The sequence below is a fragment of the Trifolium pratense genome, linkage group LG2 (genome assembly GCF_020283565.1).
Source record: "Trifolium pratense cultivar HEN17-A07 linkage group LG2, ARS_RC_1.1, whole genome shotgun sequence".
NCBI lineage: Eukaryota > Viridiplantae > Streptophyta > Magnoliopsida > Fabales > Fabaceae > Trifolium > Trifolium pratense.
Window position 1 is genome coordinate 8,675,576 of NC_060060.1, and position 72,089 is coordinate 8,747,664.

General features: G+C 33.6%; 3 protein-coding genes, 1 long non-coding RNA gene and 1 other non-coding gene across 6 annotated transcripts; 1 reads left to right on the top strand and 4 right to left on the bottom strand.

Annotated features, from left to right (window-relative positions):
- Nucleotides 1-10,769: 10,769 nt before the first annotated feature.
- On the bottom strand, nucleotides 10,770-14,309 carry LOC123905759 (protein ETHYLENE INSENSITIVE 3-like). Its single transcript, XM_045955482.1, has 2 exons — nucleotides 14,039-14,309; nucleotides 10,770-13,319 (listed from the first exon to the last, which is right to left on the bottom strand). The coding sequence occupies exon 2, from the start codon at nucleotides 13,182-13,184 to the stop codon at nucleotides 11,253-11,255; it is 1,932 nt and encodes a 643-aa protein (XP_045811438.1). The 5' UTR covers nucleotides 13,185-13,319; nucleotides 14,039-14,309; the 3' UTR covers nucleotides 10,770-11,252.
- Nucleotides 14,310-16,123: 1,814 nt separating this feature from the next.
- On the bottom strand, nucleotides 16,124-16,510 carry LOC123904119 (uncharacterized mitochondrial protein AtMg00810-like). Its single transcript, XM_045953810.1, has one exon. It carries the CDS (start codon nucleotides 16,508-16,510, stop codon nucleotides 16,124-16,126), a length of 387 nt encoding a protein of 128 aa, XP_045809766.1.
- A 1,487-nt stretch (nucleotides 16,511-17,997) lies between these two features.
- On the top strand, nucleotides 17,998-20,014 carry LOC123905761. Of its 2 annotated transcripts, none has more exons than XR_006808497.1 (3): nucleotides 17,998-18,413; nucleotides 18,870-19,025; nucleotides 19,583-19,725. It is a non-coding gene; the product is annotated as an uncharacterized LOC123905761 (long non-coding RNA). The 2 variants fall into 2 exon arrangements; XR_006808496.1 differs by lacking the exon at nucleotides 19,583-19,725 and adding an exon at nucleotides 19,737-20,014 and having other exon boundaries at nucleotides 17,999-18,413.
- Nucleotides 20,015-39,484: 19,470 nt separating this feature from the next.
- LOC123905762 (L-ascorbate oxidase-like) lies at nucleotides 39,485-50,293 on the bottom strand. The gene is made up of 5 exons (XM_045955483.1): nucleotides 49,832-50,293; nucleotides 49,660-49,752; nucleotides 49,311-49,523; nucleotides 46,661-46,855; nucleotides 39,485-40,754 (listed from the first exon to the last, which is right to left on the bottom strand). Exons 1-5 carry the CDS (start codon nucleotides 50,090-50,092, stop codon nucleotides 39,795-39,797), a joined length of 1,722 nt encoding a protein of 573 aa, XP_045811439.1. The 5' UTR covers nucleotides 50,093-50,293; the 3' UTR covers nucleotides 39,485-39,794.
- On the bottom strand, nucleotides 41,733-41,933 carry LOC123911914. The gene has a single exon (XR_006810785.1). It is a non-coding gene; the product is annotated as a U2 spliceosomal RNA (small nuclear RNA).
- Nucleotides 50,294-72,089: the final 21,796 nt, after the last annotated feature.

Genomic DNA, 72,089 nt, shown 5'->3' on the forward strand with positions numbered 1-72,089 from the left:
CCTGCTAATGGCAGGTACATAAAAACAGTTCTCTAACTGTATTATTAAACCAGAAGGTAAAGTCAAATTAAAAACTCCTACAGCTAATGCGGCAACTCTTGCTCCATTTCCCACTCGTAGGTCGACTTCACCTTTAGCCAATCCTCTACTCCTTTGCAGCCCCTGCACATTAGTACAAATGTGAGAACCACATCTGGTATCTAATACCCATGTAGAAGAAGTAGATAAATTAATTTCAATAACAAAGATACCTGCTGAATTGGAGCTCTCTACTCCATTCTTTTTATCTTCCAGGTATTTTGGGCAGTTCCTCTTCCAATGTCCAGTCTTGTTACAGTGGAAGCACCTACCCTCCTTTGCAACTCCCCCAGTGGGCTTCAAAGCTTTAGGAGTAGGTTTGGGTTTGGCAACTTCCTTGCCCTTCCCTTTACCTCCCTTCCCTTTGTTGCCCTTCCCTTTGTTTCCATTGCCAATCATAAGAACATGGTTGGATTTCCCTTTTGTTTTCATGTTCTGCTCAGCCTGCCTCAACATGCCCAGCAGTTGTGGCAAAGTCTTTTCCATGTCCGACATGGTGAAGTTCAGAACAAACTGATTAAAACTCTCCGGCAACGATTGCAGGATCAGATCAGTTGCAAGCTCATTTCCAAGTGGAAATCCCAATTTTTCTAAGTTCCCCACGTACCCAATCATCTTGAGCACATGTGGACTTACTAGAGATCCCTCAGATAGCTTAGCTGAAAACAGGGCTTTGGAAACCTCAAACCTTTCAATCCTGGCTTGCTCTTGGTAGAGCGTCTTCAAGTGTTCGATCATATCGAACGCATTCATATCCTCATGTTGCTTCTGAAGCTCAGAGGTCATGGTAGCCAGCATTAGGCACTTTGCATCCATGGCATCATCAAGACGCTTCTGATAAGCATCCCTTTGAGCCTTAGGGGCATTAGCCGCAGGTTCATCCTCAGGGTTAGGTTGGGGTTCCTCAATAGCATACAGCTTTTTCTCGTGCATGAGGACTATCCTCAAGTTACGATGCCAGTCAAGAAAATTTGTCCCAGACAATTTCTCTTTGTCAAGAATGCTTCGCAAAATGTTGTTCGAAGTATTGGTGTTTGACATGGTGATCTACAATTGTAAAAGTGAAAATATAAGTATTTGAACAATTTTAATACACATTTAATTAGGCCTTTAATTAAACATGTGCTCCCACTATTTTACTCAAAACAAATGACCCTCGACATTTGATTCGGAAAATCCCGTTGGAAGATTTTCTAGTGAGAATGAGATCCATATTTCACTTCGTTTTAAGTCAGCGTTGGGCTGATTACACAAAACTTAGTTATTTAGGTAGGAAACTCCTTTCCAATTGTATCTCATACAATTCTCATATCCTTTCTATTGGGCGAATAACACTTATTCTAATCCATCACATGGAATAACCCAATACTTGCTTCTAAAGTTATATAATCTTATTATATTCTCTTTAGTTAAGTTAGACCCATTAAATAGCGATCGGATAAATAAATTACCTCACCGCAACTTATCAATATTGACTATGCACTTCGCGTTGGCAAAACCTACATTTGTCGATATTGATCTTGAAGGGCGCTATTCGTTGGAAAGCAATAAAACTTAATATTAATTCCTTTGAGGGCTTTTATAATTAATTTGATCTCACCTTACCACGGCTTACATACAATGACGTCACTCCATACATAACATGCATCAACATACATAATATAATAAAATGATATGGTTATGGCCCCTAGCGTGATTGTTCCCTCAAGCCAATGAGAGAACCTATGCTATATCTAACAAAAACCTATACTTCTCCAAGATAGATCTTCATTGCTGTCCTTCCTGTCCTATTTGCTAATCTTATATTACATCACTACAAGAAACTCGTGTTCATACGAGGGAGTGAGATGAGAAAAGAAATTACATCAAGAAAATATAAGAAAGGCACGACACGCAGGCCGTATTTAAATCCCAAATAAAACGAAAAGAAGAACTAAGGCCATAACCATTCATCATGCAACTTTAATAACAATAAACACACAATTTATTATTATTACATTAGTCCAATTAATAAAACACCATGATTGATCACCTTATTACATTAGTCCAATTAATAAATTTCGATGAACACTTCATCATTGAATCCTAATCGCACCAACACTTGATGCTTCAGATATGAACCCTAGCCATACTCTGCTTTTACAAAATTAATACAGTAATCATTCATCAAAACGTTTCAGGATTTTGTTCACCATAAACGATTGGATATATGATGCTTCACCAGTTATCGGTTCCGAAGCTCACGCTCACAATCATCCATGCTCACGACAATCACTTAAAACTTTCAATGAACAATATGTTCTGTTTATATATAACAACACAACACTTGTATTGTTATAAACCCTAATACAACCGCCATTCATCAAAACGTTTCAGGACTGCTAGTTCTAGATGAACGATTGGATATATGATGCTTCACCATAAACGGTTCCGAAGCTCACGCTCACAATCATCCAAATTAAACGCCAATCACTTAAACATTCGAATGAATGACATGATCAATGTATCACATACACCGATGCGCCGTATCAGAAATATATATCACATATATATTTTAAAACCGATCAATCAAGTTTTATTAATCCTTGTTATTATTATTAATACCGATTCAAAACCATATTAATAAAACAGTAATAAACAACAAACCGATTCATGGTTTCACAACCAGGCTCTGATACCACTGAAGGAAAATTGCATTTAAAAACAGAGTAAAAACGCAGCGGAAATTTAAGATTTTCCTTCGGTGGATCCTTGCGAATGGACATGATCAGGGTTTCGATTATTACCTTTGAAGAACAATTCCTCGATTCTGAATTGATCACAAGAACCGCACGATCGCAGTACCTCTAGCCGGTCCACACGAACAGTTTCCGTTCACCTCTTAGTGCTAGCTTCAAGACGACGGTAGAGGGAGATTTAGTGCGGTTAGGGTTTTAGAGAATTTTAGGGTTACTCTAAAATTCAGATTATGTGTGTAACTCATGACTGAATTACATAAGGCTCTATTTATAGAGCTTATTATGTTGTCTTCAGGACAAAGTGGTTATTGGACTTCATAAGCCCAATAACCTACTGTAACTAATCGCACCCCACTAATAAGTCATACTTATTTCTCCCGTCATTAACTGTCCTTATGTGTGTGACCCTGTAGGTTCCTATGACGTTGGCAATAATATTAATCTCAATATTATAAACAGTGAGCGGTATCTAGCAACACATCACTGCTACCCAAGTCACAAGAATGTCACGTGATCTGACAAACCTTTCCGTGATAAAACTCGTGTGTATAATTACCCTTTTACCCTTATGTCTATATTGAACACAAGGCATAGTACGTCACCCTTGTTAAGTTCAATATTGGGCCCATAGACATATCTCCTGTTATGTAGGAGGGGTAAATTCCATCTAGGTCACTCATGTCCCTCAGCATGATTCGTGGAATACCCATCAACCAACCTTATAGTCATCCTGTTACGGATAACTTTGAATGGCGACAAAGTACTACACTCCTACACCTAGGGAACATAGTGGTTTCAGGTCGAAGGGTGGAATACACCACTTATCACTATGAGAATATCTTATGACATTTCATAACATACTATGTAGTATTCTCATGGTGGGTCAATCCGATATAAATATTACTCTTAATATTTATATCTATGTGAAGACTTGATAACTCTTTATCTATGATCCGTGAGATGTGATCATCAGTCTATCAACATAATAGTCTCTACGTTTTGATGTTATCCCAATTCACATTAAAGCTCGACTACGGATGTTTTAAGAATAGTGTTCTCATGTGTAATGGATTCTCACGATTAAGTCACACTTAACGTTCCATTCAATGAACTTACTATTCTAGGGACTCTATTATTATTTAACACATAAACATAATAAAGAAAAGCCTTTATTTAATAAGTAAATTATCCAATACAAGTATCATGCAATTATAAATAATTGGCCTCTAGGGCTTACACCAACACGCCCCGCCAAAACCGAATGAAAATATTTCGAATTTGCATCTCCTTCCTTGAGCCACAATGAACGAGATTGTTGCCAACTAATGCTGGCTTGCAACCGCGATAACGAATGGATATCATATGTGACTCCATGAAGCTCCGCAAGCTCCTCCTCCGAAAGGTTCTCTTCTTCCCCTTTCTCATCGAGGACTGAAAGCCTACCCTTTAGTTTGTCAATGCGACTAGGAAGATTTTGAGTGTGATCCCTATGCCACCCTGACAGTTCCGCCTTAATCATCTTAAGCTTTTCCTTAAGCACATACCCGCCCCAATCATCAACCTGAAACGAATTCCACTTTTCTCTGACAAACAAGTTATAACCAGGAACATCCTTCCAACACTTAAGCATCCTTGACGGAAGAGGTCCCCAATCCTCCTCATTTGCTGATAAAACCAGGGGACAATGATCCGATAACCCTCTTAACCTGGCCACCTACCTACAGTTGGGCCAGACCAAACACAACTCCTCAGAAAGAAGAAACCTATCGATGCGACTCATCGAGGACCCATCCCCTTTGAACCAAGTAAATTTACGACCAATCAAAGGAAGATCTACCAAGGTGTTGTCTTCGATGAAACGATTAAAAGGAACATGATCCATGGATCGATGACTACCCCGTAATGAGCGACGTTCATCTCCATGTTTCACGGCATTAAAATCCCCACAAACACACACCCTCCTCCCTACCAGCGCTTGAAGTCGCTCTGAAAGAGAATTCCACAACCCCTGTTTAGCCCCATCTTCACAAGGCGCATAAACATTTGCCACAAAAAACTCTTCTCCTGAATTTATGAAACGACCATGACACCACAACACATGTTCACGGCTCTCCGACGACCAAACCTCCACCTCAGATGAATATTTCGAAACACTTCTAATTTATCAGACAGTAATATTATAGAAATTAGAAGTTAGATTGAACCAGACAGTAAACTTTATCAGACAGTAAACTTAATTTGATTGAATTTAAGAGATTAAGAGGGTTAGGTATTTGCTTCTTCAAAAAAAAAAGAGGGTTAGGTATTTCGAAACACTTCTCTATCACTGTTTGGTAATTGTTGTACTATATATAAACTAGTCATCATGCCCGTGCGTTCGCAACGTATAACTGACCATGCGAAAATAATGATTGCGGAAGATACCATCCAACATTTGTCAGTGACCGGCGCCAACGGTGATAGTCATGACAAATGAAACAGTGATAAGAAACTGCCAACGTTGAAATTTAAAAGGGATTTTGACGTCAGATGGTGTTAAGGATAATCTAGGAATCAAAACTTTGTCGCCTATATTGCTTCCTGATATTATCTTTCCTTCTATAATAAATTGTCTCATCTTTGTAACAATCAACCGAGTTTCATTGCACAACCCATGAGCTGGATCCATATTTCTCAATAACATAACAGGAACTCCAACTTTCAATTTTAAGTTGTGATTTGGAAGGCCTGAACAGGTAATTGTATTTAAAAATTTGGGAGTGTGTATATCATCCGACCTGTCGAAACGGGGGTTATCATTTTCTGGAGAATAGTAGCTCAAATATAATTTATCTTCACCGTCTATCAATGACAACATGTACTCATTAATCAAGTCAACAATTGAATTTTGTGGAGTCAATATGGCTCTATCCTAAAAAAATGTAGGATATTTCATATTATCAATTATAGATGGATATATGGCAGTAACAATCGAGGCAATATGATCATCTGAGCTTGGTATGAGAATATCATTTGGAATACACAGGTTAATGCCAACATCAATACTTCCATCACCAATTTCCAAAACCCAATCTGAAAACATTTTCCCTACATGTAGATCCTGACCAACACTACCATGCAAAAGTATCATATTAGTGGTTAATATCAATACCTCGCAGTGATGCCAAATTTTGGATGAATTAATGCTAGCATTTACAACTGTTTTCCTAGTTCCTTTGGGTATGACCGGTAGAATTTGTCGAAAATCACCACTAAATACTACAACGTTTCCCCCAAAAGGAATGTATATATTGCGCCCATCATAAGGTGTAAGAATATCCCTTAAGGTGCGATCAACTGCCTCAAAATAATGTTTGTGCATCATAGGAGCTTCGTTCTATATAATGAGCCTTGTCTTGGCAATCAACTGTGCTAAATGACTGTTAGGGTGAATAGTGCAAGTAGAGTATTCATCCACATTTATGGGAACGCAAAATCTGCAATGTGCAGTTCTTCTGCTAGATAATAGCAATGTTGCAATACCACTTGATGCAACATTTAAAACAATATCGTCTCTTGATCTAAATGCAGCGGATAAAGCTCTCCAAATAAAAGCCTTACCTGTTCCACCATAGCCGTAAAGGAAAAAAATGTCCGGTTTATTTTCATTCACCCTTGTCACAATCTTATCATATACTCTCCTCTGCTCTGTAGTAATTGTTGACATCAATCAAACATGTTCCTCCATCAACTTTTGTCTGTCATTATTCAACTCATCATATATCAACCTGTTTCCAGACGCCGTCAACAATTCTCTATCAGCCCGAGGCATTGTTGGATAATCCTCTAAACTGACACAAAGACTTTGGAGCAATTTCTCAATTTCTGCAAGTGTGTGGCTCTTGATTTGATCATCGCTCAAAACTAAATCTGAAATTAAATAAACCAACTATATCATATAAATTTATTTTTGTATAAATAACTTTTTTTTTACCATAAATAACTCTTTTATATAAATGACTCTTTTATAGATTTGTTTTTGTTTCTTAGTGGCTGGTAAAAAAATAAATCTACACAGGCTTATTTTTTAAAATTATTAATGTCTAATTTCATGTACCGAAAAAAAAAACTATAATAATTCTAACAGCAAAGAATTCTCATTTTATTTTTTTATTCTCATATGCGTATATTAAATACATAATTCAAATATAAAAAAAAAATCAAGTTAATTAAAATTCATTTCATTGTGCTTAATTGACATATGAAATCTTTCCTATAATTGGGTATGAACAAATTAATTCCGCAAGATTTATTCCAAATTGTAAAGTTTTGATATGGTTAACATCTGGAGGACGTAATTTTAATCACAATTGGTTTATATGGCATAGTGGTTGAAAGACTAAATTCATAGCAAGTGATCTTGAGTTTGAATCTCATGGTAGACACATTTATCTTTTTTTTTTTTAATAAATTAGATAGTGAAAAAGTTCCCTCCAAAATTGCAATGCAAATTATGGTTAACCTAGTTGCATATTACAACCATTATTATATATAAGAAGGATTATAATTTATTTCCTAGTATCATGATAAAATAACAAAATACTACATTCGACCCTAATTATAAGACCCCGTTGAGAAAATTGCGGAGATTAAGAAAGTGAGTTTTGACATTAAATTTGTTGACAATTGATATTATTTTTACAATTTTATCCTTTAAGAAAGAGAATGAGTTATTGTTTTTCTGAAGTATTTATTATAGATTGTAGAAAAATATGCACTTTAATTAGGGGTATGTTGGTAAAGAGATAATTAATGCCTTTGAAAATATGAAAGTGGTCTTATAAAAAGGGACAATGAAAAATGTAAAGAAAGTCTTATATTTAGGGACGGAGGTAGTAGTTCACACCAATGTCCTGACTCATAAATTCTTTTCGTTAAGAGCAATATCCTAATGTCTTGGGCGAATCCGAAATCATCACAAATTCGTCAACTCATAAAAAACATTAAACAATGAGAGATAATTGATTAGATATTATGAATTAAATTGCATCACATGATCCTCTACAAATTACATGGTTCAAATAGATCAAGGGAAGTTCATCTAATAACCTAATCTATGAAATTTACCTACTAACAATAACTTACATCACAAAAGAATTTTGAGAGTTATACATAAAAAAATTGATGAATAGAAGTCCTCAATATTGTCGCCAATTATGAAAATATTCAAGTTGGGACCTCTAATGTTCTCCTTAAAATGTTCAACTTTTAATCTGTTATGGAGATCTCCTTTTATAAGCGTGTCAAAACGTTCGTGCCACGATCAAATTAAATTGCACCACGAAATTCAAATTTATCTATGTGGCAAGGCTTGCTCAACAGGAACGATCATGCCACGATTCATACAATTGCACCACGATTTTGACAGAAAACTTCCTCTTCATGGAAGCTAAGAATCGGGTCATGATGGTGATGGATCATGGTGCAAGTTTTTCAAAAATTTCACTTGTTTTGTGTTTTTGCTTCAAACTCTAAACTGTGTAATTATGTCTAAAAACTTAATAAAATACTCTAAAATTGTTAATAAAAACTTAATATGACTAGATGATTATAAATTGGAACTACGGCCGCCACCACTATAAAAAAACACGCATTTTAGTCACGGTTAAAATCGTGGTTAAAAGTGAAATTGACTGTGACTAATAAATAAAGTTTACCACGAAAATTTTGAAGGTGGCGTATTGGGATGTTGTAAAATTTAGCCATGGCCAAATGTGTTTTTTGTCACAGCTATTCATCAAATAGCCTTGGTCCTAAATAGTGCTAGGCTAGGAGAAAACACATTTAGCTACGGTTATAACTGTGGCTAAACAACATATTAAAGATTGCCACCCTTTTAACCATGGCAAATTTTTTTTTTTTTGAAAGCTGCTTTTCTTTTATGCTTTTTTTTTTGTCTTTATTTTCTTACGCTATTCAAAATTAACAAATAGATAAATTAACATTAAATTTATCTAAGATGCTAAGCTAAATTTATCCAAACCCCTCATATGCCAAGAGATGGGTGATACCTGAGATACTAAGCTAAATTTAAGTAGGGTGCTATGCTAAAATGACAAGTAATTCTACACCCTATACAAATAGATAAGTAATTAACTTAGATCATACAACTTTGAAGCACAAAAATCCAATGTCTAAAGCTCGTTACCATACTCCCTTCGACCTTATTTATAAGCAAAAGTCAATAAAAAATTTTGGCCTTAAATATAAGTAAAATTCACCAAAACAAACTTTATTTAATACTATTTTATCAAAATTACCCTCATTAAGTATTCTACTTTTTAAGAGGATCGTAGAATCTCAATGCAAAATTAATATATTATAAGAACATTTTAGTAATTGTGATAGAACTTTTATATAAAATCAAGATAAAAAAAAACTTCTTAATAAGTGTGTAAATTGGAATATTTACTTATAAAAAAATGCCGGAATAGTATGTCATAGCTTTGTACCATACGATATGATTAGGACCCTTAAACCATAATATAGCACCTAGGCAAACACTTCAAATATCATTAACATCACAAATTTAAAATTTCACATTAAGTAGCTATTAAGCTACTAGGAGAAAATGTTAAAAAAATTATAAGACATAATAAAAATCTAATTCGTATATTTGTGTGAATATTTTTTTTTTTTTTTGTGTGTGAATATTATTATTCACCCAAAACACAGAAACGACAAACCATAAACAAACAAAAAACGCACAAAGCCAACCATCCAACCTTATGCACACCGACACAGTGAATAAACAACCTAACTGCAACCTTTTTATAAAGTGCTATGAAACAAATCATACTGTCACCATATGTTCTATGTACCTCAAACTCAAAGTGTTAGCTTGATAGATCGCACAATCGCCTGATATCTAGTCAACTTTCTTACAATTATCTTAACAATGATCATCTATTCTAATTTTTAACATTATAATAAACTTTCTATTGACATTATTTAGTGATGATTAAGTTTAAGAGACATACATTTTTTATCAGTTAAACTAATTCATTGTTGATCTTCTTAAATTTTTTTCTTTGATCCAAATTAAAACTTCAAAGGCTTTTCTTTGTGTTCGTATTTAGAGTTTCTTATATATCGACTTATATATATTGATTGATGTGATCTAAAATTGTATTTTTATAAAGTGATTCAACTTATAAACCATTTTTTTTAGAAAACTTATAAACCAATTTGTAGAAATGAACTAGACTCATTCAAATTTTAAAATAATATAAAAAATACATTCAAAATCTCTCATAAATTTGTTGGACTTTATGCTATTTGATGATTAACACTCTAACTTTTGAGTTAAAAAATCTAGTTCTAATTTTAAGAGTTTTTGGAGTCAAGTCAACCAGATTTGAATGACTTAAATTTTTAACACGTGCTATATAATCCACATTACATTTTAGTATAATACTACATCCAATTCTCCACTAACTTCTAACTTTTACAAGAAGTACCTCAAGCATCAAATAATCATGCAAAATAGATACCATAAAGTTGAAAAGTTAAACTAAGCACCTAAAAAGTAAAAAGATAAGTACTAGGTGTATATTATCCATCAACCTTGATCAGTCACAAGATAGGATCGTGACTCTCTCAATTGTCCCATGAACAGCCACACTTTGAATGGTAATGAAGTGATGAACAGTGAAAACCCATGTTTGATGAAAATTGACTCAATAAATAAAGATATGAACAAATCATGTGTCCTTCAAAAAAGTAAGACCCCACCACACAAGCATACAAACTCATCACGCAATCTAAAAGCCATTCAACTTAGCATTTGCCAAACTAAGGGTCCCATTTCACATGGGAATAGGATAAGAATTAGAGAAAGATTCAAAAAAAGACAAACTCTTTAATCTATCAAACAGTTTAGTTTAGTTTTACCCACAATAGTGCCATACATGATGGTGTAACCAAATCTTATAAAATATTATTTATATTACAACAAAAGTCTTACATAATATGGAATAACAAACTAAACTAAGCAAAACAAAACCATGGATCCGGATTCTATGCGGTCATTGACTGCATAACTGCGTGCAGTCATTGATCAAGGTAGGACAGTTAAGAAGCTGTGATTGAACAACTGCATGCAATCGGTGACCGTACCGAATCCAAATCGCAAAACCATAGAGGTCTCCATTTATTATTATTGTTGGAACACAAGCTTTTATTATTATAATCCCATATCATACACCTAAAATAAGAAGCATAAAAATAAAATCTAGTTTTCCTAACCTAGAGAATTACATGTGAAGAAAATTTCAGTAACACCTTTTTGGCCTAAAGGGAAACTTCACATGAATGATATGGGTGGCCAAACCTTTGAAAAAGAAAATAAAAAGACTTGTTCATGATAAAGTATGCAGATGATTCCAGTTGTCAAATTCACTGGTACCATATTGAAATATCTTGCTGTTTTTGAATAGGATCAATGCTTACTCCAAGGACATGCATATCCTCCTTAAAATCAAAGGATGTTAAATCACACTGAGGGGACCCAAACATTAAATGGAAATTATTATTGTTGTTGTTGTGATGGTGATTGTGATTGTGATTGTTCTCAAAGGGAGAATTCAAAGCTTTGAACCGGTCAAATTGAGTTTCATCTCTTGCAAACATGTTGTGATGATGGTTATTATTTGACATGTTGGTTTCTTCAAACAAGTTTCCATCCATCACCATTCCCTGACCGCGGAAGAAATTCTGAGGTTGCTGCTGCTGAATCCTGATAGGTTGCAGTATGTTCTGATTTAACACCGGAGCTATGTGATTACCGGAACTTAAATTATTCCTGCTATCTTGATGAACATCTGTATCATACACTGTCATAAGGTCACCAATATTTTTCTCAACATCTTCTGAAACTCCGAGTCCAGTTAGATCAATGGATGGTGGAACAACCATATTAATCGACTGAGTAGCAGGTTTCGGTTGAACAAAGGACTGAGGGAATAGTAATGGTTTTACCTCATCAGCATGAAAACTTTGACTACCATAATCTGATGAAGTGCCTCTATATGGACAATTTAATTGATGATTGTCTCGAGAAGTTCTGTCTTGAAAACCAATACGAACTTCGCTATAAGGACACATAGAGTATTCGCAAGTAAAAACTTTCTGATCCATCATTATGTTAAATTCACCAGAGATCTTCCTCTTCCGCATGAAATCCATGTTTGTTACAGCCTGTCCATTCACTGCAAAAGAAGGCTGCTGAATTGGCAGTCTTACGCCTGTCATTCTCTCCATCATCCCGATGTTGGATGCATGAAGAAGAGTCTCAGGTTTCCGTTCCTCCACATCAAAATTTGGCCCATCGTCTCCCCCATAAACATCGTACTCGCTGCCGTCATTGGTAGCATAAGATCCGTTTCCTCCAATTGATGTGAATGGGGGGATATAATCAGGATAAAGCTCTCGCGCTATCGCCTCCTCTTGATTGACAATTGCAAGCCAGGTTGCACTTTCCTTAGCCGTCATTTTATCTTGAAGGCATTTGGACTGCCTCACAAGCTTGCGAATTTTTGCAATGTCAGGAGATATGTGCTTGATAACAGCAGTCAGAACTCCAACCTTCCACGCCTTCTTCAAGTCATGAGGTTTCTTGTAAGGCGGACGACCTTGATCTTTCGGTAAACCGATTTGGGGCCACCACTCTTCATCACCTGTTGGCCACCATGGAGGAGGAACACCCTTCTCCAATGGAAACCGCCTCTGAGGGGGATCACAGTGTTGCATCAGTGCTGATAAGAGAGAACCCAAGGTTGTGTCCTGCAGCTCTTGCAAGGTGTGAGGGGTTGGACCGATCGGATTGCCTCCATCGTTCTTCCCCGGAATCGCATTATCTGCTTGGTACTTGGATATGGCAGCAGGACCATTGCGATCAAACCTTACCTTATCCTTCCACCATTCACGGAGATTATCCGATGCCCCAGTTACTGGCTTTCCTTTCTCGGGAATTATCCCGTAAACAAATCCTTGAGCCTTACAAACCTCCATCATTTTCAGCATGTACTTCAAGATTCCATCTTGAGCCCTCGACATCTTTTTCCTCCTTGCCTGTTCTTGAGATTGCCTCTGCTTGGCAGCATCAAGTCCGTCTTTGGGCTTGACTTGCTCCTTTAATCGCTTGAGACGCATTTTATCCTTCCACATCCTCCTCTCGAGTTCTTCAACATCAATTTCTTCATCACTGAAATCTTCATCAACAATCGCCTCAGGTTCAGTTTGCCGGGCGGTAATATTCTCCTCAACTATGGGAGCCGAAAACACATCCAGATCACCAGATAGAGCAATCTCATCAAACATCATCATCATTTTCCGGGGGAAAAATAAGCCCCAAAGATAGCTTAAATATCAAGAGAGAAAAAAAAACTATGTATTCAACCTACAAACTTCACTATTCACAACGTCAAATCAACAAATTCTGTAATTCTGATGACATTTATAAACCTGCACACAGCAATAAAACAGAAAAATTATTTATCAAAAAAAAAAGAGAGAGAAATTTACAAGTACAAAAATCAAATTCTTTCCAAACAATAAAGAATTTTTAGATCAGAAAACATACACTAATAGTATCTTGAGGACATACTCTTCAGCAAAAACTCAAATTTTAGAAATTAGAAATTTTTTCCTTCACATCCAACAAAGCTAAGAACATTAATACAAAACTAGAAAGATCTCAAATTCACCATAATATATATATATATATATATATATATATATATATATATATATATATATATATATATATATATATATATATATATATATATATATATATATATATATATATATATATAAGAGATCAGGGTAATCCTGATATCATAGACCAAACTCACTCACGAATAAAAATATCAAAGTACAAGCAAGCAGAACATAACCTCAGTGATCATAAAATTATTCATCTTTTTAAGGAAAAAAACAAAAAACAAAGAAACATAAAAATAAACTAAACTGATGAGAATAATTACCAACCAAATAACCAGAACAAGGTATAAACAAAAACAAAACAACATAAACAAATAAAAACTGAAACTTCAACAGATCAATATAGTAATGAAAATGAAAAAGAAAAAAAAACACTTAACATAAACAACAACCAAACAAACTCACGAAGATAAACAGTCAAAAGGGTAAGCAAAAAAATGAAAAAGATAGAATCTTACCAAATGATTGAGAACTGAGTCTTGTTCTATATTGTAAGAACAGCAGCACAAGTCAAATGAAGAAGAAGAAGGAACATAGAAGAAAATGGAAACGAAGAGAGAGAGAGAGAGAGAGAGAGAGAGAGAGAGAGAGAGAAGGGACTTTAGAGTTTGAACATTATCCCGATTTTATTGCATTAAGAAAGTGGGGGAAGTCCTAGGTGAATGTGAAGGTGGTGGGTTATTGGTGGGGTAAACCCAATTTTGAGGAGAGAAAAAGCAAGTTGCAGATATTTTATCATTTTTGGTGGAATTCTACAATATATTTATACACCTTTTTATTATCAATAAAATATTAGTATTAGAAATTATCCTTTTATGATAAATATTTAATTTGTCTAAATTTAGTTACTTATTTATAGTATAAGTTATAATTTTTTATTTTTTTGAAGGAAAAGTTATAATTATTTATTTTGTTCAATAAAAAATTGGTAATTTAATAAATAAATCAACGGTCACAACTCTAGTAAATATTTTCTAAAAAAAAGCGCATCGAATTTTCAAATTTTATTAATTTACTATTAATTATTTTTTTCCTTTTTTTATATTTTCTAAAAAAAAGTGCGGAGAATTTTCAAATTTTATTATTTTGCTATTATTTATTTATTTTTTCTTTCTTTTAAAAGAGTGTAACATTTTATAATTGATAAGAATGTAAAAATAAATAGTTATGTAAAGATATTTTTCTAGACAATCTTATCTTCTAAAATTTTATTGAATATAGACATCATTTGATAAAAAATTGTAGATAATAGATTAAATTTATATTACTTAATAAAATTAAAGGTTTAATTAAAATTTTAATAGTAAATAAAAAATTACGAGAAAATTTTAAGTGAAAGCGCACCTAACCTAACACATCATTCTTAAAAACAACCAATAAAACAATTATAAATAATAAATTAATAACAAATCATCCATTTTTTAAATAAATAAAAAAATCCATTCTTTTTTTTATCGTCTTACATCTTCATATTAAAGCCAATCTTTATTTTGTTAAAAAGAAATCCATAAAATTATAAAATAGAGGGGGGGTAAAATTCTGAATTTTAAAATAGGGGGTAAAATTCCGATTTATTCAAAATAGGGGTAAAACTGCATTTATGCCAAATAAATTATATTATTATTATTATTTTTAAATAAATTATATTATTATTTTGGGTCAAGTAATCTAATATATGAAATTTCACCATTTTCAAGGTGAAAAAATTTAAGTGTTTAGTGTGAAAGTAAAGAAGAAGATAGAAAATCATAACATAATATAATATAACTGACTTTTTGATGTTTTTTAATTCATATTTTTGTGTAACTGAATTAGCTAAGTGTTATCCACTTGACAATTGGCTAACACTTCTAAGATAAGGCTTAAACTAATCTAATAGGATTAGGACTAACTAATCCTTTTTATCTATTTTATTACAAGAGTCTATGCTATATACTTACACACACCCCTTAAACTCATTGGGAGTCTGTCACGATGAGTTTGGATCTCATGGTGAGAAATTTGTCAGTTGAAACATGTTTTGTAAGTACATCAGCAATTTGAGTTGTGCTTGGTATGTGAACAACTGATAGTTGGTTAGCTGTCACTTTTTCCCCGAAAAAGAAAACATCTATTTCCATATGCTTGGTTCTTGAATGCAGAACAGGATTGTGAGCTAGTAGGACCGCAGATTGATTATCACAGTAGATAGTGGGGGTGGTGAAAGGCACTGTTAGCTCTTTTAGGAGTGTCTGAACCCATAAGACATAAGCAGTGGCCTGTGCAATGCTTCTGTATTCAGCTTCAGTGCTGGATCTAGCCACAACTTGTTGTTTTCTTGACCACCAAGACACCAGATTAGGTCCAAAAAATAAAGCAGCTCCAGAAGTTGACCTTCTATCATCTGGGTCAGATACCCAGTCAGCATCACAGTAGGCTTTAAGTGAGAGGGGATGATGAATTTTAGTAGGAATTAGCTTGAGTCGCAGGTGAGAGGTGCCTTTGAGGTATCTGAGTATTCTCTTGACTACAACCCAATGTGCTTCTAGAGGAGCAGACATGAATTAGCAAACTTTGTTCACAGCAAAATAAATTTTTGGTCTAGTTATGGTGGCATATTGTAGAGAGCCAACAACTAACCTATATAATGTAGCATCAACAACATTATCAGAACCAACTTTGGATAGTTTACAGCTGGACATCATAGGAGTTGTGATAGGATTGTAATCAGACATATTAGTTTTTGTCAGTAGATCATTGATATACTTGGATTGAGTGAGTAAGAGAGAGCCATCTGCAAGATGCTTAACCTCAATTCCTAAAAAGTAGTCAAGATCTCCAAGTTGTTTTAAACTAAAAATAGAGTTAAGTTGATTGGCCAGATGCTGAACCAGAGATGTAGAACTTCCTGTGATGATAATATCATCAACATATACTAAAAGATACACCATTTGACTATTTTTGGAGTAAATAAACAGAGAAGGGTCTCATTTGCTGGCCTTAAATTCTAACTGCAAAAGAGTAGTGGTAAGTTTATCAAATCATTGTCTTGGGGCTTGTTTAAAGCCATAAAGTGCCTTATTAAACTTGCAAACCAGGCTGGAGTCAGTACTCTCAAAACCTTGAGGTTGAGTCATGTATACTTCTTTCATCCAAAGACCCATTAAGAAAAGCATTATTAATATCCAATTGTTTTAGAGACCATTTGTAAGAGATGGCTAGAGACAATATAAGCCTTATGGTGACAGGTTTAATGACAGGAGAAAATGTCTCATTGAAGTCAAAACCCTGTAATTAATGGAACCCTTTAGCTATAAGTCTAGCTTTAAGTTTATTAATAGAGCCATCTGGATTTTCCTTTGTTCTAAAAACCCACTTGGATCCTATTGCTTTTCTGATAGGAGGCAGTGGAACAAGTGTCCAGGTCTGGTTCTTTTGCAAAACTTCAAACTCTTTTTTCATTGCATTATACCAGTTAGGATCTTTCAAGGTTTGTTTGACTGTCTTAGGTTCAGTAGTAGTTAATAAAAGGGTGTGATTTTGTTTTGGTAAGGTGATGCCAGATTTGGCTCTTGTCTGCATAACATGATTGTTGGTAGGTTTTGTCAAAGATGATTGGCCATTTTTTTTAGTTTTGTTGGTGGTATTGGGTGGGTCAGTGGTGGGGGATACAATATTGTTTGATGAAGAAGTAGAGTTAGGCAGAGAGGATGGTATATCAGTAGAGTTTGATGTGTTAGTAGTAAGAATATCATGTGGCTGATGATTATCATTTATGATTGGTGTACTGATGAGGTTTTGATTTCCTATAGGTAGTCAAGATATGGGGACATCCTGTATGAGTTCAATGATGGAACAAGGGTTATTTAAAGTAGGAAATAGAGTGATATAGGGGAACCTTGATTCATTAAAAAGGACATCCTTAGAGATAAAGACACGACCAGTAGGAGAAAGGCATTTATACCCTTTATGGGTGTTGGAATAACCCATAAAAATACACTCATGAGATCGAAAGTCAAATTTATAAGAGTTATAGGGCCTTAACAAAGGAAAACATGCGCAACTAAAGGGTTTTAAAGAATGATAATTAGGATTTTTATGAAACAATACAGTATACGAAATTTTAAAATTCAAAGAGGCAGAAGGTAACCTATTAATAAGATGAACAACAGTTAAAAAGGCATGATCCCAATATGTGATAGGTAGACTGGCTTAACTTAATAGAGTGAGACCAAGATCAACAATATGTCTATGTTTTCTCTCCACAACTCCATTTTGGTGGTGTGTGTGTGTGTGAGGGCGTATCAATCGATGAATAATGCCTAAATCTGCTAGATACTTGGTAAAAGGCCTGAATTCACCCCCCCCCCCCCCCCCCCCCATCTTTGTGTTGTTATTTGACTTATTTGCACTTAATGTGTTGCCTTCAAGGTGTTTGTTAAATGTCCTAAGTGGTGTTATTTGAATTTTTGTTATCTCAATTGATTGGAAATTTTATGATGGTGTTTTGTGGATTTGAATGAGGTTTAATCTAGCAACTTGAAAATTTACTCGGTGCAGAGTTGAGATCAATTGTTGGTTCTAAAGTAATTTGGTGGAAAAATTATCTAACCATCGCTTGTGAAAAGAACAAATATTCTACTCTGTTAGGCTATAGTAGTTTCAATTCAGTTTCTAAAGTTATTATATAAAAGTTATTATATTTTTGAAGCTCCCTCTCACTCGAACCCGTTGAATTTTGTATATGCTGAGTTCTTGAAGATAACGCGTACCTTCTCTTTCATTTCTCAGGGATCCCTACTTAGAGTGTGTCAATTCAGACCATCAAAGTTTGTTGGCTTAGCTATGAGCAAGGTCAGTCATTAAAGTTTTCAGTTTATTCCTATGTATAATATTTCTCCTTACCAATATAAAATAATGCATCAGTTGTTATAGTAACAACAATATAAGTACTAATAACTAAATGTTATTTATGTCTTTACTTGAGTGTTTACTAGTGTACCAAGAACAAGGAAAGTGATTTCCTTGTCCCAATCCATTGGTGTTTTTATCTTCATGGGGTGGCAGACATTGTCTCATATGCTATGCAACAATGGTTTAATTTCAAGTCTTTAATGTAAAGAATATACTTGAATATGCTAGAATTTTTCAAATTGTAAGTAGCATGTGTTGTAGGTGGCATTAGCATGCCTCTTTTTCAAATTGAATATACTCAGATTGTAATTATTGGGATTATGGTAACCGTTGATTCTCGATTGTGTTTGTTATTGTGTAGTTTCTAAAAAGACTCATAATTTTTGTCTATAACAGGAGATTATATAACTTGGTCTGATTGGTTGAGAGAGATCAATGGTTGCTATGGCCGGGCAGAAAGTAATGCACTATTGTCATATGGTCACAAACTAGAGTAACTAACAAATGTTTCTGATATGACCAGGGGACCATAATAGTTTCTATGTAAAGCTGGTGAGTTTAGAGTTTTAAGTTAAAAGGAAAACAGTCATAGCCTGCAATGTTTTTATTTCATGTGTCTTTGCGCATGTAAGAACTAAGAAAGTGAGAAGAGTACATACATGAACGCCTATGAATGAATTTATATGTTATGAGAGGTTTCTCTTATTCTCTTAATCGAATTGGATTTTATGATAACATTGAAATTATGATGGCTTTATTTGTTTGCCAATATCATTATTTTTATTGGTGAAAGAAATGAAATTTTACAATGGTTAGCATTAAAGGAGCTCTTGATTCCTTGTCTTACATATAAAAATGTGTACAAAGGTATAATGTGATTACTTATATAATAGGTTAGTTTTACATAATTTATTTAAGTGCAAATATTTTGAACATATTTCTATGATATGTGTGTATTCTGAATGTGTAAATTTTGCCCATTAAGTATGTAAGAATGATACTAGAATGCTTCAGGTATGCTATATATAGTTTTGTTTTAGACAATTCATGCCACTGTTGTCATGTTATGTTTAGATGGCCCTAATTATTGTGTTCTGGCCTTGCTGTAGTGGGATTTGGCAGGAATGTAGTAGATGCCACTCTATATGAATTATAAATGCATAATTTAGCATAATGAACTAGAGAATAATGTATATGGTACTTGAAGTTTCTTTTGGTATGTTCTTCATGTGTATATTCTTACTTGGTGATGCTACATGCTAGGTTTCAAGTTTGCAATTAATGGATAACTCATGAGACAACTGGTTCAATGTTGACTTGGACACTTTATCTTCCAAGTAAGCTAATAGTGTAAACCATAATTAGTAGAATAGAAGAGACTTTAGTCAAAAGTAGGAATGAAAATTTCTAATATAAGTTATTATTTTAATTGGTTTGCCTTAGTTTGCCTTGGTTTGAAATATTGTATGACATTTGGTATTTTGGATGATGTTGAATTTTAATGACATTTGATTATATTATGTAATTGTATTTTGGTTGAATGTTGAATTGTAATGCTATTTTAGTTTTTTTTTAATTACAAAATAGGATTTAAAATATATATATAAAAAAAAGCAGGTTTTTGAAAAGAAAAAAAAAATAAAGTTAAGATTTCACATCTGGTGGACTTTGTCAGATGTAAAAGGTCCAATTTAATTTTAAAAAAATAATATTTGATTTTCGCCTTGGTCAGAGGTAAAAAGTGTTTTTTTACATCTGACTACGCCAGATGTAAAACGTATATACTTACTAAGTCTCGTGCGCCTACATCTGACATTTTTCAGATGTAAAAAGTGATTTTTGCCAGATGTAAAAAAGCTTTTTTCTACTAGTGGATGAACAACAGTTAAAAAGGCATGATCCCAATATGTGATAGGTAGACTGGCTTAACTTAATAGAGTGAGACCAAGATCAACAATATGTCTATGTTTTCTCTCCACAACTCCATTTTGGTGGTGTGTGTGTGTGTGAGGGCGTATCAATCGATGAATAATGCCTAAATCTGCTAGATACTTGGTAAAAGGCCTGAATTCACCCCCCCCCCCCCCCCCCTCCCCTCCCCAGTCAGATTGAAAAGATTTTAGGGGGTGACCTAATTGGAGTTCAGCCATGGCCTTAAATTGCTTGAAAATAGTAAAAGCTTCAGATTTTGATTTGAGCAAATAAATCCAAGTAAATTTGGAATAAGCATCAACGAAACTAATATAGTAGTTAAAACCAAGAGAGGAAGTGGAGGGTGCAGGGCCCCATAAATCACTAAAGACAAGTTCTAAAGGATTATTATAAACAGTTTGGGAAGAGGAGGAATGTAATTTGCGGGCTTTGCCCATGCAACAAGCAGTACACAACAAAGAAACATCATGTTCATTATTAGGAAAAGAGATATTACACATTTTAAGTGCTAATTTGAAAGTTTGACCATTTGGGTGACCAAGTCTCAAATGCCACATGTATTGGGAATTTAAAGATAAGCTATTACTAGAAACAGTAGAACTAGGAAAAACACTACACACTGTGGGCTTGTGAGCAGAATGTAGAGAAGTAGAATTATCAGGGCCAATGGAGATATTGGAGAATCAGTACAAGCTATCAGTACCAACATCTCCTTTTAGCAAGACTTCTTTAATGTCCTATGATTTTACAAGACATTGATTAGGATGAAATTCAAAGAAAACTTTATTGTCCTTTGCAAATTGACTGACACTAATGAGATTTTTTATGATGGATGGGACATGTAATAGATTATGCAGGGTTAATAGCATATGAGTGTGATTAGGAGTAGTAAAAGTACTAGAACCAATAGATAGAATAGGCAAAGATTGACTATTACTCATATAAATCTGATCTGCAGAGGCAAATGGGGAGGGTTGTTGAATGTTTGTCGGTTCAGCAGTCACATGAAATGAGGCCCCAGAATCAGGATACCATGTATTTGCAGGATTGAAGGCGGAAGAGTTGGCCATCATTGCAGAAGGTGCTCCAAAAGGTAATGTGGGTCTGAATTGTGGAGCAGAAACCGGCCACATGTTGAAATTAGGAAAGCCAAAACCATAGTTTTTATCAAAACCTGGTGGAAAATTTTGGCCTGAATAAGGGCCATAAGCTTCTTGAAAGTAACCAGGTGGTGGAGCTTGTAGATAACCTTGAGATTGTGGTGGGTTTGGGGGCTGAAAATTCTTATCATGTCTATGCCAACAATCAAGTGCAGTATGATTGGGTTTTGAGCAAATTTGGCATTGGGAATTAGGGTTATTGTTGTTAGGCCTAGCTCCACCATTTCTTCCACCCCCGACCCCTGTTATTTCTTCCTCCTCTACCACGAGAACCTCCAAAATTAGGTTTGTAATGAGGATCCGGACCAGTAGAATTATTGACAGAGGGTTGAACCATAGATGGATCTTGAACAGGTGCCTCAGAGGTGGGATTTTGGGCTATATTGATAGATGCAGCATCTTCAAGAGTTTTCTTTTTGCCTTTGTCCAAACGAGCTTCATGAGCAAGAAGAAGAGCTTCGACTTCATTCATTTCAATTGTGTCGAATCTGTTTTCTATGACAGAGATTACTGAATTGAAATCTGGAGGTAAACCCTCCAAGATTACATCAAGATGTTGATTTAAAGGGAGGGGATCACCAATTAAAACCAGATTATCAATTAAGAGTTGAATTCGAAGAAGATACTCTTTAACAGTACGATTTTCCAAGGTAGTAGAGCGCAATTCAACACGTAATTGTCGCGCTTTTGCACATAATTGTTTGTGAAAATAAGAGAGGATCTTACCCCAAAGCTCATATGTATGATGAGAATCAAGAAAACGCGTGAGGATTTCTGTAGAGAGCGTGGATTGCAACCACGATAGAAGCATCTGATCCCTTTGACGCCATTGACGATATGGAGAATTCAACGTCGCCGTAATACGATCGGTTTCCGTGAGAAACCTTGGAGGAATTTAAGGAGCGACGAGAAAGTCATCAAGATCGTGAGCGTTGATGTAGGGCTCAACTTGATGACGCCATAGGTGAAAATTTTTCTCTCCGAGTTTTTCTGTGACGCGAAGTGTGAAACTGAGATCTGTTTTGCGAACGATTTCAGGTTCGCGAAAAGGATTGCAGCGGCGGAGGGCGAAGAACGCCGGCATCAAATTGATTTTCCGGCGAAGTTGTGGAAGGTGTTGGCGATGTAGGAGACGACATGAATGGACCAGATCTAAACTGATACCATGTGAAAGTAAAGAAGAAGATAGAAAATCATAACAAAATGTAACTGACTTTTTGGTGTTTTTTATTTCATATTTTTGTGTAACTGATACAATATAGAGAAAGCCCTTTATATAGGCCTGAATTAGCTAAATGTTATCCACTTGACAGTTGGCTAACACTTCTAAGATAAGGCTTAAGCTAATCTAATAGGATTAGGACTAACTAATCCTTTTTATCTATTTTATTACAAGAGTCTATGCTATATACTTACATTTAGGATTCAAATACCGACTTAACTTTTATGTATAGATTTGTTCAACTTCTTTGATGTTAAAATGTTATTAGATTGGATGACTCATTTTTATGTGTAGATTTATTCAACTAATGAAAATTATTATTCCAGTAAAATTGAATTTAAGGGTATAAAATCTGATATATTATTAATTGATGAAGACAAATGAGATAATTTGGTGGCAATTACTTTAAAAAATATTGGTAGTAATTTTTTTTTATTAAACTTCATTTTATTATGCCTAAACTTTCTATAATATTTTTATTCTTTATTTGTTTTCTATAATATTTTTTCGTACTAAACTTTTTATAAGGATTGACTTATTTTTATAATAATTAACGTCATATTTCTATAAGGATTGATCTATTAAACTTACTGAAGTTGCTCACACTCCAACCTATTTGAATTGACTTATTTTAAGCTTATGTATGTGTTGGTGTTTTGATTGGCTACATTTTGCAAAAGCCAACCAGCCAGATGCTGGACTGAGGTGCTGTAGCATTATAGTACAGCATCCTGATGCTCTGTTTTTCGTGCAGAATTTTTATTTCAAATCTGAGTCAAGATTTGCTTCAATTATATATTCAGGCACGTGCATCTGGGCAAAACGAGCCTTGTTCAGCAAGTTTTATTGAAGTCGGCTGAAGGAATGTTATTTAAAACAAAAATATAATTATATTATATTTTTTGCGTTTTTTTTGTTTGGTAACACATGAATTATATTTCTGGAAATAATTTAGGGTTGGCCGCAATTCCTACAGCTGTATTTGTCTGAAGACCTAGCTTGCCCATCAAGACAATTGAAGACTATAAATATGTGAAGCCTCAAGCTATTCTACTCATGTATTCTAAACCGTGTTGTTTACAAAGTGTGAGTTTTTAAGGTTTAGAGTTTGTGTCTTTTGTCAGCCTTTCTTGTGTCAATTTGATGCTAGTTTAGGACTGTGTTTTGGTTGTTAATTGTAAGCTACTCCTAAGCTTTGAAGCACAGAGTTAGTGTGTGTGATTCACTCATAAGCTTTTAAGCAAGAGTGTGGTCTAGTTTCTAGGAGAGTGTCTCCATCTTGATTATTATTATTGACAGCAACATGGTACGTGTTGTTAGAGGGAATTTGGGACGGGGTCCCATTATCTAAGAGGTTCTTAGATAGGATTGCACAGGTAGTGTCTAGGCGATAAGTCAAGTACCTGGTGTTGGTCGAGGGCTTTGAACTAGAGCTATTATAGTGGATTCATTCCTGGATTGGTATCCCCCAGAGTAGGTGACGTTGCACTGAACTAGGTTAACAAAAGATCTGTGTTATTTATTATTCTGTCGTTTATTGTTTTATTTTATTCAGCGCCTGTCTTGCTGCAACATATGCTATAGAATCTTGTGCAGCATTGTGTTCACTGCGTGCCAGATTTCAATTGGTATCAGAGCAGGCACCCTTTCTGGTTATAGGGTGAGCTCCAGGGAGAATGTCTGGCAACATGGACAAAGAAGGAGGGCTTGTAAGCAGACCACCGCTTCTCGTTGGTGTCTCCAACTATGATTATTGGAAATCACGCATGAGTGCTTTCCTAAAATCTATGGATAGCAAAACTTGGAAAGCTGTTCTGAAAGGATGGGACCCCCCTGTGGTCATGGACAAAGATGGAAAGCCAACACTTGAACTAAAAGCTAAGGAGGACTGGTCTAAAGAAGAAGATGAGCTTGCTTTGGGAAACTCAAAAGCATTATATGCATTATACAATGGGGTAGACAAACACATCTTCAAACTGATCAAAAAATGCGTCTCAGCAAAGGAAGCTTGGAAGATTCTTGAAACTGTTCATGAAGGTACCCCTAAGGTAAAAATGTCTAAGTTACAGATTCTTACTACTCAGTTTGAAAATTTACGAATGAAGGATGAGGAAACGATTCAAGATTTTCATATGACTATTCTAGATTATGATAATCAATTTGATTCTTTGGGGGAGAAAATTCCCGAAGAAAAGTTAGTAAGGAAAATGCTCAGATCTCTTCGAAAGAAGTTTGATATGAAAGTCACAGCTATGGAAGAAGCCAAAGACATATCTCAGATGAAGCTGGATGAACTGGTTGGATCACTCCAAACTTATGAAAGTGCTGCAAATGAAAGAATTGAAAAGAAAAACAAAAGCATTGCTTTTTCATCCAAAAATGATGAAGAAGATCTGGAGGAGGATAAAGAATCTAATGAAAGTATCTCTGAAGCTATGGAGTTGCTGGGAAAACAGTTCAACAAAGTTCTAAAACAAATGGACAAAAGACCCAGACCAAATTCTAAGAATGATGCTCCAGGCACTATGCGCAGCATTGTGAATCAAGGAAAACCTAAGAGTGATGAAAAGTCAAGCTTAAACAAGAATATTCAATGTCATGAATGCGAGGGATATGGTCACATCAGACCTGAATGTCCAACATATCAGAAAAGAACGAAGAAAGGACTAACTGTCAGTTGGTCTGATGATGATGACTCAAAAGATGATACAGCATCTGTGACTGCCAAACATATCTTAGTCTTAACAGGTACTATTACATCTGATACAGAATCTTGTGATGGAGAGGTAACCTACGAAGAACTTGCTGATTCTTACAGAGAACTCTGCCTCAAGAGTGGAGAAATATGCAGAGTCATTGAGAAACAAAAGGTAACCATCAATCAATTGAAGGCAGAAAAATTTGAAAATATATCAAATATGGACGAGCTCCAGAAGAAGGTAAATTATCTATCTTCTGATCTTGATGAAGCTAAGGAAGTCATTGAAAAATTAAATGCTGACATTTGGCGTTTGAGAAAATTCTCTGACATGCTGTATAAAGATGATGATCATCTTGATAAACTTCATAAAGCTGATGGTCAACTAGAAGAAATCTTAGAGAAAAATGTTCTAAAGCCTAAACATATTGGGCTTAGTTATGAGAATGTCAACAAACACAAAGGTTACAGCTCAGATCTCACGTACATGCATCCAAAAGAAACTCATAAGCGAAAGATGCCTCAACAGATGCTACAGCATCATAAGCAGCATCCCTTGTCAAAGAACAAAAGAAAACATCACTCTTGGATATGTCACTATTGTGGTAGAAAAGGGCATATAAGACCTTTTTGTTACAAATTGTTTGGATACCCTAACAGGCATCATCAGCCTAAACCAGTTTCCACAACTGCCTCCACTCAACAAGAATGGAAACCTAAAGGTAAGAATGTGAAGACCAGTGATGGTACTCAACTTGAGAAGAAGATTACTGCTCTGGTTGCTCACACATCACTTTGAGCTTCATCAAGGGAAGACTGGTATTTCGATAGTGGTTGTTCAAGACACATGACCGGAATTGGAAAATTTCTTGTTGATTTAAAGTCTTACTCAACTAGTTTTGTAACTTGTGGTAATGATACTAAAGGAGAAATTGTTGGTATAGGGGAGCTCAACAGCAATAGCTTGCCTAAACTAAGCAATGTGTTGTTAGTAAAAGGATTGACTGCAAATTTAATAAGCATCAATCAATTATGCGACCAAGGGATGAAGGTAAACTTCACCAAGTCTGAATGTTTGGTTACAAATGATGAGGGTGAAATTTTGATGAGGGGCGTCAGATCAAAAGACAACTGCTACTTATGGGTTCCCCAAGAAGAGGCAAATGTGTCGACATGCTTAATCACGAAAGAAGATGAAATAAAATTGTGGCACCAAAAACTTGGTCATCTCAACCTAAGAAGCATGAAGAAAGCTATACCTGAAGAAGCCATTAAGGGCTTGCCAAATCTCAAGATCGAAGAAGGAAGCATTTGTGGTGAATGTCAAATTGGAAAACAAACCAAGAAGCCACATCCAAAGCTGCAGCATCTTACCACTACCAGAGTTCTTGAGCTTCTACACATGGATTTGATGGAACCTATGCAAACTGAAAGCTTAGGAGGAAAAAGGTATGCCTATGTTGTTGTAAATGATTTCTCTAGATATACCTGGATAAATTTTATTGGAAAGAAATCAGAGACCTTTGACGTATTCAAAGATCTATGTATTCTACTTCAAAGAGAGAAAAATAATGTTGTGTTAAGGATCAGAAGTGATCATGGAAAGGAGTTTGAAAACTCTAGATTCTCTGACTTTTGTGCCTCTGAAAGCATCATCCATGAATTTTCATCTCTCATTACACCACAACAAAATGGTGTAGTAGAAAGAAAGAATAGAATTATACAAGAGTCTGCAAGAGTAATGTTACATGCAAAGAAACTCTCTCATGGTTTTTGGGCAGAAGCTATGAACACTGCTTGTCATATTCATAATCGTGTCACCTTGAGATCTGGAACTACATCTACTCTATATGAATTGTGGAAAGGTAGAAAACCTACTGTTAAGTACTTTCATGTGTTTGGAAGTAAATGTTATATCTTGTCTGATAGAGAACCAAGAACTAAAATGGATCCTAAAAGTGATGAAGGCATATTCTTGGGATACTCAACAAATAGCAGAGCCTACAGAGTATATAACTACAGAACCAAAACCATGATGGAATCTATAAATGTAGTAATAGATGATATTTCAAGTGAAGTTGTGAAAGATGATACAGAAGATGCTACAGCATCTATCCCAGGTAGTATAGATTCTGAAACTATTGAGGAATTCAAGAATGATACAGAGATTACTACACCTGAACCAATCTTTGCTACTTCAAAGAAAGGGTCATCCATTCATACTCAAAAGAATCATCCTACAGATCTGATTATTGGTAATCCTAATCATGGAATTACTACTAGAAGGACACTTGACTTAGTTCCTAATGCTTGTTTTGTTTCTAAGTTTGAACCCAAAAATGTGATGGAAGCCCTCACTGATGAGTTTTGGATAAATGCTATGCAAGAAGAGCTAAATCAGTTCAAGAAGAATGAAGTTTGAGACTTAGTTCCTAGACCAGAAAATACTAATGTGATTGGTACCAAGTGGGTCTACAAGAACAAGTCTATGCTAGAGGGGTATTGTGATGCTGATTGGGCAGGTTGTGCAGATGATAGAAAAGGCACCTCAGGAGCTTGTTTCTTTTTAGGCAACAATCTTATATCTTGGTTCAGCAAGAAACGAAATTGCGTATCTTTATCTACAGCTGAATCAGAGTACATAGCTGCAGGTAGTAGCTGCTCCCGGCTATTATGGATGAAACAAATGTTGTTGGAGTACAATGTGGTACAAGATGCTATGGCATTGTACTGTGATAACCTTAGTGCAATCAATATTTCAAAGAATCCTATCCAACATAGTAGGACGAAGCATATTGATATTAGGCACCATTTTATCAGAGATCTAGTTGAAGAAGGTATTATGACTCTTGAGCATATTGCCACTAAAGAACAACTGGCTGACATTATTACTAAGGCTCTAGATGCGGTCCAATTTGAAAAATTGCGAGGCAAACTTGGGATTTGCCTATCTGAAGAGTTATAGCAATTATTGCAAGTGTGGCGTGCAATTTTCTCTTCAACTTATTTAGTAATGCACGTTGTTATGGGTAATGTTGAAACATCTGAAGATTTGGTAAGAATTGTGTGTTTGTTGATGATAAGGATGTTTCTTGTGGTGAGAAAGTATTTGTCATAGAAAGTTATGTGGTGTTCTCCCCTGCTGTGTTTAGCATTTGTTGGTAATGATATTAGCGCTCCAACTGAGGTCAAATATGACTCTGTGTTGGAACATGTCAAGAAGAGTGTTCCGGAGAAAGATGCTGCACATGATGCTACAACATCTGCAGCACGGGAAAATTTGGATAACTTCGTGATACCCGAGTCTCCAGATGATGTTATTGTTCCTGACAAAGAAAAGGGTTCTGAAGCAACTACTACTGATAATGTTTTTGTTCATGATATCTATGTGATCCCTTTTGTTGATGATAGTGGTAAAACTATGTCTGTTCCTTTGAAAGTTGATGAATCTGCTGAGAAAGATTCAAATGTTATTTATGTGGACAATCTCAACCTTACTGAGAGGACTCCTGCTTCTAGTACTAGGAGGTTAAGGAGCAATACTGGTAAAGGTGTAGCTGTTTCTAATGTTCCTGTCAAGACTGCCAAGGAAAAGAAAATCTATGGTCTTAAAAGACAGTGGAGTAAGATTACTGGGCCCTCTGAGCCAAAAAAGAAGCTTTTGAGGAGGAAGATTATTTCCTCTAGTGATTCAGAGTTTGAGGAAGACCAACATGCTACTGCATCGCCTGCAGCATCCTCAAAGAAGTCTGTGAAGAAAAAGAGGATCCCTCAAGATGTATTCCCTGTACCCATTGACAACATTTCCTTTCATCGTGTTGAAAATGTTGACAGGTGGAAATTTGTGATAAAAAGAAGGGTTGTTGTGGAAAGGAATTTAAGTGAAGATTTTTTACAATGTCAAAAGCTTAATGATTTGATTAATGCAGTTGAATTGATGAAAACTGCAACTGGGCTCCAACTACTCATTCCAATACTCTGGCTACAGGTTTTACTCGGTTTATATATGTTGTAGGGACCAGATCACATTTTGACCTTGGTTTCCATATTCTTGATTAAACTGTTCTGCATGGTAATTCATTTGCTGTGAAGATGCATATAGCCTTTCCTACACTGATGTGTGATATTATTCTAGCTCAACATCCTGGCATTTGTACTGAGGCTGATGTGCCTAGAAAGGGAGGTTGTGATTTGTCTTTTGATTTTAGACTGGTTGAGGGTACACATGCTGCAGACTGTGCTGCATCATCTGTCAATCAGTCAACTGATGTTTTGCCTAGGAAGCAAATGATTGTTGACCTCAAGGTGTTTTTTCAATGTCAATTATGGTGTTCTTAATGATATTGCAGGTGGTGATACTGAGGTAGAGGAGGAGGACTCTAACGCAAGTCCTTCTATGTGACCTGCTTATGCTTTATTTGCATGTCCTTTTGGATTTTAATTTGTTGGGCTACGCCCTGATGCTCTCTGGATTGTAACATGCATAATCCATGTCTTTGGGTCCGATACTCCAGGTTTTCTATGCCCTGATGGTTTGTATATGCACTTTATGAGTTCATTGCTCTGATTCTCTCTGCACTCTATGTTCTCTATGATCTGATAACTCTGTGAAAATATGTATTTTGCTCCTACTATGTGATACTGACTTTATTTGTCAGAATTTATGGCTAAAAATGGGGAGTAATATGTTGTGCATGATGTGATGCATAATGCTATAGCATCTAGTATAGCATGTCTGTTCTATGTGATATGCAAGTTTTGAGGGGGAGTGAAGTTTATGCATATATTGAGGGGGAGTAGGTAGAATTTACTTTTCTACTACTTATGATATGCATGTTTACATAGGAATTTATTTTTCCTATTCTCTGTGGCGTTGCTTAATTATTAAGGAGTTTATTTCTCCGATCTTGAATCCACTATGTGAGAGTTTATTTCTCTCTATCTGTACTTTGAGGCTAGATGTGTTATATTCCGCTGTTGCATGTCTCTGATGCTTACGTGCTAGCTATCTATTCATCTGATGAACTTCTTTACTCTCTTTCCTAGTTGTGTGCGTATGTTGACTCGAAGGAAAGTTTAAATAGCTTAGCATCGTTCTACTAACTTTCCTAGTTGTGTGCTTATGTTGACTCGAAGGAAAGTCTAGACTGTATTTCTCTATGCACTGGTCCAAAGTTGTTTTAGCCAAAATTTGCCAAAGGGGAAGATTGTTGGTGTTTTGATTGGCTACATTTTGCAAAAGCCAACCAGCCAGATGCTGGACTGAGGTGTTGTAGCATTATAGTACAACATCTTGATGCTCTGTTTTTCGTGCAGAATTTTTATTTCAAATCTGAGTCAATATTTGCTTCAATTATATATTCAGGCACGTGCGTCTGGGCAAAACGAGCCTTGCTCAGCAAGTTTTATTGAAGTCGGCTGAAGGAATGTTTTTTAAAACAAAAATATAATTATATTATATTTTTTGCGTTTTTTTTGTTTGGTAACACATGAATTATATTTCTGGAAATAATTTAGGGTTGGCCGCAATTCCTACAAGTGTATTTGTCTGAAGACCTAGCTTGCCCATCAAGACAATTGAAGACTATAAATATGTGAAGCCTCAAGCTATTCTACTCATGTATTCTAAACCGTGTTGTTTACAAAGTGTGAGTTTTTAAGGTTTAGAGTTTGTGTCTTTTGTCAGCCTTTCTTGTGTCAATTTGATGCAAGTTTAGGACTGTGTTTTGGTTGTTAATTGTAAGCTACTCCTAAGCTTTGAAGCACGGAGTTAGTGTGTGTGATTCACTCATAAGCTTTTAAGCAAGAGTGTGTTCTAGTTTCTAGGAGAGTGTCTCCATCTTGATTATTATTATTGACAGCAACATGGTACGTGTTGTTAGAGGGAATTTGGGACGGGGTCCCATTATCTAAGAGGTTCTTAGATAGGATTGCACAGGTAGTGTCTAGGCGATAAGTCAAGTACCGGGTGTTGGTTGAGGGCTTTGAACTAGAGCTATTATAGTGGATTCATTCCTGGATTGGTATCCCCAGAGTAGGTGACGTTGCACTGAACTGGGTTAACAAACGATCTGTGTTATTTATTATTCTGTCGTTTATTGCTTTATTTTATTCAGCGTCTGTCTTGCTGCAACATATGCTATATAGCATCTTGTGCAGCATTGTGTTCACTGCGTGCCAGATTTCAGTATGTTTATTTATTGATATAAGTAATCGTATTAGTGTTTGGGTAACTTAATTGTAAAGTTACTAAACTTACTGAACCTGCTCAGAATACAATATTCATGAGTATATGAAGTCTAGTAATAAAGAGTTTTTTTTTTTTTTGGCATTCACCACCATTGAATCTGGTTCGGGGGTCGGTTCTGGCATCAAGTGGTTTCAGCCCTCTCGATTGCAGTTTTGGGGGATCAAACCGCGGTCCTCCCTACCAAGTTCAGCGTCAATCACCACCGAACCAACTAACGATTGCTAGTAACAAAGAGTTGTACCGAGAAAGAAATTGTAAAGTCTGACAAAAAATTATTATAAATAGAATAATTATATACTAGTATCTAACTTTTAGAAATGTCCATACCTGAGCAATACCTGAATAGGTAGTCCACCGTGGACTAGTTTAAAAAAATCATCATAAATTTTAATAACTGCTGACAATATAAAAACTAACGACTCTCATATTTTTATGGCTTAAACGGTGACATAATATGACAGTTCAAAATCAAATGCATATTTGTTTATAGTTGTTTTAATGTTTTAATCAAACTGATATCAATTGAGCCATTTTTTCAATTACAAAATATATAAAGATCATATGTACCAAATATATATATATATATATATATATATATATATATATATATATATATATATATATATATATATATATATATATATATATATAAAGGTCATTAACCTCTAAATCCAAGATACGGTAATTTTCATAGTTCGTGTTTTGAACATTTTTACTGACATGATACAGTGGACCATGTCCAATTAGACTCCAACTTATGCTATAGTAATCCAAAAAATAATCATACCAAAAACTTTGGTGTGACTACTCTATTCCAAAAGACTCCATTTTTTTGTTTGTTTTTTTGCTGCGCCCTGGGCCCTATAGGGCTGGGCCTTGTGTTTGTTTGTTACTCACACCCCTCATTTCATGTCTGCACCCCCGTTTCCCTTTTAATTTTTTTTTACTTATTTATTTAATTTAAATATTTTTTACTTGTTTATTTTGTTTATATATTTAATTCATCAAACCATTTTTGCCTTTGCGCAATCAAAACACATACAAATTTCTTTTCAAAAAACGAACAATGTTTTATCCATTCTAACGTGATACAAACAAGCTTAACCCACCCGCGAGCATACAAGCTACGTTTAACCACTAGAATGCAACCAACATCAAACATGGAAAAACAAACTTGCTGATCAGTTTTATCTTCCTGACGCAAGATTTACTTCAACAAACTATTGATACCGATGCTTCGGGTTTAGGGAATGTTATTATTGGTGTTGTTCATATTTTTGATTATGTTACGATTCTATTTGTTGTTGCTGAATTTTCTTGGCACAATTGGAATTTATCCAGGTCAGGTTTTGTTTATGAAAATATTGTAAGCTTAGTTTTAATCCAACTAGTCCCACACCCGTGCGATGCACGGGTGTTATGCGGTATTTTATATTATAATGTTGAAAAATCATTCGTATAAATTGAAACAATAAGTATTATGAAAATTATAATAATAACATCAATAAAAACAAAATAATAATAATAATAATAAAGTGATGTTCCTTAAAAAAAAATATAATAAAGTGATGTAAATATAAGATAGATATTAAAGATGTGTTTATACATTTCGAAAAGATTACAATGGATCCTATTGCATCTACCAAAATAAGTTGGTAATCCATAAATTGTCATGTCACTATGAAAACGGTTTATGTTCATTCTCATACACTGTGGTTAGATTAGTGGTTGCACAACTATCTAGGAATTATATATATCGATGCTTATACATTTAAAAAACTTATTTATACATCAGATTTGAAGTTACTTTGGTATATTCTTCATTAACATTGATTAGCAATATCTTTAACTCATTCTTCAAAATAACTATGGAAATGACAACATATAATTGACCATGGAAAACAATCGATGTTGAAACATAAGTTTTTATCTATATTATAAATCTCATTGGAGGATTCTGAGTTGGATAAACTACTTTATTATCTCTTACAAAAAAACTACTGTATTAACGAATTTGACATTTATATTAATTTGAAACTTATTGGAGCAAAAATAAACCAACTTAACTCATACTCAAATATCGAATATGATAAAAATCATACAGGACATAACAACCATTAGTAAACTTTATTTTATCTATTTTTTTTACTAATATTAGAAAGTAGTCCTGACAATCGACCAACTCCTTATATTTACGAAGATTGGACAAAAGATTATTAGCAAAAACATTAACCTTTTTGAAAAAAAATAATAAAATACAAAAAATAATAAAATGAACAAAAAAATGTAAATGAATAATAACCCAAAATAATAAAAATAATAATAATTACAATTAGTACCCCACATTAAATGAATGTAAGTGGATGATATGGCTAAATGAAAAGTTTCCATTGGTTTGTGGATTAGGGTTTAGATAGACAATTCCACAACTATCTAGGATTTATATATATATAGATTAATGGCTATATGAACTTAGTAAGATATATTTGAAACTCAAATGCTAGTTAGTTCAATATTTTTTATTATTGGTGTTGTTCATATTTTTGATTATGTTACAATTATATCCATGTCAACTGAGTTAAGCTCAAGGACATAATATTTTTTTTATTAGACACCAAAATGAATATAAAACATTTAATAACCATATCATAATAGTAAGTAAGTCATAATGTCCTAATCATTATAAACTAATCAAAATGTTCCTACACCATCAATTTTGACTACAATATAAATTGAATACATTAATTTATTCATCAAAATGTCTTAAATATAATCGTTAAGTTCTACATCAAAATCTCCTCTCACTTCTGGCCTTCATTAGGGGATCAAGCAACTCTTTCACAAGCTCTATGTCCTTGGTTGGAGTTGCTACATTCATCATCTGTAATAGATATCTACAAGAAGACCACAAGGTAAGTGAAGATTAAAAATTGATTAATTATTTGCTACATTCAACCTTCTGCTGTCATCGAGGGTGGAGTTCGAACTCGGTCATCTCACTTATCCATCTTAAGGATGTAATTTCTAGCCACTATATTATTTGACCAAAAAATAAAAAAATAATTTACTTTTCACCAAAAAAGAAAATTATTACTGCAAAAATAATAAAAAAAATCAAGGAAAAGTTCCTGTGGATTTATCTGCTCTTTATCTGCTCTTTAAAGTCCACTGGTGCTCTTGTATGTTTTTTAAGATCAATTATCATGATAGTTTGCACTAAAAGCATCATTTATTTTTTATTTCCATATCATTTGCTTCACTTGATTCATACTCCATCAAATATTAAAAATTAAGTAGTCCTAATATTAAGATAAAGTATCAAATTATGAAATTACTAAGTGAGTAATGAGCTCTCCCTAAAACGAATCATTACGAAGAATTCGAGTTTAATTCATGTAGGAATAATATTTTTCCAGACTTTACTTACTTCCGTGGCCGAACTTTCGATTACTGTGATCATCCTCCCCTACGAACCAGAGGGTAAATAAATAAATAAAAAAAACAACAAAATAGGTATAAAATATGCCTATCAAATTCCAGAATGTTTGAATCTCTCCTTGTCCTCAAGCCAAATTGCCTTCATAGTTAAAAAAAGTCTTCTAGACCTACTAGGTTGACATATTTAAGTAAATGTGAATAATATTTTTATTACTATTACTATTATTATTATATTATATAGGATTAAATAAGTAAATGGTCCCTATAGATTTTCAGAATTTTGTTTTTAGTCCCTAAATTTTTTTTCCCATTTATTGGTCTTGAAGTATTTTCTGTCATGATTTTTGGTCTTTACTTCTCATTCAACTCATGCATATTATTCAAAATTTTAATTTTTTTTTCTACTGTCATGTTTAGTACATTATATGTTTTTAACAAGAGGTGAATTAAATATGAATTTTCTAGTTTTTTCACATAAAAATTCATAAATAATTCATCTTATGTAAAAGAAATTCTAAATTTTTATTGAAGATGTTCTTATAATATTATAAACATGAATACAAGAGTCATTCAAAAATATGAAAGTATACAAGAGTTTGATTAAAAGTAAGGACCAAAAGTTGTGTGATAGAAAATTTTCAAGGATCAAAGAGCGTGAAAAAAATCTTTAGGTACTAAAACAAAATTCTGGAAAAGTATAGGGGCCATTTACTTATTTAACGCTATTATATATTAAATTTTATATTTTGCATTATATTATAAATCTATTAACTTTTTTAGGAATTTAAGTTTATTACTTTACATTAATTTTTTACTATGTATTATTAAAAAGTAGAATAAGAATAGGATGTCTCATATAATCAAATATCATACATGAGTTTTATATCATTGATATATTAATTCATCAATCTATTTATACATTGATATAATTATTTATTCAAATATTTTCATATGAAATAGTCTCTTAAATAGATTAATGGATTATATCAAGCTTTCAAAAAGGCCAAATTCATTCCTAAGAAAAAACCTATCATCATAGTCTACATACCAAACTTGATCCAATTTTAAAGTGAAATCTCACGGTGCCATATAAGTTTTGTGGTACTTGTCACTACATCAAAAATGAAAAACGAAATTAAAAAAATAGGAAAATTTTCATTGAATAAAAATTTTATACCACTATAACAAGAATAAAAGGCCGCTGATAGGGCCCAAATATTTGGTTATTGTTTGGTATAATTTAGCTGGACCTATAAGGATAATGTGACGAAATATTTCCTTTTGATACCTCTAAATTGGTCTTTATACCCACAACTTTTATAAAAAAGCCTAAAAAAGTAAAAATCGCAAAATCCAACATGGCTATGAACACAAAATAAAAATGAAAGTAGATTTTGCGTAGTACGTACATGCCTTTGTAGCAACTGTGTGGTAGAGTTTCGTGCTTAATTTTATGATATTAGATTAATCTTTATGTAACCATTACCATTCATATATATATATATATATATATATATATATATATATATATATATATATATATATAATACAAACTAATTTGACACAAAATGTTACATCTGTCAATAATGTTTTAACCGATATAAATTTTATAAAATTCACCGTTGGATTGAAATTTTATATCATTTAGATCATTTGTGTAAAATTTCAGACAAATCCAAAATCATTTGATATGCTATTGCGACACATCAATATTAACGACATATAAAAAATGACGCAAACCGTTAATTTTGATGTATCTCAATAACATATCAAATGATTTTGGATTTGTCTGAAGTTTTACATAAATGATCTATATGATATAAACTTTCAATCTAACGGTGAATTTTATAAAATTTATATCGGCTAAAACGTTATTGAGAGGTGTAACATTTTGTGTCAAACTAGTTTGTGTCATTTGATCCTGGCCCATATAGAGTTAGGATCCATTGACACCGGGTGTCAAACTTTAATTTGACACCAAATCTTAACTGTTAATTTTTTTTAATCAAAGGCTAATAATAACTTGTTATATTAACTCATGTGTGTATCTATTTAGGAGATTCCTTATTTTCTGATGTGATCATAATATAAACACTCTTTAAAAGAAGAATTGATTCAATAATTGAAGAAAAAAAAACCAAAGTTGAAGATAATCATCCAAGCATGTGATAGTGGAAAATAAAGAGCTCATCCACTAAGCATATGTAAGTGGTGCACCAAGCAATCAAAGAACACCACTATTATTTCTTTATTTTGCATTTTATTTTGCATTTTCCTTGTAATAATTCAGCCCCACTATCATGATAGTTAGTGGCTGAAATCGTTTTGTTTTCTTAGGAGTTACTTTTTGCTTATTACATCATCATAAGTCATTCCTATATATATAGGAGGCGTGTAACTCTTGCTAGAAAATGTTTTTGATTGAGTAAAAATATGAGAATTATTCTCTTTGGTTCTTTGAACCTCATTTTTAGCTTATCGGCTTGCCGTGGCGTTAACATTTGACTTATCGACCGGAGCCTCCATAATCGGTTGTGGCGTCCTCACGACCTATCAATCGGTTTTTCCACCCCGATTGTGGAGTCTTTTCACCACATCCACCATCTCAACTCTTGTTTTGTTCCAACCGCTCCTAGATTCTCTTATTTTGTCCTTTTTTATAAGATACTTATTAAATTTTCAAGGGTATTAATTAATTTTTACCAACATACCCTTATTATAGTGCAAATTTAATAGGGGCACCCGCAAACTTAATACCAAAATAAACTTTATGATTTTTCAAAAGGTATCTTATATTTAGAGACGGAGGTAGTAAAACTTATAATGCACACTTACTACATCAGCATCTCTCCGTCAAGTGTGAGACTCTCTATATTATTATTAGTATATATAATTTTTAATGATGATGCCTACTACACCCTTTATAATTTGCGGATATTTACCCATCAACCAATGAAAACAAATCACATAAGATCATCTTCAATGGTGTAGTATCTGTTAGGTACTCATGATACTTATTAGGTTCTACCATGGGAGCAATACCCACTTGAGTACCCATCTTATTTTCCATTAAAATATTTTTTTATGGGACCTACTTTCTTTTATTTATTCAATTTGAAGACATTTAAACAAAAGCACAATTAAATGGATTGGTAGTTAGTATACCACCACCACATTTTCTTAACGTTGGATCATTTGCTTCAGGAAAAAAAAAACAAAAAAACGGTGGAAAAAACGTTTGATCAATTTTTGAAATTGTTGGCAGGCCAACAAGAAAATTTAATGTCAACCATATTTGTCGAGCATATTTGACAACGTTTTGAGCATGATGATCAATAAAATTAGTTGTTTTTAAAATTATGTAATGTTATTTTAAATTATTTTTTAATTATGTAATTCTTAAAATTTGACAATATTATTTTAAATTAAATTTCGAATTTTAATTATTATTTCGAATTATAAAAAAAATAGTACATATTAATTTTGTAATTTTATCATTCAATCAATTTATATTATAAAATAGATAATTAAATAATAAGTTATTGTAATGATGTTGAGTTATTGATGAGACCCATTTTAGAACTTTTTAAGAAGTGCTCCATTGAAGGGGTTGAGTACCTATTAGGTACAATTATTAAAAAATAATAAATTAGTGATGTGTCCATGTGAGACTCATTTAAGTACTCAAAGTTGAAGTGCTCCATTGTGGATGTTCTAAGTAGATTTGCATGAGGTACCTACAATTAACTTGTAACCAGCTTTTATTTCACATGCATATGACTTGTTCCGATAAATACTCTCAAATTATGACGAGGTAGTTTAGAAAAAACCATTTTTAATATGTTTTAATTTCATGTGTCATTTCTCAGTTCAATAAACCTAATACTAACTAAACATAAATTAAAAAAACAAAACTAAAATGAGACCAAACCTAATCAAATTTTATTCTTGCCGACTCAATGGGGATTTCCTTTCCCCGGACTTAATTTAGTTTTTTTTCATTATTGTTTCTTTCTTTTGCATCAAAAAGATCTTGTTCTTCGCGACCTTACACTTTTTCATTGCCATTGGAGAATTTGTTCGTGTTTTTTCTTCTTCATCTCGTGTCTGCTTCTTCTACTGTGTGACATGCAAAGTCTAACATCTTCATCTATTGCCATCTTCGAACAAGACATATTGCATCCAATTCACTTTTTTATATCAATACATTCAAACATAAATCATTTAAATACAACTTGATTTTATTAAAAAAAAAAAAAATTATGCCGAAAACAAAATACAGACTCAAATATGTTTTTAAAAGGGGAGCAATTTAATAAGTAAATACTAACCAATATCAATAAAACAAAGTGATATATCCATACATATTTATCTCCTTCCTTAGCTAATTCATCCTTCTTCACTCCATGTCTTTCTCATAAATTAATACAAGTTGCAAAAATTTGCAACAAAAATAAATACCCCCTACATTTTATTCATGAGGGGGATTCAATTCAATTAGAAACAACCTAATTATACAAGAGACACAATGCATAGCATAACATTTAACCCCCATAAAATGATAATAATGATGACGACGACAATAACTTAAAGTAGAATCTAGACAAACAAACTTGGCTCATTAGTGTTTGTTATTTGCAAACATCCTCGCAGTAGCGCCACAAGTAAGAGCATCTGTAGGTATCTTCTTAATTTTATGAACACCCTCAGCAAAAATCACACCCATTCCCAAATGCAAATGTGGTTCAATGTGACAATGAAATGCCCAAACACCAGGATTATCAGCCTTAAACCTTAATGCAGTCCAACCATAAGGAAAAATAACTGCAGTGTTCCTTAAAGGCGCACGCGTCAAATTGAAACTTTTCTCATCAACACCTGGCCTGAATTTCCCTTCACCATAACCCAAAACCCAAAAATCATGTCCATGTAAATGCCAGGGATGAATTTCACTACCATTTCCAGTTAACTGGTTTGTATTTTGTAATATCACATCAACAATTTGATTCAACTGGAACGTGTAAACACCGTTACCAACAGTCGTATTAGGATTCACAGGATTCTTAAAGATGTCATAATCCATTGGAAATGTGTCTAGTGGTGGAGTTCTGTCAAATGTATTGTTTAGTTTAAACTTAATTGATCCTAAGTAAGGTGTTGTTGGCAATGTTAATGAAACATTGTTAATAGACCATTTAGTGAAACCGCCGAGTCTGTTTTGTGTGTTGAGGAGGAGAATTCTTCTGTCTGCGGTTTTTGGTGGCTGTGGTGTTCCCATTTTGGATATGATTTTTTTTGTGAATGTTTTACTTCGTTCGAAATCGTCCCACAATGGTGTGATGGGTGGTGGTGAAATTGGGAAAACTGAGGCGGAGATTTTTTTGTAATTAAGGATTGTTAAGCCTTGTGGTGTGCCTGGTTTTCTTCCTCGGACTCCGATTGAAAGCCAGTAGTTTTTGTTTGGGTCTTGATTAGTTGTGAGAAGGACTGAGTAGGTTTCACCTGAATAGATGTCTATGTCGTCCACTGCAAATGGGTGTACGTAGTTTCCGTCTGCTTCTACTACAATCAGTTTGTGATTCTGTAACAAATAGAGAAATTTTGTCGCAATGTTAATTGATGAAATAATGAATTGATTTTATGGTGCAATTCATGATGAAACTAATTGCATAATAATGATGATAAACAAACCGAATTTTTCTAATTAACCGTCACATAAATTGAGGGTAGGTGCCGTATGTTGACATGACACCAATTAAATTCAGTCATATGTGTTCAAGTCAAACATTAATAATTTTTTTACCAAAAAATAATTTTGACTACTTTAATTTCCAAATAATTATATTTTAGATTACTACTTTTCATTAATTATATTTTAGGTTACACATATTCTTATCATTTACTAAAAAACACTTTTCACAAATCCTATTCATTTTTTCTTACGAATTCATCTTTTCTTTCTCCGCAAGATCAAATTTTTTCGCTGGCGCTTCACTTGTTATCGTCGCTGCTTCACTTGTGATCCTTGAAGATCGCCGCTTCCATAGGCCTCTTCACATTTGTCTTTCAGAATTTTGTTTCGGCTACATTTGTTCCAGAATCTGTTCATCTAGGTAACATTGATTTTATTTTTTATTCTCTTGTATGTTTTAATCACTATTTGTCGATTTGACAATTCAAATAACAATTACAAATCCCTCAAGGAATTAAATCAACAGAGAGTGATTAGGAAGTAGCTACGGCGACAAGTGAAGCGGCGTTGACAAGCGAAGCGCCGGCAAAAAAATTTGATCTTACGAAGTAAGAAAAGATGAATAAGATTTGTGAAAAGTGTTTTTTAGTAAATGATAAGAATATGTGTAACCTAAAATATAATTATTTGAAAATTAAAGTAGTCAAAATTACTTTTTCGATAAAAAAATTATTTATGTTTGACTCTGACACATATGGCTGAATTTGATTGGTGTCATGTCAGCATAGGGCATATACCATCAATTTATATGAGGGTAGAGAAATAATCACCTAACTTGATATGCGACATGAAAGCTTATTCTTTTTGGTGAGATGCGTCAGCCCATGCAATAATGTAACGCATGGTGACACTTGAGAGCGAAGTAGCAGGCTACTTTAGCGGACTCTCTCTCTGAAAAAAGTAATTTAATATTGTGTGACCCATGTGACCTATTGGGTCACATATCAAATATTAAACTGATAAGAACAAATACTATATTTGATCTTAGCCAAAAATTCGAGAAAAGTTACTCAGAAGACTAGTAAGAATGCAAAATGTTGAATTTAAAGTTAAGAAGCTTTATATTTCAAACTAGTAGAGGTTTTAAGTTTTTATGCGAAAATTTATCAAAATCACATATTGTGTGCCTTATTCAAGGCGGAGCCAGGGTGACCCAGCGGAGCTATGGCCTACCCCTTAAAATTGAAAATTACTTGAATACCCCTGTTTGTATATAAAAGGGTAAATGATCATTTATCCCCCTGCAAAATAAGCAAATTTTCGTTTACCCCCCTGTACAGATTTTTTTTCTGTTTACCCCCTTGCAAAAAATAGATTACCTCATTTCGCCCCCTGGGTGTACAGCAGGACAAGTGACTATGCAAACCTATTGACGTGGCTTGTACATGTGGAAAAAATCATTTATATTTATTTTTTAAATTCCACGTCAGATAATATTTTTTTAAAAAAGAAAAAATATTTTTTTCCTACAAAATAAAAAAAAATTCTGTTTTGTTTCCCCAAAATTTTTTTAAAAAATTCCTACAAAAAAAATTATTATTTTTTTCATACAAATGATTTAAAAAAATTTCCAACAAAAAAAAAATTTCCTCCCAAAATAAAAAAAAAAAAAAAGAATTTTCTTATTTTGCTCCCAAAATAAAGATTTACTCCGAAATAAAGTTTATTTCCGAAATAAAAATTTTAAAGATTTGTTTTCAAACTTTTTGAATTAAAAAAAACATAATCTTTATTTTTTAAAAACAAAACTTTATTTTTTGTTATTCTCTTTGAATTAAAAAAAATAGAAAAAGATTTTCAAAAAAAATATAAAATAGAAAAACAAGTTTTATTGGTGTTTTCTTCTTCTATCAAAACCATTTGCCCTAAAACTAGAAAAATATAAAGAAGCAGAAGACAATAATGAAGTAGAAGATGATTTCGGCGACTGAAGAAGACGACGACGAATACAATCATGACGGTGGAAGCAAACGATTACGGCGAAGATTCTGTTTTTTTTAATTCAAAAAGATTTGAAAATAAATCTTTATTTTTGGAGTAAAATAAGAAAATTCATTTTTTATTTTATTTTAGGAAAAAAATACTCAATAATTTTGTATGAAAAAAAAAAGTTATTTCTAGGAAATGTTTTTTAAAATTTTGAAAAAAAAAATTCGTTTTCTAAATTTTGTAGGAAAAATAATTTTAATTTTAATTTTTTTAAAAAAATATTATTTGACGTGGAATTTAAAAATAAATATAAATGATTTTTTTCCATGTGTACAAGCCACGTCAGCAAATTTGCACAGTCACTTGTCCTGCTGTACACCCAGGGAGCGAAATGAGAGAATCTATTTTTTGCAGGGGGTAAACAGAAAAAAAATCTGTGCAGGGGGGTAAACGAAAATTTCCTTATTTTGCAGGGGGGTAAATGATCATTTACCCTATATAAAATTATGAATTTATGATACATATAATAGTTGATGATTTTGTAACAAAAAAAAAAAGTTGATTATTTCAAATTAGAATTAAAAATCAGTTCTCTCAAATAACCAACTTGATTTGAATTAAGATAAAACAATTCAAACTTTAACCATTTTTTATTTTGGATCACAGTACTAACATCAGCACAAAGGATGTATGAATGAATAAACAAAGGATGTTGTTAAAGAACTTGAAAGTGTAAATTTTAGATTAAAAAAATGTATAATTTTAACATATGCTCTTAATTAACATAACAACTTTATGTTACATATTAAAGATTCTCCATAAACGAAATGGGGATCCAGAAAGATCATGTGATTCCACATGCCCTATGAATCTCTGAGACTCCATAACGTGTGGTTCTGTCTTTTTTAGAGTGTTTTGGAGTTTACGAATATTTTTTGGTGGATGTTTGACAACTCAATCAGCCCCACTCACTAGGATTGGCAAAGCGGACAAGCCCACTCCGTTTAGTTTCGGTCCGCTTAAGCCCGTCTAAAAGCGGTATGAATCGAGCCAATTTAGATGGCCGAGTCTAAAATCATAGTCCGCTCTGTTTAATGGTGGACAAGCGAGTTGGCGGGCCGGCCCGTCAAACAAAAAGTTTTTATTTTTTTTATTTTGACGCTTGTGTTGTTACGAAAAATATGTATGTAGTCATTCTAATTATCAAGAAAGTATTTGACTATGTGTTTAAGGTAATGAACTGGGAAAAAATGTGAATTACACCGTATGTAATGTTGATTCAAGTAATAGAATAAAAAAAGTAAGTTACACTAGAAATCCGGTGAAGAAGAATAACGAGTATGAAGACCGAAGAGAGAAAAAGAAGCAAGAACAACAATAAGAGAGTAAAGCGGCAACAAATAATCATAAATTTGTCACCGGTTGTATAAATGAATTGAAGAAAAAATACAAAATTTATTTTATATAAGTCTTGTATTTTATTGGATTGGGCCATTTGATACTATTCATTAATAAAAAAAATAGATTTTATATTTTTATGTAACTCGCTGGGCGGGCGCTCGCCCCGCTTTTTAAGCGAGTTTGACAGGACAGACCAATTAAAAGGGACGAGCTCAAAACTTAGGCTCAGCCCGCCAAAAATGGCGGAGTAAATGGGTCGGCCCGGCGTGTTTGACCCATTTTGCCACCCCTACCACTCACATACCATGAGATGGAATCTAATTACTATTCACCATCCCCATTTATGGCATTTCTTTTACCATTTTTCGGTATAAAAAGACATATTTTTCAGATTCACTAAATAATTAATATAATTTAATGAATTTAAAATATAACTTTGCTCGTATAATGAATTATTATTGTCATTAATTATAAGAATAATGCTAGCAACACACTCTTTAACAAACACACTCCAACACACTCTCTTTTATTGGTTGAAATTCACATGGGTCCCATAAGAAAATGTGGATCCATATAACTTTTATGGGACCCATATAAATTTTAACCAATAGAAGAGAGTGTGTTAGAGTGTGTTTGTTATTGGAGTGTGTTGCTAGCACTCCTCTAATTATAATTATCACACAACACAAGTTTTTTTTTTTTTTGATAAGCTCACACAACACAAGTTAATTTGGTAGCTGAGTTTGAAGAGTTAAAATATGGATATAATTATCAACAAAAAAAAAAAGATATTATTAACCTGACCAAAAAAAAAATGGTAAGTTCTCGAGTTTGTTTTTTACCTCCATCAAATACTAACAAAATTAACTTAATGTTGACTATTTAAAAAACAACACACACACTCACTCAAGCCTGAAATTTATACATGAGTATAAGACCATTCCAAGGGAGGAGGCTTAAGTAGTAGTTTTTTTTTTAATCAAGTAGTTTTGTGGTTAGAAATTTTATTAGGATGGCTAAAATTCGAATTTCGACTCATGCATATATAATGTATTATCCTGCCAATTGAGCTAACCTCACGGGTCAGTCTTAGTTTTGTTTTGTTTTTTTTTTTGAAGAAACAAGTCTTAGTATTTTTTTTTTTTTCGCAAACAAGTCTTAGTACTTAATAAATACTCCATCGAAAAGAAAAATTAAATGGCACTTATAAGAGAAGTGTTAGATTAAGCATTCCTATTTACAGATCCACCAATTTTAAATATATTCAAATAATCATACAGTATTGAAATATTTGATTATGATGGATAGTGACGTTAGATTAAGCATTCCTATTTACAGATCCACCAATTTGTTTGTGGGTCGACACACAAACGAATTGCTAGTTGAGTAGGATACACAAAGTCGTAGATTTCCAAATTTATTTTAAAAAAATTAAAATTTGATGTTTTCTCTCCCTACCCCCCGTGATTCTTTTATACCCCCTGAATTTCCAATTTTACCCTTGCAAAAAACTTCGGTTTATAGAAACCGAAGTTTTTTTTGCCTTGAAAACCGAAATTTACTCTGAATTTGTACTAGAAAAAAATCGGTTTCTGCGAACCGAAGTTTTTTGCAAGGACAAAATCGGAATATTGGGGGGTATAAAAGAATCACGGGGGTGGGGAGAGAAAACATCTTAAAATTTTAGTTTGTTTAAGGTTGAATAGTCCGTAATCCGTATAAGGCCAGATTCAAATACTATACGTATAGTATTTGAAATCCATTTTTAAGCCGAACTTTTTAATCCAACACGATAAAACATGTGGGCTGAGCCGACCCGTTTAGGGCCGGCCGGGGATATCTTTTTTGCGATTCTACGAAATTTTCTCTTAAAGTACCACTCTTTATTATGAACAATTGATTCCTTTTTCATTTTCAGAACAAAGTTGATTCCTTTTTTATTTGGTGGGAAGTGGGAACAAATTGAAAGGCTCTTTCTTTTTTATTTTTTTATTTTCACCAACGCTATATGGTTTACTGGACCACCTAATCTGATTCGGGAGTCAGTTCTGATATTAAGTGATTCCAATCACTTCTTCCAATTATAGTTGTGGGATATCGAAATGTAGTCATTATTCCTAGTAACGATTGATGAAAGGATCTTTCTTAGATAAAGCTAATTATGAGACAGATACATACCTAAATGGTGATATAATTAAGATGCGCATAATGATATGATGTGTATGTGGAAGCATGATGATATAGTAACTTTTACAATGACATGCATAATAGACACACCCACACACAAACAAATTAGAATTTGACAAAATGAAATAAATGTTAACAAGAAAGAAACACAAAGAAAGAGATATATAGTGTAATAATAATACACATAGTGTGTCTAGTCTAGATATAGAAAAACTTACTGAAATGGCCAAGTTGAGAGAAGCTAAAGAAGTTGTACTAGCAATCCTTATTCTATAAGTTTTTTTTGGCTCCACGTGAAGAATCTGAGGTGCACATTCTTCACCACCTTTTAAATTACATGGTTGTAGGCCGGTGTTACCATACCTGGCTGCTAGTGAACAATTGAACTGTCCTCTTCCATTGATCAGCAGTGACTGAAAAAGTTAATCAATAATGTTTCATTGTTAGAGAGAAAAAAATAATTAAAACTACTATTCAAAACTCATGCAATTACAATAATAAAAGAGAAATGATATATCAACACAAATTTTAGACACAAACCAAACAAATATACACCTTTTTTATTTTTTAAATAATATAATGTTCTTTATAGATTTGCGTGCACACTCATTTCCTCTTATATTTATACATTGTCAAATACGTGTTGACCAAATTTGTGTTTTTAAATAACACAGCTCATAATAAAAAGACAATACTGTCGCTTTTTTTGTTATCTTGATGTTTCTTTTCTCCCTTTTTGAGTCAAAATAAAGCTACTACCGCGTGGCCAATTGTACACGAGAGAATAAAATAATACTCCATTATTTAGTCATTTTTTAAATGATACCGAAAAAAATAATACTCTATTAGGTCTTTTTCTAGCCGTTGTGAAGACCTGCAACTTTTTTTTTTTTTTTTTTATCGTGAAAAACAATTATTTTTAAATGTTGTGGAGGCCAATAGAGTTTTTTATTTTCTTTAATTTTGATAAAAAAAATATCATATATAGTATAGGATTGTATATATGTCTTGCTAAGATATCACATAGCAACTAGATTTTTTTTAAATCATAGTCGCTTGATTTAATTTAGTGATGAAGAATTTGATAATATTAGACCATCATTCAATAACATTGCACGTATAATTTTATATCATGTTGAATTTTCGTTTACGTTCTATTTAAAATTTTATAATTGGACCTATAATTCTTTTGGACGGTGAATGTCCATCGATTTATTTACCGAAGAGAAGGGAACGAGGTGACGATGATATTCCAGATTGACCAAACACATTAGGGATTCAGTGGAAAAAGGAAGTGTATACATGGCATTTTTTTAAATGGTCTAATTTAAACCCTTGGATTAAAAAGAATTAACGGATTAAATTTAGTGTCAAAGTAAAGTTTGACACCTGGTGTCAACGGATCCTAACTCATATATATATATATATATATATATATATATATATATATATATATATATATATATATATCACATTTCACAACGCGTTTTCTTCTAAATTTACATTAAATTTTGAATAGAAATCGTGTTAATTATAGACAGACATCACAATTAAATAGTAATTAAATTGATCTAATCGATTGCATGTGTGAAGTTAACTCTTCTTATGTCTTGAAATTATATGTGTTGTTGAAAAAGAAAAGGAAAAAAACGACAAGTGGGGATGGCGATAAGTAGAGTTCACCACGCTGATTGAAAAAATCCAACGGTACTTTGAAGAAATGGGGCCACCTGCCAAGATTTTCAAAGTTACTTTTAGGAAGTAGCTATAATTTCGATTTAGCATGCGTTTGTTTTGAATTTTTTTTTGTAAAAAATCTATTTGAAAAGAAATCACTTTTATTATTTTGTTAAATGAATTATTTTAGATTGTTTTAAAAAAATTATTTTTTATTTTAAAATAAAAAGCTAATCTTATTGGCTTTTTTAAAATAAATAAAAAACTAATGTTTATAATTAGTAAATAAAAGGAAAGTCCTTTCAAATTTTGTAAAATATTTTTTAAAAAAATTCAAAACCAAATTATTATTTTTAATCTTAGATGCACTCTTTGTCTTTTTCATTTTTCTATTTTTATTTTTAGAAAATGACAAACAATACCTCCGAAACATTAGTTAAACATATTAATATGAAAAAATTTCTTGAAATATTTGCATTCAATACTTTAAAATTGTAAAAAATTAATGTTTGCAATATTTAATTTATTCTTCAATTTTCTTTTTTGATTTGCTTAACAAGTTTCTAGGAAATACCTTTATTTCTATGCCACATGAAGTTGAGTTGTTTTATTTATTATTTTATTGGGTTTACAGATCAATGCATCATATGAAAAAGGAAAACACTAAGTAAGTGCACATAGTGGAGCTGGAGGACACAAATAAGGAGTATGATTGGTGATGATGAAATGTCTATATAAGAAAATATTATGACATGACGAAAAATATTACTCCCTCCCGTCTTATATTATATATATAAGAAACACTTTGAAAAAAATTTGATTCTTTTTATAAGAAACACTCTTTAAATTTATTCTTTAAATTTTTTTTTTTGTCCTTTTTATAAGAAACACTCTTTAATATTATGTTAATTATTTCTTCGGTCCTCACTATAAGAAAAATGTTAACTTTTTAGATTCATGAATGATTGATATATTTGGTCTAAAAAATAGAACAAATACATTAAATATTTTATGAATCTTAAAAAAAGAAACTCTCTTATATTAAGGACTAGAGGAATTAGTTATTAAAGTTATCAAAATAAATTTAAATTTTAAACTAGTTTTGCTCAATCGATACTAGTACTCAACAAAATTTTATATTACCAAAAAATTCTCCACACAAAAAAGTTGTAAGTATGAACATTCATTCACCTGTGGTTCACCAACCCATCTCATTGGTGCTGAAGAGAGGCCAACTTCTTGTTCATGTGAACTTGTATGCCACAAATCACTTAGGAGCAAATTGAACTCACCATCATAATGAAATGGTTCACTTTGTGTTTTTGGTAAATTTACTATTAGAGATCCATACAACCCTGCTGCTCTCTGCATACCATAGTGTCCATGATAGAAATATGTTCCAGGCTGCACCATATAAAAAAAATTAATTAAACTATAGTATAAAATAAAATACATTCAAAATATGCCACTTGGGCTAAGTGATCAAATTAACAAGTGTCTGAATCGGAACACTGTTTAGCATTTTCCATTAATTAATTACCCTATCAACTTTGAATTCGTAAACAAATGTTTCTCCTGGATTTATAGCACACTGAGAGATTGCTGCAGTTCCATCAGCCCAGGGAGTATCAAGCTGCAAACATTAACAATATTAATTAACAAAAAAAAAGTAATTAATTTGGTTGAGTGAAAGAAAAGAATTTATTTATTACTTGTCTAATTCCATGCCAGTGAATAACAGTTCCCTCAGTAGAAAGCTTGTTGGTGAGTGTAATGACAAGAGTGTCATTAACTTCAGCTGTAATAGTTGGTCCTGGAAATTTACCATTGATTCCAATCACAACATGTTCATAACAATCTGGTTTTTTGTATGTGTATTCCACATCAAAGTGGTAGGGTACCCTTCTTCCAAATGATAACTCAAATAATCCCAACCATATACACCAAACAAAAAAAGCTTTTAACAAACTCATTGTTGCTATAAGCTAGCTTTTGCTTAGAGATCAGTTGGGACTTTTTTTATGACTACAAAATGAAATGAAAAGAAAGATGGACTGTATGAATTTATAGAATTGTTAAATGGGCTAATGACAAATAATACAGCCAATAAAAGTAGACCATTGCTCTAGGCTGGCACATTTATACTCGTTAGTCGTTATGTTACAGTATATTTTATTTTAATCTAGCATGTATCTCGTGCTAAATAATTGTTTCAATTTTGTTTTGATTAATTATTTTAATATATATATATATATATATATATATATATATATATATATATATATATATATATATATATATTTCTCGACTAATTTTTTTTAATCTTATAATCTTTCTTTAGAAATAATACACGAGATGTATCTTTTTGCGATGACTTAATTAATAAAATGGTCCCTTAAAGACATTTTTGGTTTCATATTAGTCCCTTAAAGAAAAAAAGGTCTAAATAGGTCCCTTAAAGAAAAAAAGGTCTGAATAGGTCCCTTAAAGACATATCCGTTAATCAGTTTGGTCCTATTTAGACCTCTTTTTAGGGACCAAAATGATTAACGGAGATGTCTTTAAGGGACCTATTCGGACTTTTTTTCTTTAAGGGACCTATTTGGACCTTTTTTTTCTTTAAGGGACCAATCTAAAACCAAAAATGTCTTTAAGGGACCATTTTATTAATTAAGCCTTTTGCGATAATGCCTGGATTAAAATACGTAGGTGTTATGCTTCAAAAAAAAAAAAAAGTATGGTGTTATGTACTATCCAAGACGCGTAAGCTTAATTAAAAAAAAAAAAAGTTTAATTGCACATTTGGTTTCGTATCTTTATTTTAAGTTGGGTTTTTATTTTTTAAAAATTTCAAATTGGTCCTTTATATTTTCTTCTGTTTAATAAGTTAGTCCCTCCCGTCAATTTTTTGACTAGCGTTGTTAGATGTGGCCATGTTGGAAACGGAAAACAAATTTGACTTATAACAACGGCAAGCATCCGTAGGTAAAAGTCAATTCACAGAACAACAACAACCAACCTTCATCCGCCGTTGTTTCGCCGGCTTTACAACGATTCAAGTCCTCCATGAGAGTATAAACACACATTCAGCACCAGATTAGGAGGAATTAAGGTTTGGGTTTTAGGATTAAATCTCAATAATGGAAGGAAGAGTTTAAATCACTAACAATACCTCAGATTCTAAGCCTTAAGACTTAATCCTTAATTCACAACATCTACAAGTCCCAAGCTAACAGAAATTCGTACCTCCAAGCTTCAATTTGATAGAAACAATATTTGGCCATGAAAATACATTTTCAACCATGAGGAAATAAGAACAAGAGAGAAGATGAAATTGGCTTGTCATGATTCATGAATTAGTGAAGTAGAATGGAAAGGAGTTGTGGTTGTCGTTGTTGGTCTGTGAAATTGATTTTTACCTACGGACTCTTGCCGTTGCTATAAGTCAACTTTCAGTAGTCAAAAAATTGACGGGTGAGACTAACTTATTAAACGGAAGAAAAGATAAGGGATCAATTTGAAACTTTTAAAAGATAAAAGACCAAATGTGCAATTAAGCCAAAAAAATATTCTTTTTTTTTGCTTAGTTCATAGCAACAAGTCACTATGTAATCAAGTTAGTTATAACATTTATGAGTCGGTTATGGTAGTTAAAGCTTGTTAACACACTTCTATTCTTTTTTTTCGGCTATTCACCACCAGTTGAATCTGGTTCGGGGGTCAGTTCTATCATCAAGTGGTTCCAGCCTCCTCCTGATCACAGTTGCGGGGAATCGAACCGCGGTCCTCCCTACCAAGTTCAGCACCAATCATCACTGAACCAACTAACGATTGGTAACACACTTCTATTCTACCAGCTATATACAGCTTCATGTAGTGTTTGTATTCCCTCCGCCCATAATTTTTAGTTATTTTTTAATTAAGAAATAATAAATATTGATAGCGTAAGTCATTTTGTATAAAAATCAGTGTTTTAAAAATCAGATCGGACCGGTCGGTCGAACCGTGAACCGGAGACAATCCGGTCTGGTTCATACGTTCGATCGGCTAAGCTATTAGACTGATGGGAACCGCTAAAAACCGGAAAAAACCGGTGAACCGGCCGGTTCACCAAACCGCTGGTTCAATTGCACGCTTTTTTTTACCCAAAACGACGCCGTTATGATTTTTAATATTTTTTTTACAAAAAGTCAGTTTTGTTATTATTAACTTATTATTATTAATTTTTTTAAAAAAAAAAACTAGAAGAAGGTTACAGAAGAAACACAAGCAAGCAACTTCGTCGGCGTTCGCTGTCTCCATCAGGGGCGGAGCCAGATTAAGCTCAGGGGTTCCCTTGCACACACTGAGATTTTGAAAATTACACATACCATCCTATAGTTTATGCATCTTGAACCCCTTTTGCACACCCTCAACTCAACAGATCCAAGAGAAGAACAAACATGGAAGAAAATGGAAGATAAGAATATACTAAAATATAAAAAGAAGAAGAAGAAATATCCAAATGAAATGAACAAAGTGAATGAACGGCGGCCACGGTACAAAACATGTGCAGCCTTTAGGGTTTCACACGATATATATGTGATTGGATACACTCATAGTTTGGGCCTTTATCATGCATGACCTTAATGGCCCAACTTGAGTTTTGTCTCCTATGATATATATTTGGTCATTGGCAGTTTGTTATTATAACTTATAAGTGGCCTTCCCCTTTTTTTGTTTTAATGTAAAAATGAGTAAAATTTAAAGTACTTAATTTCTTTTTTACATATTTAAAGTACTCAACTTATTAGATACAGGTACATTTTAGATAAAATAATTTAAAATATAAATTTTTTAAATATAAAATGAAAAAATTAAACTTTCTTGTTACATTTTTTTTTGTTTGATTTTTTTTAACTGGTTTAATAACTATATAATTTTATTATAGAGACCGGTTCTTTTCATCTGTTTAATTCGGTTTGTCATGCGGTTCGACCAGTGACCCGATGGTTCGATCAATGAACCAGTGACCCAATGCCCTCGCCGGTTCGATGACCGGTCTGGTTTTTAAAACACTGATAAAATTGGTAAAATATCATTAGTTGTACCTTAGTTTTTTAGGGTGGCAGAACCAGGATTATTAGAGTCTAATTTGTAATCATGATTAATTGTACCTTAGTTTTTAAAGTCTACAATGTGAATTGTATGCATTTCGTTAAGAGGATTCTTCTATCAACGATTACTTTACCAAATTACGTTTTTCCCGAATCAATCGCGTTCATATTGCAACTCTATAACGTGAATTGTATGCATTTCGTCAAGAGGCTTCTTCAGATTCAGACCAATCCCCAATTTCACATGTCTTGCTTGATGTTAGCATAAAGCAATGCTCAATGCTCGCAAGTTTAAGCAGTAAGATATTGTGCTGATCTTTCTCACATGTCTTAATGATCATTACACTGTCATTTGTTCTAGAATCTTAATCATAGATCCTTTTCCCGATCTCAACACTACCTTCTCCACAATAACTAAATATGTTCAGTAAATACACCAAAATTAAGCATATCCCTATTATAATGGTAAATGGTTCAATGGCACAAACAAATACTATTGGAGAAATTTGTATCATTGATTCATTTATCCTTACTGATGTCACATAAGATTATAACAAAAGTACTCTAGCCATTAGACTACTTGCGACAGAAAAACGCCATGTTTATCAAATTACTTGATAAATATGACAGCCATTAAACTACTGAAGGCCAATCTGCTCTGGAGTGGTGGTAGGAGGAGCATAGTGATGTGTATGTCGCGGAATATTCTGGACACATCAAAACTAGCGCACATCCCTCTCTGGCATATATCGGACCCTGATCAGACCACATATAATTCAGTCGGAGTACAAGATGATAGGTAATAAAAATGGCATATCTGACGGTGAGCCTCATAACACATCCAGGTCACATTATGTGGCAGCATCTGATCCATGGACTTCTGCATTTCTCTAATGTTAGTATGTTCTTTTGTTGTCACAAATTTAGCAGCATAGGGTATGCGCTCCTCATAATCATCATCCTCAACCCAACTGATGTCCTTGAAGTGGTGGTCGATTCATGACTGCCTAAAATGTGTAATTAGATAAAATAAAATCCAATTACACCGATATATAATAATTTAAACAATTAATTAAGAAACATTGAATATGGTTACCTAAAGCAATGTTAAATAACCAGCCAAATACTTGTACGTCGGGTCAGTGACATTTTTCAGCTCCTGGTAAAGGAATGCTAGTGCAGCAAGGCCCCATGCATAACTGTCAACCATCTCATCATGTTCCCGAAACTACTTCAGGTAGGTGACATCGACATAGCTTTTGGCCTTGTTGGAGAAGATTGTGGTGTCAACCAAGAAAAAGAAGTATGTTCTGGCTGCATAGCCATGATACATATGCATGTTGGACTCATCTCCGTCTTTTTCAGCTCGACGTGCAACTCTCAAGTGGACGGGAATGATCTGCTTCCGATATGTAGACTGTGCATGGGCGCATTTTATGGATGTCACTTCATAGTCAGTATTAGCATGACTTGATCCGACAAATATTCAACCATCAACTCAACAACCTCAGCTTTGGTTAACATGCTTTAGTGGTCAAGAAGTCCCTTGACGGGGAGATGCATAAGATATCGCATTTCATCCAGTGTGATAGTGATCTCCCCACTAGGCACACAGAAGTTGTTAGTTTCGCCATTCCACCTCTCTACAAAAGTAGCCAACAGAGGCGGATCAAGAAACGTGAATCTCGCATACACTAGCCCTGACAGCCTTGTGGCCTTAATCTCTTTCTTCCACCACTCCAAGTTAGTCGAAATACCACCCAATTTATACAGCTTTTCTGTTGCTGACTAATCCAATCAAATCACATTCCTACAAAACCAAAATCATAACAGATTCAACTAATTATTACATCAACAATTAATTAACTTGAAATTAAAAATCATAATCAGATAATTAAACCATAATCAAACAATTAAGAATTAAATAATTTTGTAACTTACGTATGTGTCGTAAACACGTCTGAGAATGTGCCCTCCGTACTTAGTCAGTTTAGGCTTATCAGACGGGCCACCTGGAATTTCGCTAGGCTCTGGTTTACCCTCAAAAGGATTACGAAAACTAAAAGGCTCGCGCCGAGCCTGACCCTCCTCCATGTCTTCATCTCGCTTCTCATGCGACTGGTTGTCATCATGTATCCTCTGGCACCTACCTCTAAAGACGTAACCTCCAAAGCCTTGGGCTAAGCCTGATGCTTCACCTTAGGCAGAGGCTCATCCGTCTTTTCTCTCTTAGAAGATGCGGTTGCCAAAGTTTCCTTTTTCTCGCACGCTTCCTTAATGTATTTTTCATATATAAACCCAAAAAAATAACAACTAAATCAACAAACGACCAACAAAGAATTACCATAAGAGTGATCCACTTCCTAGTTAGTTCGCTACGTAGATTGTAAATGTGCTCTAACCTCTTGTTTATTGGCTTTATTCTTCACTTTTTACGTGATTTCGAGCACAAATACGACGCAAACCATTGATTTTGATGAGGATTTCGAGTTTTGAGATTTTGTAGGATTTTTATAGAAGTTTGGGTTTTTGAGTAACTGATGAAATGAAGGAAAAAGTGGTGGAAGTCGTTATATATACTGAAGGTGGTAGCGAACCATTTTTTTTCAAATCTGGGTGTTATTTCATCTGTACGGCGTGAAAGGTTGGGTCAAAAACAATCAGTCACTTGCTACATAAGCAGTGAACTAAGTTCGCTACCCAAGCAGTGAGAGATAATATTTTAGTCATTTTAGGGGAGCATAGAAATGGTAGGAGGTGCAAAAAGAAAACTGATTTTTGAACTGATTAAAAGTCCTTGTTAAGGAGTGGCCTTAACGGATATATACCGCTAGCCTTCTCTAACAAAATCCCTCTTTAGTCTATTATTCAACAACCTTCTTTTTGTTAAAAAAATAAGATAGCGGGTGCAAAAACTACAATATGAAAATCATAGAAGATTTGGTGGCCGAGTGGATGAATGAATAAGAGAGTTTGATAGGAAGAAGTTAAAAAATTTAATTTTCACTCTCAACAAAAAAATGACCAATATTAATTATTTGTATTGCCCGTTTTTTTAAAAAAAATTATAGATAGAATTGATTGTTTGTTCTTATTTTAAGGCTTAAATATGTTATTAGTCCCTGCACTTGTATCATATTTTGGTATTGGTCCTTACACTTTATTTTGTTTGGTTTTGGTCCTTGCACTTTAAAAAAGATTTGCTTTAGGTCCCTACCGTTAGCCAACTTTTAAAAAAAAACGTGAACAGTAATCGAGTGCCATGTGGCCCAATCATTTCATGTCATGTGGCACTGTAAAAGGATTATTTTTTATATTCAATTAAATAAAATAATTAAATTGATTATGTTTATTACATTATATCGGGAAAGTACTTCATAGTATCGGAGAAGTATCAGAAATTAATATTATTATTATCTAATTTCTGTTACACTTCATAATATCGGAGTATCAGACGAGTATCGGTATCGAGTACGTATCGGACACGATACTTCACCATTTTTAGAGTATCGGGGCTTCACAGCATAAGACATATCTTTTTTTTTTACATAAAGCATGGCCCGCTAGTTATTATAATTATTATTTGAGAAAAAAAATATGCACTGACAGTGTAAAATAATTTTACACTGTCAACCAATACTAATCATGTTTTTCGCCACATCACTCTACTAAACCCCACTTTCTTAATATGATGTGGAAGAATGATTCATTCTTATTGGTTGTCAGTGTAAAATTAATTTACACTGACAGTGCGTATTTTTTAAACTCTTATTTTTACATAAGTTTGCATAATAAACACAGACAGACGCAAAACACGCTCTAGTTGACCGTTAGTACTTAATAATAATAATATCTTATAAAAAAATAATAACAAGTGTAAGTGTAACGGTAAGATTAAAAAGAAAAGAAAAAAAAATTTGTTGTGTTTTATGTCTTTACTCTTCACCATCGCCCCTTTAATTATTTTATTTATTTGCATTTAAAAAATAACCCTTTTATTGTGCCACGTGGCATGAAATGATTTGGCCACATGGCACTCCATTACTTTTCACATTTTTTTAACAGTTGACTAACATTAGGGACCTAAAGCAAATCTTTTTTAAAGTGCAAGGACCAAAACCAAACAAAAAAAAATGCAGAGACTGATACTAAAATATGATACAAGTGCAGGGACTAATCACAAATTTAAGCCTTATTTTAATTTAAATTCAGAGGAAAATGATTATGTGGAAGACATACAAGATTTTTTGTCCTTAGAAATCATCATAATTAAAACGTGTAGACATTGTGAAGAGGAAATAATTCATCCATTTCAAAATTAAAATACTAACGAATATTCCAGAGTATTAATAAAAAATCTTAAAATTTATGTATTTTATTTTTAAAAATATAAACAATATTATATTTAATATAAAATTTATTTATTTTGATTTGTTTTATTTATGATCCGAAAATACTAGTTAGCACAACCCTTACAATATGTCTATGGTTCTCAACCAGTCAACCAAATAGATGTGTGATCACGGGACAATTGGATGGTAGTGTGATAGTGACATGTGGAGCATGGTTTGCATTCACATTTTTTTTTTTTTTTTGTACACATATTTTGTGTCTTATGTGATATTTTACAGTATAACGTCAAAAAATTATTTGTATAAGTAGTAAATTTAAAATTGAAATAATATGTATTATCAAAATAATAGTAACAATATAAGTTATCTAAATGTGTGTAGATGTTAAATATGTATTTATACATTTAAAAAACTTATTTATACATCACATTTGAAGTTACCTTGGTAGCTTCTTCGTCAACATTGGTTAATAATATCTTTAACTCATTCTTTAAAATAACTCCGAAAATAACAACATATAATTGATCATGGAAAATAATTGATGTTGAATTATAATTTTTTATATATATATATTATTAATCTCATTGGAAGATTCTGAGTTGGATAAATTACTTCATTATCGAATTTGTCATTTATATTAATTTGATACTTATTTGAGAAACGATAAACCAACTTAACCCGTACTCAAAATCGAATATGATAAAAATCATGCAGAGCATACCAACCATTAGTAAATTTTATTTTATCTATTTTTTTACTAACATTAGTAAGTAGTCCTGACAATCGACCAACTCCTTATATACACGAAAATTGGAGAAAAGATTATTAGCAAAAGCGTTATTTTGAAAAGAAAAAAACAATAAAATACACAAAATAATAAAATGAATAATAACCCAAAATAATAATAATAATAATAATAATAATAATAATAATAATAATAATAATAATAATTACAATTAGTACCACATATTATATGGATGTAAGTAGATGATGTGGCTAAATGAAAGATTTTCATTAGTATATGGATTAGAGTTTAGATAGACAATTGGACAACTAACTAGGATTTATATATATAGATAGATATAGACTATGGAAAAGTTCTACGTATCAAGAAAATGTTTGAGTGTAGTCACTGTTTTTTAACTGCACTGCATTTGATTATATCTGAACCGTTCAATACTAAATCGGACGATCAGATTTAAAATTCCATTTTATATTTAAAAAGTTTACCAAAATCTGAATTTAAAATATTAACTATTAAGTGCCTGATCATCATTGGATTCTATATGCAATGACTGTGTAGTTTGATTGTATTGAATTTATTTTCGTACATATCACTTCACAGTTTCTCATTTAACTTTTGAGTGCAAATCAATCTTGATCTTTTATAAATTTGTTACGAGCCCGTTTAGTTTTCGCCTCTTAAAATTGTGTATTGGGTCTAACTCAACCTTACAAAACTGACTTAAAATGTGATGATTGCATCTACTTTATAAACACATATTCAGGTCATCCAGCAACTAATGTGAGTCTTCTTAAAACACTCTCTCGCGCTTAGTGATATTGGGCCATCCACCAAAAATAAAATTCAAATGAATCCATTATATTTTTACATTAGGGACAATGTAAAATTGTTTTACATTATCCGTGCACATTTATTTTTCTCTTTTTTTAAAAAAATAATAATTTTGTTTAAAAACATACTATGTTTGATTAATAGATTTTTATTTTTAAGTTTAAATGATATAAAGTACCATAGTTAGTATAAACCAATTTTACACAAACATCTAATAGAAATATATTGTATTTCAAATTATCGAAATCGTGTAACTAATCTTTTTTTATCATTATTTGGGCCCGCAAAAATGGATTTCAATAATTTTTTTAGCAGACCGGATTGAAGGTGTGAAAACACAAGAAGGGGGGTTGAATTGTGTTTTAGCTAAGTTAAAACTTTTTCAAAGTTCTTAACTTAACTACGTTAGCAGCGGATAAGTAACACAAATAATAACAAGATAGAGAGAGAGAAAGCACACAAGCAATTTTATACTGGTTCCTCTCACAAAACGAGAGTAGTCCAGTCCCCTTGCACTTCCAAGGGATTTCACTATAATCACACAAGATTACAAAATGCTCAAGCACACAAGCAAGAGACTTCACAACAATGCTCAAGCACACAAGCAAGAGACTTCAACACAATGCTCAAGCACACAAGCTTAAGACTTCACACTTAAGCACACAAGCTTAAGTTTCCTCAACTATTAGAAATAGTAAAATAGATGAAAGTATACAATTGCTCTTAGAAGAACCTAAACGAGAGCAAATACAATGAATACAAAGTATTTGAACTACAAGTGCAAAAACACTAGATCAGAGGTTCAGAGCTTGTATACACAGAATTCAGAGTTTGTTCAGCGCGTGTTAAATCCTTGATAATCTTATATTTATTAATACAACTGATCCTTCTAGTATATATACAGCTAGAAAAGAGTCGTTGCAGAAATGACCGTTGAAGAAGATAGCCTTTTGTCTTCAAGCAACTTGTCTTGATGCAGTTTGGTTGTTTCTAAAACTGAGTAAGAGTTTCAGACACTTTGACCATGTGCAGAGAAGACTTTCCTTATTCAGCTAACAAGTCTGATGACCCACGTTCTCAAGAGTGGACAGACAAAATGAGAGTAGCTGTTCTGATCAAGCTTGAAAGGTCCTTTTCTTCATTGGTAGAAGAGTTGACTTGCAAAAGAGAATCTTCACAGACTTCAAGAAGATCTTCAGAGGTTGATGAAGCTTTAGACACTTAAGAAGTTCTGACGACTTCATCATCTGAAGGTTGTAACTTCTGAAGTTCAACATCTTCTGAGCGCTTGTAAACTTCTGAAAACTTATCTTCTGAGCTTCACTCAGAGCTTATCTTAAGCTAATATCTGCACACTTAAATTAAATTTTTAGTCCTTCCAATTGTTTATTAATACTTTGTTATCATCAAAACCTTAATAGATTTAGGGGCAAACATTTTTAAATCAATTTTGTTCCAACAATCCCCCCCTTTTTGATGATGACAAACATAAGTATTAATTGACAATTGTTGTTAAATTAACTTATCATGTTTCTCTTAGGTTTATGAGGTTTGCAAGCTCCCCCTAAGATTGATACTCCATAAAGCCTAAGCTTTAAGTTTTATCCATGAAAATTTAATTTAGTATAAGACTTAAGTATTTAAAGTAAAACAAATTTCATATCTTTCTTCAGAGCGAGAGGTTTGCAAGCTCTCCCCCTGAGTCTCATAAGACTAAGTTAAAATTGCACTTTTAACTTATCCTTACTTATGAAATTTAATTTCAGTTTTAAATTACTTAATCTCCGCATTGAAATACGTAAAACAAATAAAAGATAACTTAATAACTTAACAAACAAAAGTGGTTTCAGCTTTTTGAAACTTATCAACTTTTCAATTAATGCGTAACTACTCCCCCTTTTGTCATTATCAAAAAGTAAAAAAATTTAGATAACCAAGACAGTCAAGGAAGGAAATTGGTTGTTACAAAGGTGAATTTATTTCAAAAACGAAAACCAACGCGCCAAAAAGCCTATAAAAAATGAACGAGTTAACAAACATTCTTCACAACGAAAAATAAACAAGCATATCAAGAAGAATCAAGAAGAATTAAGAAGAATGAGAAGATTTAGTTCACGTATTGTAGAGGTTCGTAGAAAGAAAGAAGAAGAAGAACGCGAAAAAGATGAAAAAGATAAAGAAGATAATAAGAAACCACAAGATGCTGAAATTATAATCATCTTATCAGACTCTGAAGCTGAGGAAAATGAAGATGACGCTGACTACGTTGAGTTCTTGGCTGGCTATGTTCCAGAAGAAGAACAGGAAGAAGAAGAAGAGCAGAACCCAGAGCCTATAGAAATTTCATCAGAGGATGCTGAGGAGAAATCTGAGATTTCTTCTGAGTATTATCCATCTGACTAGGATTAGGTCGTCTTTTTCTTTTTACCAATGTACTCATCGTTGTCAGATCAGCAATAAAAATTTTCTTTTAAATTCACCTTGTGTTCTTATGTTCTTGTTTATCGTAAAAAAAATAAAAGTAAACAACACACAAAAATATCAAACCAATAAATAAGTTAAAATTCAAAATAAGATTGTTCAGACGATAAATAACATGAAAAACATAAAGTGCATAGAAGCCTAGGGTTTTTGAAGAAAAGCTAAGAGGATGTCAAATTTGTCGTTCAGGGAGTCCACTTTGGAGTCAAGCTTATCCACCTTGGACTCTAAGTTCTGATGATTTGATCTGTGCCTCTCAAGATTTTCTTGTTGTTGCCTCAATGCATCCTGAAGAATTCTTAGCTGATCTGAAACCATAGGAGCTTTTCCTTTATCAGAGGAGGGTTCACCATCCTCTTGATAATCAATCATAAGTGAAGGTGTGAAAACACAAGAAGGGGGGGGTTGAATTGTGTTTTAGTCAAGTTAAAACTTTTTCAAGTTCTTAACTCAACTACGTTAGCAGCGGATAAATAACACAAATAAAAGCAAGATAGAGAGAGAGAAATCACATAAGCAATTTATACTGGTTCCTCTCACAAAACGAGAGTAGTCCAGTCCCCTTGCACTTCCAAGGGATTTCACTATAATCACACAAGATTACACCTGCTCAAGCACACAAGCAAGAGACTTCTCAACAATGCTCAAGCACACAAGCTTAAGACTTCACACTTAAGCACACAAGCTTAAGTTTCACACTTAAGCACACAAGCTTAAGTTTCCTCAAGTAAATAGTAAGGTATATAAAAATATACAAATACTCTTAGATGAACCTAAAGACAGCAAATACAAATATTACAGAGTATTTGGCTAAAGTGCAAAAACACTTGAGAAAGGTTCAGAGCTTGTATATCGCAGCGTTCAGAGTTTGTTCAGCGCACGTTCAATTCTTGATAATTGTTGTATATAGTTGTAGCTGAATCTTCTAGTATATATACCACTAGAAAATAGTCGTTGCAAAAGAACCGTTGGAGTTGATAAACTTTTGTCTTCAAGCAGCCTGTCTTGATGCAGTTTGGTTGTATCCAAAACTAAGAAAGAGTTTCAGGTACTTTGACTACTGCAGAGAAGACTTTCCTTATTCAGCTAACAAAACTGAAGACCCACGTTCTCAAAAGAGGACAGACAAAACAGAGGTAGCTGAACTGATCAGGCTTGAAGGGTCCTTTTCTTCATTGGTAGAAGAGTTGACTGGAAAAGAGAATCTTCACAACTTACAAAGAGATCTTCAGAGGTTGATGAAGTTTGTAGACAGACAAGAGGTTCTGAAGACTTCATCCTCTGAAGGTTGTATCTTCTGAAGACCAACATCTTCTGAGCGCTTGTGAACTTCTGAATTCACATCCTCTGAACTCCACTCAGAGCTTATATGATGCTTATATCTGCGCACTTAAAATAAATTTTTAGTCCTTCCAATTGTTTATTAATACTTTGTTATCATCAAAACCTTTATAGATTTAGGGGCAAACATTTTTAAATCAATTTTGTTCCAACAATCTCCCCCTTTTTGATGATGACAAACATCAGTATTAATTGACAATTGTTGTTAAATTAACTTATCATGTTTCTCTTAGGTTTATGAGGTTTGCAAGCTCCCCCTAAGATTGATACTCCATAAAGTCTGAACTTTATGTTTTATCCATGATATTTTAATTTAGTATAAGATTAAGATGGTTAGAAATAAAACAACTTTCATATCTTTCTTCAGAGTGAGAGGTTTGCAAGCTCTCCCCCTAAGTCTCATAAGGCTAAGTTAAAATTGCACTCTTAACTTATCCTTACTTATGAAATTTATTTTAGTTTCAACTAACTTAGTCTCCGTATTAAAGTACGTAAAACAACATTTAACCGATAAAAGCGAGATAAAAGGATAAAAACGTGGTTTCAGTTTTGAACTTATCACTTATCAATTAATGCGTAACTACTCCCCCTTTTGTCATTATCAAAAAGTAAAACAAAGTTATATAACCAAGACAGTCAAAGAAAAAGAGTGGTTGTTACGAAGGTGAATTAATTTCAAAAACGAAAACCAACGCGCTCAAGGGTTTATAAAAAGGGAAAAGAGTTAACATGCCTGCTTCACGTAAAAACAAGAATAAACAAGTGAAGCAAGAAAAATTTGGAATAATGAAAAGATTTAGTTTACGCATCGCAGAGTTTAAGAGAAAGAAAGAAGGCGAAAAACGCGAAGACGATGAGAAGAAGAAAGAAGACAACAAGAAACCACAAGATGCTGAGATAATAATCATCTCATCAGATTCTGAAGCTGAAGAGAATGAAGATGATGCTGACTATGTTGAGTTCTTGGCTAGCTATGTTCCAGAAGAGGAACAAGAAGAAGAAGAACAAGAGCAGAACCCAGATCCCATTGAAATTTCATCAGAGGAGGCTGAGGAGAAATCAGAGATTTCTTCTGAGTTTTATCCATCTGATTAGGATTAGGTTGTCTTTTTCTTTTTCTTTTTACCAATGTACTCAACATGGTTAGAGCATTAATAAAAATTTTCGTTTTAAAAAGCATCTTGTTTTCTTATGGTCTTATTTAAAAAAAATAGCACAAGCAAAACAAACAAAACATATAACAAACCACATAATCAAATCAAACATAGCTTAAAAGAAAATTGTTCAGAGGATAAACAGAGAATAAAGAAAACTTAAAAACAGGTGCATAGAATCCTAGGGTTTCTTAAGAAAGGCTAAGAGTTGGTCGAATTTATCATTCAAGGATCCCACATTGGAAACTAAACCATCCACCTTGGTTTCCAATGTCTCTTGAGCAGCTCTTTGACGCTCTAAACCTTCTTGCTGTTCCCTCAGGGCTTCTTGAAATATTTGCAACTGATCCGCCATAACAGGAGCTTGATCTTCAATCACAGGCGCTTGCTCTTCAACCAAAGGTTCCTTTCCTTTATCAGAGGGTTCACCTTCCTCTGGATAGTCTATCATCAGCACATCCTCTTGATCCTGAGAAGCAAGCACATCATCTGTAGCATCCTCTTGGTTTAACTCAGAAGTTTCTTCAGCAAGCCTGGCAGCAGCTTCAGCAAGTCGTTCATACTCAATCCGTTGATCCTCAAGACTTTGCAAAAGAGTAGAATCAACCCAGCAATCCTTGAATGCAGACAGACGCCTCACAGCACCAGCTATAGCAGCAAGCTTAGCACGCTCATGCTCTTCATGATTGAACGGCGTTAACCTTTTCAACTCAGCCCTAGCCAAACTGTTCCTCATGAAGCTTATACCATCCAGATCCCTCTTACTAACAACGGCCTTAATCTTTGCAGCAGCAACATCCAAAGCATTGCAAATCCTTGCCTTAATGCTTGAAACTTCTAGGTCCACATCAGAAGGACAAACTAAGAACCTGTCCTTTATTAAAGATAATCTAAGCAAATCTTCATGAAATTGAGTGGATAGATTACTAAAAGGGTTGGATGATGGGGGTGAAGGATTGGGAATGGTAGAGAGAGTAGGTGTTTCAGTAGCAGGATTGTTAATAACCACAACTTCTGCATCTGAGGGCTTGGGAGCACAAGTGTGAATACGCTCAGGAGAAGCATGTTCAGCACTTGGGTTAGGATGGGGTTCAGGGGTTGGTTCAGGTGATGAGATGTCAGAAGTTGATTCAGGATAAATATGTTCAGGAGATGGTTCAGGAGATTTAGGTTCAGGGATTGGTTCAGGAGCAATTTGTTCAGGAGTTGGGTTAGGAGATTTTTGTGGAGAAGGTTGTTTGATGGAAGAGGTTGGTTCAGTAACAGGAATATCTGGTTGAGGTTCAGATGGTGATGTGATAGGTGATTCTTTTTGTGGTTGAGGTTGAGGTGATTTAGGTTTAGGAGGTGAGCTAGATTTGTGTTGAGTTTCATGAGAAGGAGGGTGATTGTTTAGAGGGTCAGGACTCAGATGTTTTTCGAGTTCAGAAAGAGGATTATCAGAGGTTGGAATATCAGAGGTTGGTAAAATAGTTCTGAGAGGTTTGGTGTAACCTATTCCAATCTCATTTTCATTGAAGACATACTTAGTAGATTTACCTTTATCTTTGGAAATAGGAGCAGGTCTTTTCCTCAAACGAGCAGCAAGAGTCTCCTCATCAGATTCAGTCTCATCTTCTGACGTAGATCCTTCAGATGAACTGTCTGAACTATCTTCCTCAATAACAATAGGCTCTTTTGAAGCTCCTTCAGCAGCTTTGGTAGCAGATTCTTCATGCTTCCTCTTAGTCCTTTGCTCAACCATAGCTTTTTCTACCTTAATCTTCTTCTGACCCAGAAGATCTGGCTTAGGAAGATCAGCTTGAGCTTCAGCCTTTCTCTTTGGTTTCCTCTTAGGGTTATACAGATTTACAGGAGCAGGAGGAACCATACTCCTATCAACAACAAAACCTTCTTGTCTGAGCACTTCCAAGTAATCCTGAATTACATGCTCAGCATCAGCTTCAGATATAACTGGGTAGCCTTCGACATACAGACGATCCTCAAGCCTAACAGTGAACTCTTGTGGGGGAGCAACAGGCTTAGATGCAATCAAACGCATCTTGGACAGAAAACTAGCGTTCAGAATCTCTGGATAAAACTTCTTCTGAACCAATTCTGGGTGGAATTTCCTTAAGTTCTGAACAACATGACCTTGATGCAGAAGGTCTGACAACAACCTAGGATAAACTATAGTAGTTTTCCTCTGAGATTTACTTGCAAAAATGGCTTCACAAATCCGTTCAAAAAAGTAATCTCCAAGATTAACCTTCTTTCCAGTCAGAAGGAAATACAGCAGATGACGATGCGTCCAGGAGATTGTATCAGTCCCACCAACCCTTGGACTGATAGCTGCTATGATGATCTTGAAAAGAACTCGACATTCATCAGTCAAACCCTTTACTTTCCCTTTTAAGGAGAAGTCTGTGCAAATGAGATGCAGAAGATCATCCCTGTATCTTGTATCCTTTTCAAACACATCTAACTCTATCCCAGAGTTAGGTAGACCAAGAAGAGCATTGAAATGGATAGGCGAGAGTGCCATGTTCATCCCACAGATATTTGACCTAATCTGTACACCTGTATAATCCAGCAAACCCATTTCCTTCCTAGTTTTACCCTTCAGACTAGGATTCCTTTCTATTGCAGCAAGCTCTTCTTTCTTAGCTTCATGCTTATCAAACACCTTTGCTTTCATCCAAAATTTCTTCAACAAATCTGGATAAATGGGACCATTAAGCATGTCGAAGTACTTATCCCATCCCTGAGTGATAAAGTACTTTTTAACATCAAACCCATTAGCTTGTAGACCATTGAAATCAACCATCTTCTCTGAAAGAAAAGTTAGTTCAGATTCTGGAAACTCCATCTCGTTCCCAACGATCTGAAGATTTTTGAAAATAAACGGTGGAATCCTTTTTGACGAAGAAGACGAAGCACCAGCCATTGTTGGAGATTAGGGTAAGGTTTGGAAAACTAACGAGAGAGAAAGAAAGTTTGTTGGAGGTTTAGAAAGAATATGAAAGTGTAGGTTGTGAAAGTGAATAGTGTGCAAGTGTATTGTGTAAGTTTTATTTAAATGCACACAGTTAACACGAAAATAGCAAATTTGGGAAGTTACGCTAATTGACAGAAAGTTGAATACCAAAAATCATCATTAACCACCCACTACCTGACACACGTAGACCACGTGCAAAAGTTTACTCGGTAACTGCTATTTTAATGGACAACTGTTCAGCAGTGAATACTAAACGTTTCCCACTTAAATAGTTCAGAGCCTCTGAGTTATTTAAAATTCTCTATCAGAGTTAAGTACTTCAGAGCTTGTGTTTCAGATGTTCTGAATCATAAGTTCTGATATACATAACCTCTTACACTTTAATTGCCAAAAACAATTTTTCATTCAGAGATTGAAAACATGTTCAGATGTTTCTTAATAAAATCAAATCTTTCAACAGATAAGGCTTTAGTAAATATGTCAGCCCATTGATTTTCAGTATCAACAAACTTAATATCTATAATGCCTCTCTGAACATAATCTCTGATAAAATGGTGTTTGATTTCAATATGTTTGGCTCTAGAGTGTAGAATAGGATTTTTAGATAAATGAATGGCTGCAGTATTATCACAATATAAAGGAATATTGTTACTGCTTACCTGGTAATCTTCTAACTGATATTTTAACCAGAGTAGTTGTGTGCAACACTTAGCTGCTGAAATGTATTCTGCTTCTGCTGTAGACAAAGCTATAGTAGTTTGTCTCTTACTAGCCCAGGAGATAAGGTTTTCACCAACAAATTGACAATTGCCACTTGTGGATTTTCTTTCAATTTTATCTCCAGCATAGTCAGCATCACAGAATCCATTTAGCACATAATCATTGGATTTCTTATAGAGAAGTCCAAGATTAGTTGTTCCTTTCAGATATCTAAAGATTCTCTTTACAGCTGTAAGATGAGATTCTCTAGGATCTGACTGGAATCTTGCACATAAGCATACACTGAATAAAATATCTGGTCTAGAGGCTGTCAGATAGAGTAAGGAACCAATCATACCTCTGTAGACCTTTTGATCTACTTTTCCTTCATCATCTGACTTGCCCATGTTGGTAGTTGGATGCATAGGAGTATTCATTATCTTGCAGTCATCTAGATTGAATTTCTTCAGAAGTTCTTTAGTGTATTTTGATTGATGAACATAAGTTCCTTCCTTCTTCTGATTGATTTGAATTCCAAGAAAGAACTTCAACTCTCCCATCATGCTCATTTCAAATTCATCCTGCATTGTCTTAGAAAAATTCTTGCACAAAGCAGCATTAGTTGAACCAAAAATAATATCATCAACATAAATTTGAATGATTAAAATGTCTTCTTTGGTTGTTTTTCTAAAGAGTGTGCAATCAACCTTTCCTTTCTCAAACCCCTTTTCAAGAAGGAAATTACTGAGTCTATCATACCAAGCTCTGGGAGCTTGTTTCAGACCATACAGTGATTTCTTTAGTTTAAAAACATGTTCTGGGTTTGAGACATCTTCAAAACCAGGAGGTTGTTTAACATACACTTCTTCAGAAATAAAACCATTTAAGAAGGCACTTTTAACATCCATCTGATACAAGGTTATTCCATGATTAACAGCATAAGATAGAAGTAACCTGATTGCTTCAAGTCTAGCAACTGGTGCAAAGGTTTCAGTATAGTCAATCCCCTCTTGTTGACTATAACCATGTGCAACCAATCTAGCCTTGTTCCTTACCACTTCACCTTGTTCATTCAGCTTGTTTCTGAATACCCATTTTGTTCCAATAATGTTCTTGTGTGAAGGCTTAGGCACTAGAGTCCACACATCATTCCTTTGAAATTGATTCAGCTCTTCTTGCATTGCTACAATCCAAGCATCATCCTTCAGAGCTTCATCAATCTTTGAAGGTTCCATCATTGAGATAAGACCAACTAATGATTCCTCATTTCTCAGTTGAGATCTTGTCTTCCTTGGACTATCCTTGTTGCCTAAAATCAGTTCCTCTGGATGTGATGATTTGTATTTGAAAGTATTTCTTGGGGGCTCATCATCTTCAGACTCATCAACATCAGGTTCAGCAGATGCTTCAGTACTTGGTTGTTCAGAGTCTGTAGGAACTATTGTGTTCAGAGGTACTTCAGAGAATGGATGTTCTGAGTAGTTAGGAATATCTGAATATTGATCCTCTGATACCTGAAATCTGGACAAACCTTCCACAAGCTCTGACACTTGGTCAGGCTCTTTGTCATCAAATTTGACATGCATACTTTCCTCCACAGTGTGTGTTTCAGAAATATACAGTCTGTATGCTTTTGAGCGTTCAGAATATCCTATAAAGATACCCTTATAACCTCTAGCATCAAATTTCTTTAGATGAACTTTGTTATTTAAGATGTAACACGTACATCCAAACTGATGAAAATAAGAAATATCAGGTTTTCTTCCTTTGAACAATTCATAAGCAGTTTTGTTCAACTTAGATCTGATATAGATTCTATTTTGAACATAACATGCTGTGTTTACAGCTTCTGCCCATAAAAACTTTGCTACATTTGTTTCATGCATCATGGTTCTGGCCATTTCTTGCAGAGTTCTATTCTTCCTTTCTACAACCCCATTTTGTTGAGGAGTTCTGGGAGAAGAGAATTCATGCAAAATGCCATATTTTTCACAAAAGTTTTCAAAAGGTTCATTTTCAAATTCTCCACCATGATCACTTCTAACTTTTAAAATAGTGTAGCCTTTTTCATTTTGAATTTGCTTGCAGAAGATGCTAAACTCATCATAAGCTTCATCCTTTGTTCTTAGGAATTTTACCCAAGTCCATCTACTGTAGTCATCAACAATCACTAATCCATACTTCTTTCCATTGATAGAGGCAGTGTTAACTGGCCCAAAAAGATCAATGTGAAGAAGTTCCAATGGTCTTGAGGTAGAGACAATGTTCTTAGGTTTAAAAGATGATTTTGTAATCTTTCCTTTTTGACATGAACCACAAAGTGTGTTTGAGTGATATTTAATTTTAGGTAATCCTCTGACAAGGTCAAGCTTACTAAGCTTAGAGATTAATCTCCAGTTAGCATGGCCTAACCTCTTATGCCAGATCCATTTTTCTTCACTCAAGGTCAAAAGACACATCACTTTTTGTTCATTCAAATCAGAAAGATTAATTTTATAAACATTGTTCTTTCTCAGACCTTTGAATATCATGGTGTTATCATATTGTTTAGACACAGTACATGATTCCTTATTAAAGACAACTACATAACCATTGTCGCAAAATTGACTTATGCTCAATAGATTATGCTTAAGTCCATCAACTAACCAAACATCATTAATAGATAGGGAAGAATTACCTACTGTACCTGTACCTATTATCTTTCCTTTTTGATTACCTCCAAAGCCAACAGATCCTCCTTCTTTCATAGTCAGCTTAGAAAATAGTTGTTTATCACCAGTCATGTGCCTTGAACACCCACTATCCAGATACCATGAATGATTCATGATACTTCTTTGAGTGACAGGCTGTATGAGAAACAACTTTAATCACTACGGTGGAACTCTTTATCACAGTTAATGATAAGGTCATCCCAATATTCTTCCTCTTCATTTATCAAGTTCTGATTGTTATCTTGAGAACTTGTCAGCCATTGGTCAAGGACATAAGCCCTTCTTCCTTTGCATAGGACTTGTTTCCATACTTTAGGTAGGACATATCCTTTCCTAGTTGGTAAATCTGAATGATACATAATTTCAGCTTTTGGTACCCATCTTCTGGGTCCACGCTTGTTAGTCCAAACATGCTTATTATGTTGTCTAGTGTTAGAGAAAGATCTTGGTTTGGAATAATGACCTCTTTGAAATCTTTTCTTTTGAAATTTGTTATTATTCCAGGATTTGGATTGTTTATGATTCCAGGGTTTGTATTTATTATCAATCCCATGTTCTGATTGATTATATCTACTAACTCTAGAATCATAAATAATCTGAGTCTTGTACTTCATTTGAGATTTGAAGTTAGAGTTTTTTCTTTTAAAAACTTCTGATGTTTTAGAATGACTAGCTTCAGGTACTGAAGTTCCTTTGAATCCAGAATTTGAAGTCTCAGATGTTGAAGCTTTCAGAACATCTGAACTAATGTTCTCAGGTTCTGAAAAACTTCTATCTTCTGAACTTTTCTTTCCAGATCCTGAGGCACTTGGTTCCTCTGAGCTGTCAGCTTCTAAATCACTCAGATCATCATTGTCATTTTCAACAACACCAGGATTCTTTCCCTCTTCACTTGGAGGAACAACATAATAAACCCAAGATTTTCCAACCTTTTTGGCAAAGGTCTTCAGCTTTGAATATGTTCTACCATATTCATAGCCAAGTCCTTCTCCTCTATGTCTTAAAACATTATAAATTCTATTAGCAGCTTTGCTCTTTCCAAGGTTGAGATGCACAAACTGTTGAAGAGCTATTTCCTGCTCATCAATAGGTTTGTGACAAACAGCACAACCCTTTTCAAAGTCATCTACTCTATTCAGAGTTTCTTGATATAGACCTTGAAAATGTTCTGCTTGCTCAGTCAGAGTGTTAAGCTTTTCTTGTAAAACTTTTTGTTTACTTAACACTCTGAGATGTTTCTCAATGACCTTGTTAAGTGCAGTTATAAGTTGAGATTTAGAGCAATCAGAAAATACCTCATCAGTTACTTCTGAATCTGATTCTGATTCATCGTCTGAGTCTACATCTGAGTCAGCTGAAGCCATCAGGGCTAGATTTGCCTCTTCTTCTTCCTCAACTTCTTCCTCAGATGATAGCTCTTCAAAAGTAGCCATCAGACTCTTTTTCAATTTGCTCTTGAATTGTTGCTTCTTTGAGCTGTATCTTTTGCTTTTGTCTTTAGCAGACATTTCTGGACAATCAGCAATAAAGTGTCCTGGCTTCTTACAGTTAAAGCAGTTCTTCTGATCATCCTTTTTGCTGAC

Excerpts from the sequence above, each read along its gene's own strand:
- LOC123905759 (XM_045955482.1), bottom strand. The coding sequence starts at position 13,184 with ATGATGATGATGTTTGATGAGATTGCTCTATCTGGTGATCTGGATGTG.
- LOC123904119 (XM_045953810.1), bottom strand. The coding sequence starts at position 16,510 with ATGGTGTATCTTTTAGTATATGTTGATGATATTATCATCACAGGAAGT.
- LOC123905762 (XM_045955483.1), bottom strand. The coding sequence starts at position 50,092 with ATGAGTTTGTTAAAAGCTTTTTTTGTTTGGTGTATATGGTTGGGATTA. Across the intron at positions 49,524-49,659 it reads ACGAATTCAAAGTTGATAGG|CCTGGAACATATTTCTATCA; the intron begins GTAATTAATTAA and ends TATATGGTGCAG. Across the intron at positions 40,755-46,660 it reads CTCTCAACTTGGCCATTTCA|AATCACAAACTGATTGTAGT; the intron begins GTAAGTTTTTCT and ends TATTTGTTACAG.